Source organism: Vulpes vulpes, chromosome 11 (assembly GCF_048418805.1).
Source record: "Vulpes vulpes isolate BD-2025 chromosome 11, VulVul3, whole genome shotgun sequence".
Lineage (NCBI taxonomy): Eukaryota > Metazoa > Chordata > Mammalia > Carnivora > Canidae > Vulpes > Vulpes vulpes.
In genome coordinates, this window is record NC_132790.1 from 92,350,084 (window position 1) to 92,422,172 (window position 72,089).

The 72,089-nt window shown below is 35.4% G+C and overlaps 1 long non-coding RNA gene across 1 annotated transcript; it reads left to right on the forward strand.

The window, feature by feature from the left end:
• Positions 1-25,997: 25,997 nt before the first annotated feature.
• Positions 25,998-57,274, forward strand: LOC140594534 (uncharacterized). Its single transcript, XR_011995397.1, has 3 exons — positions 25,998-26,103; positions 48,468-48,593; positions 57,174-57,274. It is a non-coding gene; the product is annotated as an uncharacterized lncRNA (long non-coding RNA).
• The last annotated feature ends 14,815 nt before the right edge of the window (positions 57,275-72,089 follow it).

The following is a 72,089-nucleotide window of genomic DNA, read 5'->3' on the forward strand; positions in this document are numbered from 1 at the left end:
AATCCCCTCTAATATGTTAGTGGCATAATCCTTTCAGACTATATTACAGTTAAGTAGAAATGAAGCAATAATCAGCTTGCTATTCACATAAAAAGCAGTATTGCTTATTTTTGCTCCACAAAGGTTCATTAACTCATTTTAAGCTAGACACTTCATTAAACAAACATGCGATCAGCTACAAGCAGTTCTTTCAGAAAGTGAAAGTGAGAAACCCCGGAGTAGAATGTGACCTCCCAGGGTAAAATTCTTTTCACTTTCTTTCTTAGGATACGGCATTTGTCTTTTCTTTTGGGGCTCTCTTTTTTGGTTGCTGCCTTCAACTTACCAAGAGAACAGTTTCAAGGAATTTGTCAAATTAATAAGCAACTACAATCTGTCCATTTGTTGTATGAGTTCTGCATTTTGATGGCAATACTGAGTTTGGAAGGAATTCAAATGTCATTGACATATGACGCCGTGTAAGCTCAAAATGTACAAAGTGTTAATTTAGTACATGTATAGATTGTAGTATTTAAGGTAACGTCTCTATCACGTCACATAATTATTTCTTCTTTGTGGTGGGGACCATTAAGATCTAATCCCTTAGCAGCTTGGAAGGTGATACTATGGTATTGTTGACTGTAACACACCCGTTGTGCATTAATCCTCCAGGATTTACATACCTACCAGTTCCAATTCTCTCACCCCCTTACCTTTGGTAACCACCATCCTACTGTTTTTATGAGTTTGACTTTTAAAAATTTTACATATCAGTGAAGCCATACGGTATTTGTTTTCCTCTGACTTATTTCACTTACCATAATGGCCCCAAGGTCCATCCAGTTTGTCCCAAGGGGCAGAATTTTCAGTTTTTATTTTTGTTCATAAGTAAAATGGGTTTACCAAAGTAAGAGGCCCTAGGGGCTCTCACAGAAGGAACTCTCCTTACGTTAGGGTGCCAAAGGGGAAGAGAGTAGATAGTCTACTAGTTTAAACAAAGCAGAAAAAAAAGCTACATTTGAGAGTTTTCTGTTTCAAAAAGTGTTATGTTTAGCAAAAAAAAAAAAAGGGGGGGGGAGGGTGAGGAGAATTACACAAGTTTTCACCTAATTTATTCTTTGGCTGATTTAATCCATGTATATTTGCATATATTAGCATACAAGAGAACTCACCGAATGAAACCAATTATTTAAGTTGAAGCTAACAAATAATGGCAAGAAAAGAATGAGGGAAATTGTAAGTATTTGACTGCAAGTATTTACAGATAAGGAAATTGAAGTAAGGACTTATATGTTATCTGTGTTTAATTTCTCCCCTCGTATTTTATATTCTTTATAACCAGGAAGAGTCTGAGAACTGTTACACTGGCTTTTTTAAAAGTTGCTTTTCAGAGGGCTAATTGAATTAAAAAAAAAAAAAAAAAAAAGGAACACTAATGCTCAGAGCTGTAAGGGGTCTCCAGGGTTTCTGTGCTTCATCTCCATACCCTCAGGCACATTTTGCAAGTAATTTGGACAGATAAACCTACAGGAAAGGTGATTTCACAAACCATTGCTAGTAATTCATTGTAATGTTTAACTGACCTTCCCTTATTGGCAGGAAGTTCTTAAATCTGTGTGAAATGCTTTGTACAGGAACTTAAATATCACATGAGAGAAAATCTGATGCAGCATTTGTCCTGTTTATGTCTGGGTCAGTTACAACCAGGGCCTTTGTCTCCTTTATTTGAATAGAAGCTTCCTGAAATATGTCAATATTTGCCTTCTCCACTTCCTCCCCTACCCACTATCACCATTCTCTACTTAGACAAGGACAATCTGGCTTCTGTTTCCTAATTCAAAGACCTATGGCTTCTCTGAAGTAACTGTTTCCAAGGTAACACAATGCCTTCTGGTTTCCAAACCTAAAAATGCTTTGAAGTTTACTCATTTAACCTCTGTTGGCACTTGACTGGGTCGACAACTCCCTTGTTTCAAAACATTTTCCTTCCTGATTTATTGGACATTATGTTCTCTTGGTTTTGCTTTTACATTTCTGAGGATTTTCTGTATTTACCTAACTTTTAAATTTAGTGTTACCTATGCCCCTCCCGTCCTTGATCTCTTTTTTTCCTCACCCTATACTGTCTCCCTGAACAGTCTTATCCACAGACTGGTTTTAGCCTCTGTCAACTCCAAATCCGTATTAGTTCATACCTCTCTTCTGGTTTTCAGATTTGTATAACATTTTCTAAGAGTGTATTGATTAGTTAAAAATCTCTGATGTTCCATTAATTGTACACACATACCATCACCAACACCTCACTGAAAAATCGAATTTTCAATACAAAAATCTCTATTATGTGCCGTTTTCTTGTCCTTTCTTCATGCTAGACATAAGACTTAAAATCAAGTAAGATACATACATGGTCCTCCAGGAGCTTAGGTCCAGAGACCCTGAGCTGTCTCTTGGGTTTACCCCTTAAGGGCTGTAGTGCCATCTTGTCCTTCCCTGTCATGGCTTATAACACACTGTGTTATATCTGCCTGTTTCCTCATGTACATCTCTCACACATAGTGTCAAAAGGACAGGAACTCCTTCTGTCCTGTGTATATCTCTTTCTAACTTAATATAGATCTGTTGACTTGAATGGCTTTTCCCCAGTGCCGTATACCCACCTAAGCGTATAAATTTGCTGTAAAAAGAAAATTATTATTTGCTTTCCAGAGTTTCATTTTTGTACTTATGGAATTATTTTTCAAGCAGGTCAAGAACATTCTATTTATTTTTTTATCAACCTTAAAAATAAAATCGTCAAAAAATAAATAAAATCGTCAGTTATTTTACTAGCAAGAGGAGTTTACGTAGGAACAGCAGAGGAATTGCAATTCAGACAAACAAGCTATGAGAAACCATAGTCAAGTCCAAAGAGACAAAGAGAAGGACAGTTTTTATTAGATTTTAGGAGGAAATGGGGAGGATTATTTTGAACAAAAGTTCACTGGAGAAAGAACAAGAGTTTGAAGTTGTGGAGGTTTCTCATTGTCTGTAAGTGGTAGTTAAGGCATTGCTGCCCGGGCTGGGAGAGATCTTCTTTTTCAAAAGCAGGAGATAAAATTATTGTGTGGAATGTGTCCTTCCTTGTCAAGCTAAGAATTGTCTTCTTTCTTGCTACTGGTTTTACAGGCTGCAACTCGTGTTCCGTGCATGAGAGCTCCCCCTTCAGGGCTTCTTCACTCCATTTTATTTTTAATTTTTATTTTTATTTTAATAAATTAATTTTTATTGGTGTTCAATTTACCAACATACAGAAAAACACCCAGTGCTCATCCCGTCAAGTGTCCCCCTCAGTGCCTGTCACCCATTCCTCCCCACCCCCCGCCCTCCTTCCCTTCACTCCATTTTAAATAAGATTTCCTTTACTCATTTTCAAAATATGTATTTGATATTTATAAACAAAATGGACTGATGTAAAGTGCAGGTGACTTTTAGTGAATGTATGGCCTCTGGGACCAAAGAAATGTATTTGGAGAAATATAACCTCAGATGTTAAAGGATTACCAACTTAAGAAAGCATCTAGGATTTATTTATTTATTTTTTGTACTATTCCAGGGAGGTTAAGGAGGATGTCACAATTTTACTGAATCTTTAAAAAATTCTTAATATGTATTTTTATCGGGCCTGCTTTTGTAGTGGAAAAACACATTTTTTATTGATATTAGCCTATGCATTACGCTGAAAAATCTTGATCATTTTTTCTAAGATCTTTTACTTGTGTCAGGGCAATGATATTCTGTAAAGTCTTTGACTTTGTATACACATGTTGGAATATGTACATAACTTAATTATATGGAGTAGGCTCTGTAGCTTTTGTTAGATTCTCAGAGGGGTCTGTTTTTCCCAAAATGTTAAGAACCACAAAGCCATACTCTTTGTTCTATACCAGATCTGGAAATTATTAGTAAGAAAGAAGAATTTTTCAGGGAAAATATCAAATGAATACCTTAAGCCAAAAAAAAAGTCTTTTTTGTTTTTGAAATTTACACTACACAGAAATGCAAGCTCTCTTGATCCTGACCCTACAAGGGCATTTCTATTTGTATCTGAATAGATTCATTTCCAAAATTGGAGAGTAGCCCATGTTCCATTACCGTGTAGCCCACAACATGCTTGAGATTGCTAATTAGGGTGCAAATCGTGGTGGTATTCCTGGTGACCTGGACATGTGTTCAATAGAAATAGAAATGAGCCCCTCAACTCATTCCACATAGGCCAGAAAACATCTGCCAGATGGTTATAGCTTTCAGTAACTATTAAACTGGATCACATTTGAACAAATGACTTAGATATATAGTGTTTGAAAGCTTATTCTGAATTTTCTAACATATCCATGGAGATTAGCCTTAATGAAAAACTACATTAATCTACCTCATGTATTGTGATTAGCCTAAAACCGATAATTCTCTCTCACTTTTGCCAAAGTCAGCCCCAAAATGGCTTTATCCACTTTCAGATAATGTTAACAAAACATCTGGGAGATTTATTGAGATAAGGATATCTATTAGGACATCAAAATTAATTTCAATTCCCTGAGGTATCTTATTTTAATTAACAAAGCCATGATCTTGTTCTATTAATTAGCATGCTGAAGGAATAAGTTTGAGATGAATTTAATTCTAGAAAAGCATTTATCTTCCAAAATAATAAAAAGAGCATTAACTATCTCAATCTAATTTGTTTTATACTTTTAATAACAGTCTTGAAATTCCATCCAGAAGAGTAATATAACTAATATTCATTATTTTTAATTTAAAGCTTCATTTTGGGTGTGCATATTTCTTACAAGCCTCATTATTAGTAGTACCATAGTTCTAACATTGTATCTTTTAAAGATTATTAATGTGAGCACAAGTTCATTTATTATGTGATATTATTAAACTTTCTGTTGGGTGGGAGCCTCATATTTATTTCACTCCAAGTGTTTTTCCTCACTAACTTATGGAAGTATCTGAGTATGCCAGAGTACAACTAGGAACAAGGCACATGGAATTTGTAATAACTCCCTGTTCTGCCCAAACATATAATTTCTGTCTAATCATATATTTCACTCTAGATTGCTTTTATTGATATATCCTTATATTTTAAATATAGCTAAAACATTTTAGGCAAAATTCAATTAACAGATTAGATTAATAGTATGTCTGATACAATATTAAGATTACTGTAATGGAGCATGCTGAACAATTTCAAATAACTTCATCTTACATCAAGCCACAGATGATGGCTTCAGGTGGTATAATTAGAGGGACTGGATTGTAAAAGCTTAAATGGCATCCTACTGGAAATCCTCCTTAGAACTTTTTCACTTTCATATCTGTTTTGTTGTAAACAGGCTTGCATTTGAAGGCATCATAGAATGGTTCTTAAACAAAACATTGGAAAACGGAGTGTATGCATTTACTACCCGAATGCAAGAAAAAAAATCAGTATTTTGTATATGGTTGCTGTTTTTCAATCTTTCATACTTATAACCTAAACCATGGTCAGATAATGTTTTAGGCTTTGTGGGCCAAGAGGCAAAATTGAGAATATTATGGAAGTCAGCATACAGCAAGTGAGAAAACAGAATTACACAAATCTTATTGATGGCATTCAAAATGTAATAATTGAGGACAATTTTTGATAATACAAATCTACTAATGAGAAGAATGGAATTCTTCTTTATAAATAATATTTCACTTAATTGACATTCAAATTAGTGTTTCCTATCATCAAAATTAACTGCAAGTGTTTAGCTGCCAATGCTGATCCATAATGAGATATTATGTATTTCATCTTTGAAGATATCTTTTCACAGAGGTAGGTCTGCCAAATATTGATATTAACCCATGAGCATATGGAAGGCACAGAATCCTGTTAGATTCTTCTCTAGATATTTGCCTTTTAGCTTGTCATTGCATTTCAGATTATTCATTTCCAGTTGAAGGTTGCGGGGAAGTTCCTCACTTACACAGTTAAATGAACTTTGAGATGTGGAAATTTCCTTTGAACTTGGAACTACTAGAACTTAGTTGAAACTTGAAATGTGTATCTCCTGCAAAACTGTGGTAATGAAGGTATTTCTTTTTATCTTAACTTCTGGCAATCTATGAGGCATATATAAGGCAGCTTGACATTACTTATGATTCAAACAATATTAGTTGTCATCAAAATGACTTTCCTGCAATATAAATTCTGCATTTAAGTACTGTTATTAGTACTCATAATTTTGCCTTTTAATTCTAGGTCAAATTAATGAGAAAATATTATAGTATATAGCAAAAATTATTTCCAACTCTGTTCAGCATTCAAAGGTAGTGGTTGAGGGTGGTTCTTTTTTAAATATTTTATTTATGTATTTGAGAGGGAGAGTGTATGTGAGTGAGCAGAGGGAGGATCAGAAGGGGAGGGAGAGGGACAAGTAAACTGTGTGTTGAATACAGTCTTTCAGGGCTTGATTTCATGACCCTGAGATCATGATCTGCGCCGAAATCAAGAGTCAGACACTTAACCGACTGAGCCACCCAGGCACCCTGAGGGTGGTTCTTGATCACAAAAGTTTTAACCTTGCCTCTGAGCTCAAGAAAATCACAATAGAATATCCCTGCCAAGTTATATAATTGCCCTGTGGTAGAGCAAATCAGGGTAGTCAATGTCTATTTTTGACACACATTCACAGAATTGATGATGATCAAATCCATGAAAGCCAACGAAGATCACTGTTGACAACTATGGTAGTGACTTATCTAATAGAATGTCTTTTATTCTTTATGTACTTGTTCACAATGTCACTGGGTTAGTTGGGGTCCTCTAAAAGGCAGAGACACCAACGTGGGTTTAGATGTGCAAGAAATGTACTGGGGAAAACATCGGAGAGGCACAAATAGGAAGGAGCTAGAGAAGGTGGGGCGAGCATTCAAGCTCTAATGCAGTTCTGACTCCTGTCAGGGAGGAAAGGAATGAAAGCGGGGTTTACAAGCAGTTTGAGGAAAGTTTCAGCAAGCCAGTTGGAGTACTTGAGCCAAAGTCACCCATCAGAGGAGTCCCTTCTATGTTCCATCTTTGGCTGGAAGCATCCTGCCACAGTCCAGCACAGGTTCCACACAAGTTTACTTCTTCATATTTACTTGGGGAGAATTTCCTCCATAGTTCCTCTGGGTCTGCCTTCCTGAGGGGAAATTTTTAGAGTGAAATTTGTTTAATAAACTATAGTCCCAAACACTGCAGTTGATCTTAGACTGCCACTGGTCCTCACTCACCCATTTCCTCCCATACAATTCATTCTAAATCTCCGTGCCCTCCCCTATCACCTTAGCATATTTTGGTTGCTTATATGGTGGTGTGATCCAAACATTCATTCCTGAGAGTTTGAGTGCTCAGTGATCATACCTTCCTCAGAATCTCAGATTCTTCACAGTTCTTGACATATATCTAGTTTCTGCATATATCTAGTCAAGGGGGTAAGGGAGTACCAGGAAATGCCCTACTGGAAAACTTGGGTTCTGTATGAATTCCTCCCTGCCCCACTGCCTTCTCATGCCATGCAGAATCACTTACCTTGTTGGTGCGGTGACTTCCATATTACCTGTTGGTATCTCAACACAAGGGGTTCTAGTGGACAAGGTGTCTTGGTGGCAGCTTTAGCTTCTAATGTAGTGGTATTCTTGCCAATTCCATTGGTAAGAGTATATTAGTTTTGGGGTTTCAGGACCTCCGCTCCTGCATAGTCTAGTTGTAGGGATGGAAAGCACAAAATTCCTATTGTATTACTGGAAGTAATAGTACATAATGTCATTCTTGCTTTTACCTGTTGGTATGTGAATCTATTTTTATTATTGGAAACAAAATGCCAAGTTGAAACCTCTGATTGAATGCATTTAATACGTGTAAAAGGATGGTATTCCATTTCCTCAGAGAATTGCCTCTGAGCTGGTGCTATAGTTAAACATTTAAAACTGTTCCATCATTTTGTGAGGTTGGCTGTTTCTAGATGGTTTGGTATGTAATATGATTATTGGATTCCATTGTAATGGACTTACTCCCATACCTCTTTCACTGCAAAGTAGGTCCCCTAGTCTGATGTCATGCTATATGAAATCCATAAACCCCAAGATGTTAAGGTTTTTAACATGGTGCTTACTGAAACCATGCAAGTAAGGATGGCAAAGCTATACCCAGAACAGGAATCTGTCTTTCTAAGAGGGATGGACTGCTGGCCTTTCCAGCATGCAAGAGCCAACGTAGTCAACATGGTTCCAAGTGGTCCATTGGTCTTTTCGTGTAGGAGAGTTCTATTTGTTGTCAGGAACTGTGAAGAATCTGAGATTTTACTGTATTTGCAAGGTAAGTTAGCCTGCCATAGTTTCATAGATTTTGGCAGAAGATGTGAGACTCTTGGATCAAGGGCAATGGACAATTTAATATGTACAGCCGTAGCAGCAGCTTAAGTGTCATTATTTTTGTGTTGGCTTCCTCAGACCTAATTCCAAAAGGGGTTTGAAAGAGGAATACACATACAGTGAGTTGAACTACAGAACAGAAACTGAATTTAGGGAGCTCAGACATTTTATTTTATTTATTTTTAAAGATTTTATTTATTCGTGAGACACACACACACACACACACACACACAGAGAGAGAGAGAGAGAGAGAGTGAGAGAGAGAGGCAGAGACATAGGCAGAGGGAGAAGCAGGCTCCATGCAGGGAGCCTGATGTGGGAATTGATCCCGGGTCTCCAGGATCAGGCCCCGGGCTGAAGGCAGCACTAAACCACTGAGCCACCTGGGCTGCCCGAGCTCAGATTTTATAATAAGAAGCAAATGATAGATATATAACAGAGTTATTTTAAGGACAAAATATGATCATTAAAAGCTTTTTGTACAGTGATTTAACAGCATCTAGCATATGGTCAGGATTAGAAATAGATACTTTTATTATTAGGTAGTATAAAGGTTTACTTCATAGACCAGGGATCTCAGTAAGATTTATTATTTGTAGCTAGAATATTAAAATGCAACTGTTACATTTTGGGGGGGGATGCGAATTTACATGTTTTCACAAGGCAAAAGAAGGCAAATACAACAACCAACCAAAAAGGAAACAAAACATCCTCTGTAGATTATTCCTTATTAATCTAGATTATTCAAGATTAGGCCACCTGAATAAAAAGAAAGAAAATAACCTGAGTTTTTGCCTGGAAACAGTACCAATTTTCTTTTAAAATGTGTTTGAGCTTTCATGAAGTTCAGCATTTCGTAATTGATGGTAAATCTGGCATTTACTATGACAGAGAACCTATATTTATTGATAGTTTTACTTTGGATGCTACAATATAAACCCATACAACCGCACAATGAAGATGACTATGTAAGTCTAAAAGGAACTTCTGAGGGAAAAAAGCAATATCACTGTTTACTTCCGTAAGTTTTAATTACATTATTAGTTCTAATGTGTAGTATCATAGGAGAGCAAATGATATGGTTTCAAAAAAACTTTACAGATTCTGAAAAAGTTAAAGGACCGTCAGGACTCTCATTGACCAAAAAACTCTTTCAGATTTCAGCCTTTGTTTACATATAGAAGTTACTCTGCATTTTTCTTAAATAATTTATAATCTATATGGGATTTTTACATATACTCTATATCTGTTAAATAAATATAAGCACTGGGACCAGGTAATATAATATCAAAATTTTATTCTTGGAAACCTATTTTGAAATATCTTGCAAAATTTAGTTTGCTACATAAATCTGCTCTCCGAGGAAATTATCTCAAATTGTAGGCTTCAGGGTAAGCGAAGGCCATACTTCATACTTCATAAATAGAAATGATTTTCCTTTTTATTTTTATTTATTTATTTTTTCATAAAAGATTTTATTTATTTATTCATGAAAGACACAGAGAGAGAAAGAGAGACAGGCAGAGACACAGGCAGAGGGAGAAGCAGGCTCCATGCAGGGAGCCCGACGTGGGACTGGATCCTGGGACTCCAGGATCAGGCCCTGGGCCCAAGGCAGGTGCTAAACCGCTGAGCTACCCAGGGATTCCCCAGAAATGATTTTCGTAACATCGCATTGCTTTTGCAATTCGTACCATAGTCATCTTAAGGGGCTTCTCTTCTTCTGTTCATGTGGTCTTAGATAAAACAAAGTGCATTTTATGCCATCCTCTTCTTGAAACTTTTCATTGGCATATGGGCACCCTTAAAATAATCTCCAAAATTCTTACAAGGGCCTTCAAAACGTTATAAGTTCTGTTTCTTGCCAAAGTATCCTCTAAAAATCAGCCACTGTTTTTGATGGAAAAAAAATGACTGGAAATAACCAAATACCTATCAATCAGAAATTGATGTATTCGCATAATGGAGGGCTATGAAGCTGTAGAATCTCTATCCCTCTCTCTCTGATGTACATGTGTGTTATTTATATATAGATCATGGATATCACATAAATGTATGCGTACATCTATGGATATATTCATCTATCTATTTATTGAATCAGGATGTAGCGGAGCAGAAGGGATAGGATGGCAACGAGACTTCACTGAATATACTTTGTTCTATAGATTTGACTTTTCTACCACTTATATATTTCAATAATTATAAAGCTACCTTGAATTATAAAGCTATTTGAAAAACTCAATCCCTAAAAAGTCAAATTCAAAATGCAATAAATGAATCTGTGTCTTTGTTGGTAGCGTAACCACAGGCATAGTAGAAAGGTCATTCTTTCCTGATGATTTAGGCTCTCCTTTAGCTTCTATATCCTGGAATAGTTCAAAGGTGTCTACCGGATCCTTTTGAAATCAATTCATCCCATCACCTGGGGATCTCCCTGGGTCACTGTGGCCTACAGGAACACATGTGTGTTGGCTCTCACTCAAATGTTCAGATGACTCCTGCTTGATTTCTGACTTCACTGATCTCCAGTTGAGAGCTAGATGCTGGCTCCAGTGCTATGTGTACTCCATCCAGCTCGAGTTCTCCAGATGATTGGGTTAAATTTCTCCCACTTATTTTGTGGGTAGGAAACATATTTTTCCCCTCCTCCCAGGGCTGGGAGATTGCATGGCCCTCTAGCCATTCTCTCCAAAAATCTATCCTCTCTCAGTCACTCCTGAATGTTCCTCTTACCTCTTATATACTTTGCATGGGTGATGGGCTAAGGTCTGACTATTTGGGGGAAGTTGCTTAGCAAGTTGAGCATAGTTTCTCTGATCCCTATTTTAAACACAGGTGGAATTATCCTCTTTTATTGACAGCTTTGGAGCTTCAACTGAAAGTAAAATTTTAGGTAAAATAGGCATAATGGTTGAATGGCACTGGACGAATTTCTATAATAGTCACTGAGCCTAGACCACAGAACTTTGACAAACCAGTAGACTACCAGCTTTGGGCTACTCAGCTACCTTTAAGAATAAATACCTAATAGAGTACTTAATGTTGCTTTGTGATAAAGACATATGTTCTTTTTGTGAAGTATCAGCAAAAGGCAAATATAAATTTTATTAGAATGACCTGAAGAATTTACGTATTGCTTGTGAAGTTCCCAAACACCCTAGAGTCAAGAATATAGGAAGAGATGAAAAATGCCTGATCCTGAATTTAACCGTTATGGGAAGTAAATAGATAATGTCTATAATGTTAACAAAAAGTTAATAAATAGATATAAATACATGCAAATTAAAGATACAAATAAATTACCGAAAAGAAAGAAAAAGGAGGTAAGAAATTGGAATTGATTCTCACTGGGGATTAGTAATTAGGGTCAAAATTTGGCCCTTTAATATGAAATAGCTGACACAGAACAATTAGTTAATATTGTTTGCTTGTTTCTTCCTTTCTGCTTTTTCATATAGTACATTGAAAAGAACTATAAATATTCATAATTTAAAAACTAAGGCGGAACTTTCATAATAGAGCCACCTAGTGGTAAGAAACCTGTGTTATGGAGGCAAAAATTACAGATTTTGAGATTTCACAGTGATTTTATGAAGTAACATTTAAGATGCAAGGGAGGATTTTATTTTTATAAGATATAAATAATATAAAATATAAATTATAATTTGTATATTTAAAATTATTTGGAACTACACATATAGTAGTGGTGAATAATGAGAATACCAATATTTATACGTGTGTGTGTCTCTCAAACGAACAAAACTCCCTGCACAAATTTTTATGATTCTTTCCCTATTTTTTCTCTACCACAGATCACCATACAAAAACTAAACCTTATCTTCTGTACATATTATTTATCCTGCGTGTAGATTGGGGTTATTGATATTTCCATGGATCCCTGATCTATGGAGCAATGCTAGCCAAGCATCCTAAGATTCCTGGTTGCCCAATGAATTAAAAGGAAATCACAAATAATACAAATTTTCTTCATGAAATAAATTTCTTTTTTTTTCTGTTTCTTTGCAACATCAGTGGTGACTAGAAAATATATTAATATTTCATGAGTATAAATAGTGGTCCTCTATTATGTTTGAATCATTGTACCATATTTGTTCCATCAGTTTTTCTGGGAGTACAGATTTTGGGATCATGAGTATAAGTAGGCTCAGAACAGAAAAATTTTTGTAAATAATTCAGCATGTGTTCTTTTATCTTTGCTCTATAATTTCAATTACATATTTGTGTGTCTATATTACAAATATATATTTATTTATGTATATTTCACTGTGATATTCACAGTAGCCTAAATTACTTGTTATGTGGCAAATCATGACTGTTTCATGTCTAATGATTTTCTGGAGATGCATTACTACCCGCTTTAGCCATTATTAACCTGTGATGCAAATTGTAATTTAATTATACTTAATTTTTACCTTCATTGTTTCTGCTTCATGTTTGAGTGATAAAACATACATGTTTTTAAAGTCAAAATATTGCTCTTTGTCAGTTTTGGGAATGTGAGGGTTGGCTTGCTCTTCTCATAGAAATGTTAATTTGTAAAAAGACATTGCTATTTTTTTGCCTTTATCTAATGACTCAGGGTACCCATCTGTGGGAGTATTGTGTCTCTACTCTCCGACCACAGAATACAAGAATGTTGGTTAATTTCTAAGAGTATTGTATCTTTGATTAGGTTTATATGTTAATGAATAGGGAAGTTACCACCCATTATCACCTCATAGATCAGCGTAAGAACAACTAGTACATGTATCAGGGCATTTCAGAACCTGGGTGGTTTAGCTTCCATTGCATATGAAGTTCAATATGGGACTTGAAGATGTCTCCTGAATAGAAAAGTATATCACCTACTTTAAGCTTTACCACAGTATTTAATCCGATATAACCTCTTGATTCTTTTAAATGTTGTGGACCTAATTGTTTAGTTGTCAATAATATTATAGACAATTGAAGATTCTCTTGGAAACCAGTTTGGGCCCAGCTGTCAGGAGAACTGGAATGTCTTATTTCCCCGCTCTAGGTGTTTCCACTAAAGCATAATCAGATTCCCTCCAACCCCAGGGCTATTTGCAGTTTGGATGCCAGGAACAGCTGTGGAGTCCAGAAGGCTTCTGTAGGATTCTCTCACCAGGGAGGGCTTTCAGGGAATAGCTGAGCAAGGATATAGATTTGGAATAGATTAGGGAGACAGTGCTGCTTTAAAATAGTCTTCCATAATACATAACAGTTTCAAGGGGAAAAAATCAACAAATCCTTCACACATTGAAATTTAAATTTAATAGAATATTTTAAAAGGTTGAAATAAAGTATGCCTTGCATGTAAACCAGATTCCATGTGGGAATTGACCTGTTCAGCTACAAAATAAAATTACTATCTCCATACTGAAATGGAGATAGTGAGTAGGATTTTAGATAATATTTCCTTTTCTATGGAGAAAATAAAGTAGTACTACAAAAGTAATAAAGTGCTATAGAGGAAGTGGGCCTTTACTCCTTATTTTAAGCACTTCCTTTAAATCAGGGGGATTTCCACTGTCAAATTCTGGCTTATTTGCATTTATATGGTGAAATGTTGCCATCATGTGGCCAGTCCATCTATCACATCTTTCTCTTTCCACAGGGTTAACCTGAATTTTTAGCTATTTTTATATATGATGCTTGAGTATTTAGAGGCAGGTATGGTGTCTGTTAGGTTCATTAATATAATGAGATGACAAATACTTAAGCATATTAATTAAAAATAGACATTGAAATACATTTACTGTTATTCCCACACAATGGGATTTTAATCTGTGTCTTCCGGAGTTCTTAGAATTCCCCTTTTCATGGGCAGATTATTCAAGTTATGAATCTTAAATTGTTTGGAAGTGCTCTCTTAAGAGTCCAGGTGACTTTTCTTCCCCATGTTTGTATTTGTTTTGAATGTCAGCACAAGTTACCAAAATGCCCATTTATTTGTATATATTGGGAGCTATATCCAATGCATACCCCATTTTAAACAATAGGGGGCATTATGATGTCATGTTTCTGGTTTTCTCTATGATGGCAAGTATTTTACTTCATAGTAAAAATCCTGGATTTTCTTCTTGATAAGAATACTTCTCTAAATCCAAAAACATATTTATTTTGACAGTACTGGCAATGAACATGAGCTTCATCCTTGGGGGACCTAATTTCTTAAGAGAAAATACTACACCAATTTATCACTATTTCAATAATTGCATGCATTTCTAAATTGATATAAAAATCCAAACCAATTTATATTTAATCCAGATATAATAGTTTTAAAACATAGGTTTATGTACTTCCTTATTAAATTGAGAAATGTTGGCATTTCCAAGAATTCGTAAGTCAATCTTTTTCATCATGTATTATCATAAATGCAAACTTTTCTTAAGTTAAATTTTAAGTATAAAAATCATGAAACTATGGGGATGCCTGGGTGGCTCAGTTGGTTATGCATCTGCCTTGGGCTCAGGTTGTGATCTCAGGGTCCTGGGATTGAGCCCCTCATTGGGCTCCCTGCTCAGCAGGGGTCTGTTTCTCCTTCCTCCTCGCTGGTGTCCCTCCCTTTTTCCCCCTCCCTTTCTCTCCCCTCTCCTCCCCCTTCCCTCCCTTCCTTACTCCAATGCTCATGGTCTTTCTCTCTCAAATAAATAAAATATTTTTAAAAATCATGAAACTATGTTCTTAGCATTACAAAAATTTGAAATCTTTAGACAACTAGGGTAAAAATTGCTAAAACACAAACATTTTCAAAATTATTGATTTTATGAAGTTAATTAAGGAAGTTCTTTAAATGTATAGCATTTCGGTGTTTTATTTTTTCAAGCTTTACATGGATTTAAGTTTCAGACAGGATACAGAGTAAACCAGGATTTAGTAGATTAAATATTAAAGTTTAAAACTGAAAGTTTTATTTATTTATTTATTTTATTTATTTTATTTTTTTATTTTTTTAAAACTGAAAGTTTTAGATGGAAGAAAATATATTTCTCAATGGGAAGCATCTCTTTCATGTTTCATGAAGCAGAGAGAAGGAAACTGAATATGATGCAACTTCAAAGATCATTTCTGTCTCCATCCAAAATTATATAACAGTTTTCAATGCTTTTTTTGAAGTTTTACTGAAATTATATATATGCACATATGTATACATGCAAGTATTGCATTACTATGTTCTCTTTATTTCTTTATTAAAACTTAAAACATTAAATAACATCAACTTTTAATTTGCTTTTCCAATCTCAGTCCCCTATATTGGATAATCATAACCATCATTGTGAATTTGTTGGATATTCTGAATTTTTAATTATTCTGGTAAAAGTCACTATGATACACATATTTTTGCATATTTCAAGGCATTAGAACCCATATTCAACAAAATATTTGTAACTTTTTTTTTGTAACTTTTTTTTAATTGCATGCTCATAGCTTGAATTTAGCCATTGTGGGAGTATTTACACCATGGAAATCAGCAAATTCAACAAATTCCTGCCCCACAAAGAGCTTGTCATCAGTACACCAGTGAGTGTTTCTTACTTGGGACCATTATTGGTATTTTGATTAAAATAGTCTTCTGCAGGGTTTTTCAACCCATTGCAGAATGTTTAGCATCCTTGGCTCCTTCCTGCCTATTAAACATCAGGATAGAAAACCCTATTCACTGAAACCACTAAAAATGCCCCCATGTTTCCACATGTTCCCTAAACCATTTAAACTCTTGCAAATGACACCCACCCCTGCAGGGATAACTAAGAAATATGTGGCAGTAGGTAATGAAAACTCTCAGGCTGAGGGAATTTAGATGCAGAAAAAGGTAACAAGTTAGTTTAGAAAAAATAAATTGGGCGGACCTATAAACAGATTTAAATTATAGTCTATATTGTTTCGCTTCTTAGTCATTTTGTTGGTCTGCTTATTGATAGTACCAGAATGTGGAGAGACCAAAAACAAGAAACTGGGTTAAGGAAGCTACAGTATATATCCTGTTTTGCCAATTGGTAGCATTCATTTTTCTTTTGATAACATTGTACTTCAAGTGCCCTCTGGACTTCAGAGGTGTGGTGCTTGATCCATATCGTTTCATTCTTCGTGATCAATAGCCTCATATGGCATTGAACACTCAAAATAAGATTAGTGCAAAGGAGGAAATGAATTTTTAATTGAATTACGTTGCAAGTGTAAAATCTGCACTGAATTTTGAAAATGTACTCTAAATTTAATGAAAGAATGGAAATAATTTTAATAATTTTAAAATTTTGATAAGATGGTGAAATAATGTTTGAATATATTGGATTAAAGAATGTTATATCTTATAATTATATATTAACCCCATCTATTCCTTTTTACTTTTTAAAATGTGGCTACTAGAAGATTTACAATTATATACATAGTTTACAATATATTCCTATTAGATAGTGCGGCTCCCGAAAGAATCATTTCTTTTTCATTGTGGGTCCATGCAATTCTGATATTTTTTTAAAGTTTACTTATTTTTAGTAATCTCTACACTCAAGTCGGGCTCAAACTCACCACCCCAAAATTTAAGAGTTGCATGATCTTCCAACTGAGCCAGCCAAGCACCATAGTTCTGACATATTTGATTCCTTTGCAGCTTTGGAGGTAGGCAATGAGTCAGCCCTGACCAATCAGAAGACACTGTGTCTTATCTCTTTGAGGATGGTTACATGATGTAATTTCAACCAAAGAGAGTGATTTTACAGGATTTTAGCTCAAACTTCTGGAAAAGAATAGTTCTCTTTTTATGAACTTGGGACTGTTGGTTCCAAGCCTAGAACCGGTAGAGACCATATTACCACCTTGAAAAAACTGCCAGGTTGGACACAAAGCCGATGCTGGAGTGCAGAGCCAAGAAGCAGTGAGAGATGGACTCCTAAAACCAGATCTGTGTCAGGACTTTTTAGTTATCTTGGGCAGTAGAAACCTTTTGGGCTCAAGCCTGTTTGGATTTTCTGCTACTTAAAAAAAAATTATTTATTTAAGAGAGAGAGCATGTGTTCATGACTGTGTGTGAGTGGGGGGGCGGGGCAGAATGAGAGAGAGAGAGAGAGAGAGAGAGAGAGAATCTCAAGCAGATTCCACTCTGGGTGAGAGCCCAACGCAAGGCTCAATCTCACGATCCTGAGATCATGACCTGAGCAGAAACCAAGAGCTGAACGCTTAACCGGCTTAGACACCCAAGTGCTCCAGGTTTTTCTGCTACTTTAAAAACAGAAATTCCTTCTTGATACAGAGGTAGAAGATTTTTAAGGGCTAGTGCTTATGCAGTAGCTGCAGGAATGGAGAACATCAAATCTATGACACATGGCAGTAAACATGGCTTTCATTTGACTTAAAGAATTCAAGGAGTAGAGATAGGGAAAAATTAAGTACATTAAAAAACAACCTCTTCAGTTGATTCTATCAGGTGGTAAATACAGGTTTTATTAGCACATGATATTGAACTTGTTTTGAAATTCAGGCTTTTCTAATGTATGCTAAATTCAAATCCTCAATAATCTGGTTAGCAGCATTTAGGAGTGACTCTTAGTTTACAATGTGACCTTCTATTTGGTTGGTCTTTATTTAAAATGCTAGTATAGGGACCCCTGGGTGGCGCAGCGGTTTGGCGCCTGCCTTTGGCCCAGGGCGCGATCCTGGAGATCCGGGATCGGATCCCACGTCGGGCTCCCTGCGTGGAGCCTGCTTCTCCCTCTGCCTGTGTCTCTGCCTCTCTCTCTCTCTCTGTGACTATCATGAATAAATAAATAAAATCTTAAAAATAAAATGCTAGTATAATTAGTGAGATTATGAATTATAAAATATATATTTTTAGGCTCCAAACTAGAAATAGATGAATTGCAATTAATATACATGCAAGTGTTACGGCTTTGTATCATCAACCAACCACCCAATTCTGCTTCTCTTATACAAGAGACTCATAAATTCATAGCTCAAGTCACTGTGTGCAACTATTACTGATTAGCTCTGAGTCAAGTCAAAACATTTCTCTTTTTAGTCAAGTGCCTTCTGATATTCATAAACTTTGGCAAAATGTTATACCTTTATTTATGGTAAATCATAATTTTTTGATATTCTAAGTTTCAATGAAATCTCCATTCCTTGGTAATCTTGAAACATTTCAGATTTTAAAGCTTGATTAAACTCTAGATGTTTAAAATCTAATTTTTTAAATCATAAAGATGACATGGAAAAAATATTGAATAAATGTGCTTTAGTTTTTACTTCTGTCCTCTGATTCACTTATGATACTCAAAAAGCATTTCTAAGAGGTTTGATTCCCTACCTGCCATCTTGATCGGCTGATCGCTGGAAAGAAGATAGACAAAGTTGACAAATTTTTATTTATGAGAGTTAACTAGAATAAGATAAGTTTTCTTATTATGATAGAAATTTCTCAGAGAGCTCTCAAAATAATAAAAAAAATAATAAGTTCCCAGTAATATTCAGATACGTGATTGAACAAGTATAGATAGTTCAGTGCTCTTGACATCAACAAAAACATTACCTTGTAGAAGAAAGATAGGTCTTTCTAATTGTATAATAGTGGAAAGATACTTGCATAATTACAGGGCTACAGTGACAGCTGCTTACCATGTCCGCTATCATGCACTGCAGGTGGTAATTTACCCATGTGCTTTCCATTCATTTGAATGGAAAACAGTAGGGGGTGGCCCTTATGCATTCCCTGTAATTGTAGACATTTTAAGCAACTATCATTGAAGTTTTTTCATTTTAATGTTGTATAAAAATATGACTTATTATTTTTTATACTAGACTTTCCTACTTGACAGAATCTTTTAAATACTATGCCTAAAATTTTTGTCTCCTTTACTATTTTCATATTCCAAGGCTTAAGAGAGGAGTATCAACAACAGGAACAAAATCTTGGTTAAGTTATGGGTCTAATAAAAATGTTGGATAAAATCTTGTCTTCTCATTAACATTCCTAAATGTAGTAGGTACAGTAGCATACAAAAACGACATATCAAATATACTGAGTTCAGAGGGCTTGATTTTATAAAATTGCCTCAATAATCATTTATTTGCAAATGTTTTCAAAAGCCATTTAATATCTACATACATGGAAGTTCCTGGCTCTAATCTCAACCAGCCAGAAGAGACTAGGACCAGGAAATAAAACGATTCCTGTACAACTATAGTTGCTGGCTTAAGACTTTAAGGTCAAACTGACACATGATCTTCAGGAGAGATCCTTCAAATTTTTCTTTTTTGTAAGATTTTATTTATTTATTTGAGAGAGAGAGAGAGAGACGCACTCTTGCACATGTGAGGCTGGGGTGGAGGTAAGGCATGAAGCAAAGGGGGAGGGAGAAGGAGTGTGAGCACAGAGCCTGACTGGGGCTCAATCCCAGGACTCTGGGACTGTGACCTGAGCTGAAACCAAGAGGCTGACACTCAACCTACTGAGCCACCCAAGTGCCCCTAGGTCCTTCACTTTTGATCAGAACTTCTTTCTTCTTACTCAGCACACCATTCTTACAAACCAACATAAGCAAGCAAATGAACAGCTTTAATTCCTAATACAGGGGCAATTAGAAACATCAAAGGAGAAAAAACTAGACAGGAAAAGAAAGTTTATTTCTCTTACCTACAGACTTAGGTCACATTTCAACTGCTTCTTTTAGGCTTCCTTAAATTGCCAGGGTTGTAGTTAATCGCCTCATTCTCTCATCTCCCAGAACACTTTTTTTTTTTTTTGAGCACATGTGTACACATATATGGGGATGGGGAGGAGCAGAGGAAGAGGGAGAGAGAGAATCTCAAGCATGGAGCCTGGCAGGGGTCTCCATCCCAGGACCTGAGATCATGACCTGAGCAGAAATCAAGAGTTAGCCACTTGACCGACTGAGGCACCCACACACCTTCTTCCCAGGACACTTAAACTGCCATCATGATCAGGGTTGATACTAAAAATATTTAGCAACTGGTACAGATGTGGGGTGTCTCTCCCTTTACCCCACCCCCACTTGCACCCTCTCTCTGTGTCTCTCTAAAATAAATAAATCTTTAAAAACAAACCAACAAGCATGCTGGCCAATGCTGAAGTTTGGAGCTTATCTATGCTGTCCATTAATCCTTTAGCTATTGGATCCTGTAGAATTCCAAGGTGTCCCAAGGCCCTGGCTGCTGTGGTGGCTGGGAAACACGCAGGGAGCAACGGCAGTGGTTATTTGCCAAGTAGTATGGAAGTATATGTAACTTCAAAAACCAAAGGATGAATGGGTGCAGAGCCTGTCTCTAATGCCTTTTAACAACCCCAGCTGGCAGAGAACAGCACAAGATGTTAGCATCTCAAATAAGTAGCCTTTGCATTGAATGTGTTTTTAAAAATTTTATCAGAGAATCTAATGACAATTTAGATTCCTATCAGTGTGTATTTTACTAAGGTTCTGCCTCTGTAATTCCCCTAAACTGGGAGACAATGAATGTTGCCAACATACAAAGAGTGGAGAGACGAGAATATTGTAGCCAGAGGACTTGACTTGGCCAAGCAAATTTTGGATTACCAATTCTACTTACCTTGTTCTTGCAGATAAACAAAGACACTTGCTCTTGCAGATAAACTTGCCAAAGAGATGGAAGTGTGCTGATTAAAATAAAAAACAACAGTATTTTAACAGATGTGGTGTTCTGTTAGGAATTAAATAAAACAAAGACATTCTGAAATGTTTGGGGTTTTCTTCTGAGATCTTTGGATACTGCTTATATTTTCTTTTCTGTCCAAATTCAGTTTTCTTTTCAGTTACCTCTCATCCTCCTGCTTGTTGGTGTCCTAGTTAGCAGAAGAGACGGGTAAAAGTACGTGGAGGAAATTGAGATGTGAGTGAAGAAAAAAACCCAGGTACATCAAAGCCTACAGAATACTCAAAATTATGGGTTTGTCTTCGCCTATTATTTATCATCTGTACAGATAGTAGCATCCAAATAGTAATAGGACACATATAATATCATGCAACGAGAATTATTTTGCATAATTTTGCAAGATGGTGAATTGTACCATGAGATGTGTTTAGGTACGTAGAACTGAGTATGAGATGGATATACTGAACATTTACATTTTAATTATAAACATGGTAGGTAAGGTCCTTTTCATTGTATATTACATTAAGTTAATGAAGTTGGTGAGGGGAACTTGAACGAATCATCAGTTTCACTCCAATTCATTATAAAAGGTAGGGTTCATTAATGTAGATTTCTATTTTACTTTATTTCAAGGAAGAGCAAAAAAGTTTACTTCTACTATCTGCTCAACTTGTTTCTTCACCACGTGAGTGATCACCTCTAAGTGACAAACCACAGTAAGCGTGCAGCGTGGCTTGCCTTTTATTATCTTCGTTCCTGACCTAATTCAGACCTACTTGCCATTTAACAAATAGTGAAAAGTTTCTGTCTCTCTGCCTCTGTTTTTTTTTCATTTTGCTTCTTCCATAATTATATGGAGGCATAGTTGGTACGTAATAAATTGCACATATTTAATGTGTATAATTTGATGTTTTCACACACACACACACACACACACAGATATATATATCTCCACATCCCCAGGAAACTATCAGCAAAATCAAGGCAGTGAACATATCCATGTTTACCTGATAAAAGTTTTCTGAAGTTTTCTTGTACCCTTTGTAACCCTTCCCTCACACCCCTCCTCAGCTCTCATCCCCAAGCAACCATTGATCTACTATGAAAGTATTCTTAAAAAAAAAAGTATCTTTATTTTGATAGTTTAGTATTGGGGATTCCGATTCCCATAAAGAAATCTGAATGCCCAGTTTAACGTGGTTAGTGTACAGGTGGATCGACTTTATACAGGGAGCGGAACAGCATGAGTACACTTCAACAACAGGCATACAAGCTAAACAAATCCAAAATCAAATAAATATACTCCTTTCATATTGATAGTAGCCATTCTACAACTATGGAAAACTAGTGTTTTATATAGACTGTTTTAAAATAACTACTCAGAAACAAATTCTGGCACCTTGTGTTTGCCCAAGGTAAATGGGCCATTAAGTAAACCAAAATTCCCACCCTTACATGAAGACATATATTTGTGGATCTGTGCAAAATGAATAGAAAAGCTGAAATACTTACTCACTGAAATCTGGGTCTGAAATTTGTTGTTATTAAATGTTAAGGAATTCCCATTAAGTGGTATGAACTAGTCTTTATGTCTTAACCGTTTTTTTCCTCTTCTCCTTGCTCTGAATTTGGCCAGAAGGTGAAAAGACGTACTTTGTGGTGACATTATCGTTACTGCATGTTTTCTAGTGAAGAGACGAAGGGCTGAGCAGCCTATTTCTTCTGTCCTGGGCAGGGGGGTGAGGAATAAAGATTTGTGTGGGTTTCTGTGTATGTGTGTGTCTGTGTGTTTCTGAAGAAATATAATTAGAATAGGAATAGAATTCTGTTGCTGATGATCTTATGTTTATATATTAGTAAAATAACAATAATAGTTATAAAGTTGTGTTAAGGCTGAGATGACTTGCGTAGAAGAATCCTGGTGCATAGTACGTAGTACTCAAAGTATGTTTGTTCTTATTATTAGTTAAAAACCTTTACATTTTGATGCTATTTGAATCAAAATGTATACATATCTTCCAACCCCAACCTACTTGCCCTTTAGAAAATGGTTATTGATTTTTGAACTCTGGAAGTTACAGCTGTATCTGGTCAAGAAAATCTCCTAGATTGGCAGGTTATTGAGTTTAGCTGCCTGGAAACAACCATGAGAGGGTCACTTCTGATTAGAACTGACATCTAAGACTTTTAAAAATGAGTTCCTTCCCAGCCTGCTCATGTACTCCACTTTATTGTTTATAGAATTGCAAGCCCTGATACTTAAAATAGCACAGACACTACATTTACTTTCTGCTGACAATTAATACAATTAAGAATCATTAGAAGTTCAGGCACTACTAATTCCCTCATAAAGTGTCCTCGAAGCCAATACAGCTTTGAGTATTTAAAATGATGCTAATTCCACCTGGGGTGGCGACAGCGCCCTGTCCTTGAATTGTTTGTCTTCCACGGGGAGGTAAGTACAGAACTTAAGAGTGCCCGGACAGGTAGGTATGTGATTTAGGATTTGACAAGAGTACTGGTGGGGACTGGTGGAGGGGAACCCCTCACTACAGTAATTCACACAGCACCGATTTAAGGTGAAATCTTTGTGCATAACCAGATAACCAGCTATGTGGTCTGACTTGTGGAGAGGGGGGCTGCCCCCATATCTGTCTCCAAGCACTTGTCATGAAGTCTGATTTTATAATGAGAATTCTATTTCTTAGAATCATCAGATTTAAAGATCAGAGTTTAATATTCTTTTTTAATAGCACAGATATTTCTGAGGGGAGATAGGAACTCACATTTATTAAACAACTATTATCCGAGTTCTTTTTCCATTCATTATTAAAATTCTGCAAAATGCTGGCCCAACGCCCTAAAAGAGTTGAGTTATCCTGAAGGCCACTTAGTGTCATAGTGAGCAAATGTCAGCAGAGGATACTAATGTCCTGTGTGTGTGTGTGTGTGTGTGGCAGGAGCCTTTAGAGAATTCAAAATCAAAATTAGAGTGGCTCCCTGATTTTGCCCCGTATGTAACTCCTCAGAGTTTCCATTTTATTTGGGTCACATGGGGTAGCATAACTTTGGGCATAATCTTGCCAGCCCAATGGAAAAGGTGAGAATGGAGAGGAGGCTGTGTATTTAATCTGATGCTCAGGCAGAGTGAGCCTCCCCTCCACTGACCTTCATCCGTCTTCATGGCTGGCTCTGTGGTCTTCTTATTTCCAGGATGCTTGAGGGAGGGAGGTCTGTGTGCAGGCCTGAGATATCTGACTAAAAGGAAGTCGTGTATTCTGAACTAGCTATTTTAGTTCAACGATTACATATTTCCTATTTTCTCTTGAGAACGTTTTCTTGACTTTCTGGCAGACTTTCAATATGAATAGAGAAAACAAACAAACCCTCAAGATTCTCTAAACAAGGGTTTCTCCTACTAGGATTTTAAAGTATTTTCAGATTTCTTCTCATCTATTTTGTGAATTCAGACGTCCAAGCTAGATCAGAACATTCTTTAAAATTTTCTTTTCCATTAACTTGTGACTACAGTATTCACTACTACGTTGGCTTGGTGGAAATATTTTCGTAATTTAATATTGAATATTAATAGAATTTCTGGCACAGAGGTCAAGGCATCTGATCCAGAATCAGAATGAAGGTAACTTGGTTTTAAGTGTTGACACTGACCTTAGGAGGGGGCTTCATGTATTCTTTGTTACTGAGATGTTCAATAACTGGCACAGGTCGAATGGCATATGCTCAGTATGATGACTTAATATTCTATTTGTTCTCTTCTAATCCATAAAGAGTTAAAAATTCAATTCCACAAGTCTATTTAGAAAAGTGCCCTTTAGGGCAGCCCTGGTGGCTCAGCGGTTTAGCACCGCCTTCAGCCCAGGGCCTGATCCTGGAGACCCGGGATTGAGTCCCATGTCGGGCTCCCTGCGTGGAGCCTGCTTCTCCCTCTGCCTGTGTCTCTCTCTCTCTCTCTCTCTCTGTCTTTCATAAACAAATAAATAAATCTTTAAAAAATAATTAAAAAAAAGAAAAGTGTCCTTTAGTGGAAGATTTTGCTCTGGAATAAAAATATTCCACTGGATCACATAAATCACAACAGCTTTTTAAAACAGCTTTCTTATGAAAGTAAGCTGGACCAATACTAATATTTGGGATAGTGCTTCCTACGTTCATTCCCATTTGGAAAGAAAGAAACAGCACTTTTTGAGGTATAGGCCTTTTGGTCATGAACTCATAGGCTCTAAAGCCATATATAATTTCTAAACTAGAGAAATTAAAACAGCAGTAAGTTGAAAGGGAATGTTCTCTAATTAAAATGCTAATAAGCTTTAATGCTATAGAGTACCTTAAGGAAGAAAAGCTTAAGAGAGCTCATAATTAAACGATTATCTAAAAAATTCTGATAAATATTCAAATCTCCAAACGTGTTTTTGCTTTCAGTTCTTGAACTCAGACACTATTTTCTTTCCTTCCATTTCCTTACCTGACCTCCAGCCTGTTTTTCCAGATACATTCATGTAAGAAGTGTGTTGACCTTTTATTATGCAGATAGAGGCTAAAATAAAACAACATGCATTCTCTATTTAATCCTCACGACATTCCTATAATGTATGAGAGGGCTTTGCTTCTTATTTTATTGGATGAAGAATTTGAAACAGATAGTCTGATTTACCTGCACAAATGAGGAACAAAAACAATGCAAATAGTTATGTCTCAACTTAGCATTTATGTATCACCTGATAGTACATCTGGCCTCGGACAAGAGAATGTGGCGTGGCTGGTTGTGTGAGGGCACAGCTGTATACCAGTCTCCCTGCAGTCAGGTGTGACCAGATGTCTGAGTTCTGCTAAAGGAAGAGGGAGAGGATGGACGGTGGGCCATTTTCAGGCTAAGGCATTTAGGAAGTGGGTATGCACACTCCATGTGCTTTTCCACTTTTTCCAACAGGGTGAAGAAGCCTTTCAAGATACTGGACCCGAAAGGTAGAAGAAACCTTTGTTGCCAAGGAGAAAATCTACCGACAGACCAAGGAGCTCCAGCAACACTTCCTCTAGGGTGTGAGTTCTGGTAATGTTTATTTGTTAAAGCAGTAGTATTAGAGTAATGTGTGCTTATTTTCATTGTTTCCTTGCTTCCTTTGCCCAAACTTTATAACCTATTCTATTAGGGACAGTTAATTCTCTTCCTGTTGATGTAACATAGGAGATACAAGTTTCTATTTGTTATTATAGTAGATGCTGCTCTTCTTATCTTCCTTCCACAAAACTTTCCGTAAGTTTTGACACATGCTAACCATCATGATTATGAAATAATGCTGATATATGGTTATCACTATCTTGCAAAAAGAGATGAAAAGCTTACTGTGTCTTCACCATTTTGTTGAAAGTTTGCTGATAGCTTTTCAGTACATATCATTAAAAATGCAAAGTGAAGATTCAGACTAAGACATATTTTGTAAAGATACCGTATGTGTATATGGTTAGTTTACTACTTGGTCATTTAGAGAAAATGTGGTGATTTTCACCAATCAAAGCTGTGAAATAAATATTATGTATGAGTCAAGAAAATGGATTTTATAACTTAAATGACACTAGCCGTACGACCTTGACCAAGTCATTTACTTTCAGTAGAATTTAGCTTCAGATAAACAGAACAATTGATAACAGTTAATGGGTGTTGTCTCTATATATCCAAAAGATGGCCTAGGTGCTCTCTCTGTATTAATTCATTTAATCTTTACTACAACACTATGAGATAATACTACGTTGGCCCATTTTATAAGAGGGAAACAGAAGAACAATATATTAGAATTATTTGACAATAATCATTCAGCTAATCGTTAGCAAATTTGAGATTTGAACTGTCAGCTTATGTCCCGAGTAAATACTATTAATCAGTTTTCTAGTGCTTCTCAGACTGGAGTGCATGAGAGTCCTCTGGAAAGCTGTTATAAAACACAAATTTCTGAGTGTCACCCTCAGAGTTTCTGACGTAGTTGGTCCAGGATCGTGCCTGAGAATTTACATTCCTGACCAGTTCCCAACTGCTGCTGCTGCTGCTGGCACCACAGGGGGAGAAGCTCTGTTGGAATTTTGATCATCTATGGTTTCTTTTCCAAAAGAAATCATTCGAATAAATTGAATCACATTATAAGAAAATATTTTCAATACTAAGACTTGTATTTCAAAAATATAATTGAAGGTCGGGGTTCCTGGGTGGCTCAGTTAGTTAAGTGTTCCACTCTTGATTTCAGCTCAAGTCAGGATCCCAGGGTTATGGGATTGAGCTGCATGCTGGGTATGGAGCCTGCTTCGGATTCTCTCTCACCCTCTCCTGCACCCTTCTCTTAAAACAGCAATAACAACAACAGCTTAGTTGAAGGGCTATCAAAATAATTTTGTGTCAAAAAAAAAAATAATTTTGTGTCTTTTTCTTTAGAATCTTGAAATACTGTAAATGAATTATAAATGAAATAATTGTCTTATTTGAGCCAAAAGGTCCAGTAATTATGTGATAATTCATTTTCTTAGCTGTCTGATTACTGTTTGATCCACACTAGTACTTTTACATTTTATGTTCATCTTCAGAAACACTTTAATTCCAGTATTATGTGCTACTTTATGTGGTCAGTTTTTGATACTTGACACCTTCTTCCATTTTTTAAAAAGTTTTGTTGGGGAAAAAATCACTTTCCGCCCCCCACAGCTTATATTTTACAGCTATCTGACAAGAAATTCTATTTACAATTTTTGAATTAGATTTTGAATATAGTGCTTAGTTTTCCTTGGATGTACATTATAAAATCAAAGGTGAATTTTTGAATAGTTTAAAAGGAGATATAGAAAGTAGAGATAAAAAGCAATACCACAAAGGTGTGAGGAAAAAAATAAAGATAATCTCTAGAGTATAGAGGAACATATTTTAAAAATACAAATGTATCATAAATTTAAAAATCTATACATGTCATATGTATCTATATATGCATATATATACACACAGATATATATAATGATTATATATATATGATTAGATATATATAATGATTTAGTGCACGATGTGCTTTCATGTGTTGAAGTTGTCATATAAATTGTAGAACATTTTATATGGGGTATTTTTTATCAATTCCATTATGAATTTTCTTTTCAACTGAGAAACTTTGATCCATATTGCCTTAGGTTATAAATGAGTAACTCTGAGTAGAAATTGATGAAATAGGGACATTAAAGGTTGTTGATTTTTCTAATGTTAAGAATTTCTATCTTAAGGATCCAAGAAGAATGTCTTACTTAGGATCGTTTGCCTTCCAAGGCATCTGTGGCTTTGGAACCATGAGCAGGGAGAAATTTTGAAATAGGAGAAGGATGTGGGTTGGAATGGTCAAGAAAGAAAAAAGAATTAAAAAGTAAAATAAGTGAAAGGAACATGTCCTAATTAAAACCACTTTTCTATCTTTTAGAATCCCCCAAATGCACATAGATGAAAGCAGGGCTGCTTGTTTTATTAGTTGCCTAACCAATCAATACCATCCTGGAAGCAACAACTGTATAAACACAAAGCCTCCAGCAAAGGCTTTGTAGAGCCACCTGCACTCTGATCTAAACTGAACCGGAGTGACATTTCAAACATTCTCATGAGAAGTTTTCTACTTTCTCAGGCTACAACATTCCACATTGCCCATAAGATTATTGAAATATGTTCAGCAGCATTTTCTTATTCTAGTACGTCCAGTACAGTATTTTCAAATCATAGCTGGAAAAATATGTTCAGCCTTGATACTGAATGTATACAGTTCAGATATAATGCTGTACTTGCTTCAAAAGAACATGTAAGGAAATTGCATCTGCTCCTGATGATTACTCCTGCATGTGTTCCTAATCAGTATCATTATTTCTTACATTACCATAGTGACTAACAAAGTTGTATTTTGTTATAAAGTTTACCTTCTTGTGTACTCTTAGAGTCATGAAAAAATAGTCAGGTATTGTATAAATTCAAACCAAAATATGCTTAAAATAGTCCAAACTTCCAGAGTTTTTCTTTGAATAAATTGAAAGCATTATCTACTTGTTAATGTCAAATAGCTTAATCGGATTGGAACTTTTAGTTAAGAATTATTTATGGCTTTAAAATAAAAGTGGCTAATAACTAATAAACACATTCTCTCTGCCAAGTGTTGTGCTGAGACTTTATTCATTGACTTATTTAATGACTACCAGAGCAAAGTAAGTACTGTTATGACTTTATGAGGAAAGTTAGAAAAATTATGCAACTTTCCTCAAATCCTTCAACCAGTAGGTGTCTGAATTAGAATTTGAACCCAATTCTAACAGTACTATAGCATGAATTTGAATAGGAATTTTTTTTACAGTCACTGACAATTTCATAGCTACACATTAACAGTTGAATTGATGGCCTATTTATTAAATTTTGTCCTTTTTGGCTTAAGATGAATTGTGTGGTAATTGTCTATCTGTGCTAATTTAAAAAAGCCAAGCCATTAATTAAAGTAAGATCAACTAAAAATAAAATTTAAAAGAAATTCAGCCTTTAACTAAAGTAAAATATGGCAGTAATTGCATACATTTAGGCATTTTCATCCCCATACATACCCCTGCATATGAGGCTGCTATAATTTTTCCAAATATAAAATAAAACATCTCAATTGAAAAAATACATCTTAGTTGTTATCTTAATAATACTTATTATGGCTTTACTTGTATATTAGTGAAGTGGTTATTCATTAATGAAAATATTATTTATTTGCAATTACTGGGTGCCAGATTAATTCATTGATTATTAACCCAATAGTGAAGAATGAATTAATTGATTTATTAATTCATTTGTAGGCATAGGGAACATGGTGATAAATATGATAGATGCAGATCTCTCTCTTTCATAGAGTTTATATTCTAGCAAAAGATATATTTGAAAGCAACCAACTAGTGAAATAATTATTCAATTATACTTTTATGTCAACAGGTAGAAGTGCAGGAAACTTAGAGAGCATTGAACCCCATACCTGACATGGGTGGAGGAGTGGTCTGGAAATCTTTTCTGAGGGAGTGATAGTAAGCTAAAATATGGATGATGATGAGGAACTAGTTGGTAAAAGGAGAAGAATAAAAAAAGAAGAGAAATAGTGTCATCCTTTTTAAATCTCTTCATAAATGTACACCTATATTATTAACATCATGGAAGGACCAAGTTTTGTGGGAAGGACAAGAAGCCCATAAAATTTGGGGGAAGAGCTTCTAAAGAAAAAGACAAAAAGATCTTACTTTTATAACGTTTTACAGAAATAAAAGACTTTATGATCACATTGTGAAGATCCTCCCCAGAGCCTCAAAAGGAGTCCATTGGTGAGGGGTGCTGAGACTTAACCCTTAACCTTCATTTTCTTATGGTAAATTTACCTCAGGTGACTGTCCCACTATATAGATGATAAAATGTAAGAAAGTAAGTGATGAAATCAGTATCCAATTTAATTTTTTTTTGATTCCAAAACCAGTGTTTCTAACAACTCTATTATGCTTTATCAGATACTTCATTAGCAAAAGCAGAAATTGTATGAGAAGCTTAGGCATGGCAGTGGCCATATTTTATTAATTTCTGTGTTCACTTCAGTGTAGATCAAGCAAATGGAGTAAAATATGTATTTTAAACTCATTAAGTTTTTAAAAAAGGTTTGTGTCCTTGAATACAAGAGATTTTATGTAAGAGTTAGTGAGAAGTGGTAAAAAGTGCTCAGGGTGAGGGATGCTTTGGGGAAGGAGTGGGGATTGGAGGAGGCTTTGAGAAAGGAATCTTGTCAGATGAACATGCACAGGTTTTTTGAATTCACAGAAACAAAGAAACACCTTTCATCCTGCAAAACTCTTTGGTAATGTGGATCCAGGAAGGAAAGCTAGAAAATTATCCTATTCCTCTTTCTTTGGGAAGCTAGTGATGATCAGAAATAAGACAGATCATGGACCATGTGTAAATACACTTCTTCACCTTTAGTTTACCTTAAAAAGAATAAATAGGAATGTGTGTATGGGATAAACCTGATTTATACGCAGGTATTTCAAGAAATTCCTTTAAACAACGGTACAGTGTACTTTTTACTTCCTCCATCTAGTCCCCAATTCTCTTTACCTGTTTGCTGGTGACTGAAATTCTTTTAACTCCTGGCAAAGTTTTCCATTTTGCTAATTGAAAGAGAGGCTCAAAATGCCAAGGCTAGAATGCTAACTCATACAATATTTTAGCTAGAACTCATTTACTGTAATCAGAGATAGTTGATTCTTTCTGGATTGCATCAATCTAGAAACACATTTCAAGGAAAAGGACTAAACTTGGCTGACCCTGAAGCTTGAAGCAGGACAGAGACTCAGAAAGATGAACATGATACAAAGAAATCTCACATTCCATGATTCACAATCATACCTGGAGTTCTTCATGTTAGTTTACACACTTGTGTACACAAACATGCTGTGTATTGATATTTTTTGTCAAGCATGACAATAGATGTGAGTTGTTATGTTGAAAATATTTTGAGTCTCCCAAATATAGGTAGGCTGCTACAGGTTCCTTATGGAGCCTTCCCTTTTCCCCTTTTTAAAACAGTCACTCCTTCTTAAACAAACCTTATCTAATCTAGGATAAATAAAAATAAATTTACTGTAGTGCTAGAAAATTTATAGAACACCAAAGAAAATGAGAAGATTATAAAAAAAAATGCCAGAGACAAAAGAGAACTCACCTACAAAAGAATAGAGTTAGAATGAAGGATGATTTATCAACAGCAACTTTGGAACCTACAATACAGAAGAATAATATCTTCAAAGAGCTGAAAGAAAATAACTCTCAATCTAGATTTCCAGCAAAAACATCTTTCAAGCTATTTTCAGGAAAATCAAAGATATTTTCAGAAAGTATCAGGACATTTTCAGGAAGAAAACCCAGTTTACTACCAAGAGACTCTCATTAAAAAAAAAAATTCTAAAAGGTATTTTTAGGAAGAAGAGAGTGAATTTATATGCAAAAACAAAGTGACTAAGCATAACTAAGATGGGCTCATAAAATTATAATGATTTATATATATAATACAGGCTTATAATATAAATTAATACCCTGATTCCGAAAAGTTTTTCAATCTATTAAGACCTCTACTCTGTGGATCCTAATACTTTTCACTGTCCCCTCTCCTTATTCCACAGCTTAAACATTACAAATATGACTATGCACATAGTCTTGAAGTCTTTTGACTTCACTGATCTCTTTGCACTGATTTCATGGCAAAGCCAGTACATAATTCCAGTCTAACTCACCACTCACTCAATACCTGCATCTCTGCAGTTGAATTGTAGGAGAAAGAGAAGCTACCATGCTGATTAATTTTACTCTATATTAATGACAACAAAACTTAAGTGAGACCCAAATATTGCCCAGTAATCATACTTTATTTCTCTATTCTGTTCCTCCAGCACTGTCTTAGCTGACCATTACTTCTTTTCTCTATATCTTCATATCTTTATCAGGTCCTAACGGGTCTCATTCTCTTGTTGATATTGCTTCCAATTTCACTGGGAAAATAAAAATATTTTAAAAGATCAATCAATTAATTATTCTAAAGATCTGTTTATTTTAGAGAGAGGGAGTGAGGGAGTGAGTGGGGAGGGAGAGAATCTTAAGTGACTCTTCACTGAGTGTGGAGCCCCATGTGAGGCTTGATCTCATGACCCTGAGATCATGACCTGAGCTGGAACCAAGAGTCTGGTACTTAACCAACTGTGCCACACAGGCACCCCCAAAATCAAAGTATTTTAAAGAAAAATCCGTACACATCTGTATCATCTGAAAACTGCCTTTTCATTTAATACCATCAATGGACTCTCTACACTCCTATCTGTGGCCACCCTGTCCTCTTGTGTGTTGTGTCCGATCTGCTCTTAACGTACACAGGGCCATCACTCCAACCAATTATTTCCTGTCTCTCCTACATGATCAATGTCTCTCTTCCTAACTGTATTGCCCTGGTTGGATAGAAACATTCTATCTCTCACCAAACAGAAAGGAAAGAAAAAGGAAACAACAAAAAAACAAATCTGGCCTTTGTTTCCCTTACCAGCAACCACTTTATTTCTTTGCTTCCATTCATGGCCAGTTTTTCTAAAGAGCTTTCTATATTTCAATCTACAGTTCTTGTGCACACATTTTTTTGCCATTAAAACAGAAAAATGCACGTATTATATGTGTATAGCTTGATTATTTTTCACAAATTGAACACACTCATGAAAATAGCACCCTGAACATAATAATGGCTTTTTTTTTGTGCTTCTTTATGCTCCCTTGTTTATGCAACCTTTGAGAAACAATTGTCCTAAACTCTCAAATTTCCTGACTCCTAACACCATATAGTTACTGCATTTACTTTCATTTTTCATTTTTATTTTAAAATTTTTTTTCCAAGACAAACTGTATCCAGCCTTTCTAAAGATACTTTTCATAAGCAGTCATGGTATTTCAGGCAGGACATGAGCAGACAATCATTAACAGTATACAACAACTTTCAAACTCCCTTCTTCAATGGGCTATGACAATCAGAAAGCCACCATAAACCCCATGAAGTCTTCATGTGATGCTCTGAACTGGGAAAGTTTAGAGTGAGGTGACAGTTCACATTTGGCCTTGTTTAATAACTTTTCACACACTGCCCCTGACTTTCAGGAAATGAAATGAAAATGGTAGAATTATCAGTCTGAAGATCCCACAAGCTACACAAGGAACTCTTTTGAGGGGATACCATCCCCATGGTGCCACTGCAAGGTCCAGATTGCTGGACATACTGAGAACCTTTTTTTGGGGGGGTGGGGTTCAGGTTCCAATAGGTCTCTGGGCTTAAGGGAGTCTATGTTGGAGGCAGAGAGGGAGAAGAGGATATAAAAAATGAATTTTAGTTTATCCACACTATAAGGTATCTGTGCCAAAGTGGCTAATGTGTGTCAACATCAAGGAATGCCTCCTCCTTGGAACCAAGAGGAAGTTTCTCAAAGCTAGAGGAGAAAGGTGTCTCCACCCTTCCCCACTGTATCAATCTGGTTTTTGAGATACTCTATTAATGACATCTGCCCTTCCCCCAAAACTACAATGGAGTGTTCTGTGTGCTAACATCATAGCTTTAAAAAAAAAAAAAGTAAAGCAAAATTCTACATTTTTTAAAAAAAGATTTTATTTATTTATTTATGAGAGACACTCAGAGAGAGAAAGGCAGAGAAACAGGCAGAGGGAGAAGCAGGATCCATGTAGGGAGCCTGACGCGGAACTCGATCCCAGGACTCCAGGATCACACCCTGGGCTGAAGGCAGCGCTAAACTGCTAAGCCATCCGGGCTGCCCCAAATTCTGCATTTTTATTTTACTTTATTATTTTATTTTATTACTTTATCTATTTATTTATGAAAGACACAGAGAACGGCAGAGACACAGGCAGAGGGAGAAGCAGGCTCCATGCAGGGAGCCCCATGTGGGACTTGATCCCAAGATCCCAAGATCACGCCCTGAGCCAAAGGCAGATGCTTAGCCATTGAGCTACCCAGGTGCCCCCAAATCTGCATTTTTAAAAAAATATTTTATTTATTTACGAGAGAGAGAAAGAGAGAGAGAGAGAGAGAGGAGGGGGACAAGCAGAGGGAAAGAGACAAGCAGACTCCACACATGAGACTCATGACCTGAGCCAAAACCAACAAGAGTTTGATGCTTAACTAAGCCACCCAGCCATGCCCCCAAATTCTGCACTTTTATAAAACTTGATTAAAAAAAAGAAAATTTCAAACTCTACAGTCACCAGAAGTACAGTTACCAGAAATGTACACTTCATTGGCTTCTCCTACTTTTGTTTGTATAACTGGAGTTATTCTTTTGTACTTGCCTTTGCTTGCTCCCGTGCGTGAGATACAGACATTTTCAAGTCCATCAAGTCTCTTTTCAGTATGTTGCAATGCGGCCCTTGTCCCTCGTCACCAACACTGCTCCCATCAAGTCACACGCGATCCCACATTGCTCAATTCACTAGTCAAGCATCACCCTACCTGACCCACTGATCTCTCTTCTTTTGTACATGGTCTTCGTTTTCCTGCCAGAAAACTTCTGTCTTGCAGTTTTCCTCCTTCCTTCTGTCTCTCACTGTCTTTTTTCTGGTTCCTCCTCTTTTCAATTTTCCCTCAATGTTAACATGTCCCAGGGTTCATTTCTTGGTCTTCTTCTTTTTCCTCTAACATCACTCCTTTCCTTATTGGTTTCCTGGTTTTAAAAAACATCAGAGTGACGTAGACTCCCCAATTTATATCCCAGGCCCAGATTTCTTCCCTGAAATCCAGATTTGGAAAAGCAGCGATGTTCTCAACAGCTCCACTTGGATGCCGAACAGTTATGCTAAACCCGATAGCTACAAAATTGAATCCAAATTGTATTCCCCAATACGATCCCCCCAAATCGTATTTGCTAGCACCTTCATTCTTCTAGCTGCTGAAAGTCAAATACTTGGAATTATCCTTGAATCTTTTCCTCATAGCACATCCAATGTATCAGCAAATTTGTTCACTTTAAAAAAAAACAACAGAGGAACACACACTATTTCTTTTAAAATTATTTTTAAATTCTAGTACAGTGTATATTAGTTTCAGGTATACAATAGAGTGATTCAACAATTCTATCCATTACTCGGTGTTCATCACAATATATGTACTTTTAATCTCCTTCACCAATTTCACTCATCCCCTCACCTACCTCCCATCAGTTTGTTCTCTATAGTTGAGAAGCTGGTTTTTGGTTCTTTTGTTTTGTCTCTTAAATTCCACATATGAGTGAAATCATATGGTATTTGTCTTTCTCTGACTTATTTCATTTAGTGTTATATCTTCTAGGTTCATCCATGTTGTCACAATGGGAGTAACATTCCATTGTGTGTGTTTATATATATATATATATATATATAATATATATAAATTATATAATTATATATATTTATATAAAATATAATTACATATATAATTATATATATAATTATAATTATATATATATTTTTTTCTTTATTCATTCATCTATCCATGAGTACTTATGCTGTTTCCATAATTTGGTTATTGTAAATAATGCTGCAATAAACACAGAAGTGCCTTTATTCTTTCGAATTACTGTTTTTGTACTCTTTGAGTAAATACTCAGTAGCAGAACTACTGGATCATTAGGTAGTTCTGTTTTTGATTTTTTGGGGAACCTCCACTTGTTCTTCACAGTGGCTGCATCAGTTTGCATTTCTACCAACAGTGCACAAGGCTTTCTCTTTTTCCACATCTTCACCAACACTTGTTGCTTCTCGTGTTCTGGATTTTAGCCTTTCTGACAGATGCGAGGGGACATTTCACTATAGTTTTGATTTGTATTTCCCTGATGATCAGTGATGTTGAACATTTTTCGTATCTGTGGGATATCTACATGTCCTCTTTGGAGAAATATCTTTTCATGTCTTCTGCCTATTTTTAAATTGAGTTATTTATTTATTTGGTATTGAGTTGTTGAAGTTTTTGTATGTTTTGGATATTAACCCTTTATCAGAGAAGTCATTTGCCAATATCTTCTCCCATTTAGTAGGGTGTCTTTTAGTTTTGTTGTTTGTTTCATTTGCTATGCAGAAGTTTTTTTTATTTTGACAGAGTCCCAATATTTTTGCTTTTGTTTCCCTTGCCTCAGGAGACATATTTAGAAAAATGTTGCTATAGCCAATGTCAGAGAAATTACTGACTGTTTTTTCTTCTAGGATTTTCATGGATTCGGGTCTCATTTTTAGGTCTTTAATTGCTTTTGAGTTTTTGGTTTTGTGTGAGAAACTGGCCCAGTTTAACTTTTTTTTGCATGCAGCTGTCCAGTTTTCGCAAAACCATTTGTTGAAGAGACTGTCTTTTCCCCATTGCATATTCTTGCTTCCTTTGTCAAAAGGTTAATTGGCTTGGGTTTATTTCTGGGCTCTCTATTCCGTTCATTGATGTAGGTATGTACTTTTGTGCTACTATCATGCTGTTCTGATTTCTACAGCTTTGAAGATCTTGAAATCTGGAATTTTTAAAAAAGATTTTTAAAAAGTTTATTTATTTATGAGAAACACACACACACAGAGGCAGATACACAGGCTGAGGGAGAAGCAGGCTCCATGCAGGAAGCCTGAAGTGGGACTCAATCCCAGGTCTCCAGGATCAGGCCCTGGGCTCAAGAATCTGAACACACTAATTACCAGCAATGAAACTTAAAATGTCCACACTACCCAAAGCATTCCACAAATTCACTGCACTCCCTGTCAAAAAACTAATAACATTTTTCACAGAACTAAAACAAATAATCCTAAAATCATATGAAATCACATAAGAACCAAATAGCCAAGCAATCTTTAAAAAGAAGAACAAAACTGGAGGCATCGCAATTCCAGATTTCAAGGGACACCTGAGTGGCTCAGCGGTTTAGTAATTAGTGTGTTCAGATTTTTTTTCTTTTTTTTTAAAGATTTTACTTATTTATTTATGAGAGACACACAGAGAGAGGCAGAGACATAGGCAGAGGGAGAAGCAGGCTCCCTTCAGGGAGCCCAGTGCAGAACTGGATCCTAGGACCCCGGGATCATGACCTGAGCCAAAGGCAGACACTCAACCACTGAGCCACCCAGGCACCCAGTGTGTTCAGATTTTCTATGTCTTCTTGATTCAGATTTATGAGGTTATTGTTTTTAGGAATTTATCTATTTCTTTTGGCTTGTCCAATTTGTTGGCATATATTTTTTCATAATTTTTCTATTATAATCTTTTCTACTTCTGTGGTGTTGGTTCTCCTGCTTCATTTCTAATTTTGAGTCCTTTCTCTATGAATCTAGCTAAAGATTTATCAATTTTGTTGATCTCTTAAAAGAACAAGCTCTTGGTTTCATTGATCTATTGATTATTGTAGTTTCTATTTTGTTTATTTCTGTTCTAATCTTTATTATTATTTTTTTCTACTGTTTTGAGTTTTTTTCTCTATTGTTCATATTTCTAGCTCGCTTATGATGTTTATATGAAATTTTTCTTACTTCTTGAGGTAGGCCTATTTTGCTATAAATTTCCCTCTTTGAACCACTTTTGCTGCATCCCAAAGATTTTGGACCATTGTGTTTTTGTTTTCACTTGTCTCCAGGTATTTTTAAATTTCTTCTGTGATTTCTCGGTTGACCCCTCAGTATTTAGTAGTATGCTATTAGGTGTATATAAGGTTGGGATTTTATAATATTTCTATTGATGATTCTTAAGATTATAAAATGTCCAGTTAAATCTCTAATAATACTCTTTGCCTTAAAATCTTTTTCTGATATTTTATAGGCTATCTTTGGGGGGGAGGGAGTTGTCAGTGTATACATGGTATATATTTTCAAATCCTTTACACTTATCATTTCTGTAATTTTATACTTAAAGTGTGTCTCATAAGAAAAATATGTATTTTTCTTTTATAGGTGTGACAATTACAGACTTTTCTTGTGGGTATCTCCTCCATTTGCATCTTATGTAATTTCTTTTCTAATTGGGTTTAAATCTACCACTTACATTTTTTAAATTGTTTTTTCACCCTTCCTGTCTCATTTTAAATGAAGCCTGTTTTTAAAAAAATTATATAATTTTCCCCCTCCATGAATTCTATTTCCATTTCTTGGATAATGGAGGAACACTACAGAACTTTAACTCCATTTAACCTCTTCCTGCTTTTGAGATGTTATTTCATAAAATTGAATTATTTCAATATTTTATCCCCATGTGGAATTGTTAATATAGTTTGAAACAGTCAATGGTTACTTAGAGTTTCTCAAATATCTTTTGTGGTGTTCTTTATTCCTTCCTACTTCTTTCTGGGTTGTCTTTCTTTCTGGGATAATATCTTTCTACCTTAACAATTCCCATTAGTATTTCTTTTATTTCAGAATGCCTAGTAACAACCATTTCCAGTTTATTTTTGACTGAAAATATCTTTATGTTGTTTTTTTTTTTTTTGAGTGTTGGTGAAGTATAACTTCTAATTTCATCATTATTTTCTTTTTTTTATGTCACATTATTTTCTTATAGCACTTGGAGATATTGCTATATTGTCTGGTTTCCATTTTTTTTCTATTGAAAAATTGGTTGTCATTATTTTGCTTTTTAAAAATCTATTCTTATGGCTTTTTTCTTCCCTTTTATTTAATTTTCAGCATTTTTACTATAATACCCACGGGTGGCATTTTTTTGCAGTTATGTTTCTTGGTGGTTGCAGACATCTTGAATCTCAAGCATGATGTCTATTTTCACAATTGGGAAATTATGAGCCGTTTTTTTTTTTTTTTCAAATGTAACTTTGCCCAATTTTCTCTTTCCTCTTCTTTTGTGACTTTGATTAAATATAATTCTATTTCTCATTTCCATATATGTGTTCTTCTCTTTTTCTTTCCAAATTTTCATCCTCTTTTCTTTCCATGCTTCATTGTACATATTTCCTACTGGTCTATCTCAAACATAGCTAATCTGTTATTAAGTCCATTCATGGAAATTTTACTATTGATCATTTCTTTCAGTTTCATAATTTCAATTTAATATTTTTAATAGTAGTCTGTGTTGTGACAAAATTGGGCCTACGGCCCAAAGGCGGGAAGCAAGTCAAGAAAAGGGGAAGGAGTTAATGTGCGTAACAGAACTGATTCTCTGCCACTGTTTCTTTTTTCCATTGAAGATGATAATCTCTATGTCTGGTGAAATGTGTTAACTAATACATTGAAGTGTTGCTTGATGCTACATGAGGGAGACATTAAAATAGCATTGAGTATTTTTAATCTACTCTCAGTCTTCTAACATTCAACATTGGGATTGTATCACTACGGGCAATTACAAAAACTGCTTCTAACTGCCCAATTCTAAAGATAAGACTGTCATTTCTGCTACTTTACCCAGACTAAATGACCTCAATTCAGAATACTCTGGTGTTCTTGTGACATTCCTAAGACTAGAGTTGTTCTTTTTTTAGAGTAAGATTTATTGAGGTATAATTTACATACAGCATAATTCACTCATTTTAGTGTATAGTTCTATGAGTTTTGACAAATGCACATCATTGTGTAACTGTCACTAAAATCAAGATATAGAGTAGCTCCATAACATAAAAAAAATCCTTGTGCTTATTTGTAGTCAGCTTTTTCTCCCACCTCCAGTTCCTGCAAAACATTGATCTATTTTTTTTGTATCTATAGTTTTACCTTTCAGATAGTGTCATATAAATGGAATCATATTTTATATAGCCTTTTGAGTCTGGCTTCTTTCGTAAGCATGATGTGTTTGATATTCACCTATGTTGCTGGGGTATTAGTGGTTTGTTCCTTTTAGCCTAGAGTTTAAATAGTGTAATCAGTAACTGTTTCTTATTCAAACTCTGTTAAAGCTGATTTATAAGTTGGGAGAATATAAATACCTACTTTTAAATCCCTAGGCATAATATCTGTCTGTTTCACTGAAAATTCACAAGGAGGATAAAAATTTAGGAAAAGCAATAAATTAAACTAATTAAGCAAACCAAATTCGAAGGATCTAAATATGTTCATTCTATACCTTTTCAAGCTAAAAATAATGCCTTTATAGGTTTAGACTGGTGAGTGTACAATCTATAACAAGCATCTGAGTCTGCAGGAGTATTTGTATTCTCCGCATGCTTTCAGGAAAAGTTTAGGTTATATGATCAAAAATTGAACATTTATCTGAGCAATTGTTGCTCTAATAATATCAAAGGAATTAATCACTCACCTTTCTCTACAAAGTATTGCCATCATTTTAGTCCTCAATCACCTGTTAACTGATTTTAAGATTATATAATCTCAGTCATATGATAATATTTATTAAACTTGAATTTGATCTTACCTTTTAGTGTAACAAATAGTGTAGAGTTTCAACTGTAGTACGATGCAGGTATCTTTTTTCAATTGTGTTTTATTGATCCCATGATATCAAATATGTGATATTGAGGTACATTTCTTCCTGACTAATTGTGATTCAAATGCATTAACCAGACTGTTTTTTGCACATTATATTTGAACTGAAAAGATGCATTGTCTTATGTTTTAATGAAATTTCAGAATTTTTTAGTGCTTTCTGTGTTGTGGAATTAATTATGGGATTATAAAGTTGTTGTTGTTGTTGTTGTTTTTCTCCTCGGAAGTAAGATCTTATTTAAGTGTAGAACTCAAAAAGCTCAAGTAGAGAATGATAGGATATTTTAAAAGGAAATCTATATATAAAAATTCTTCTACCACAATAAGATAGGAAAACAGAACCCTTTGAGTGATCCCGTCCCACAGTAGTTATCACACCACTTTGCAAAAGCATCTTTCCCTTTTTGTCCCCTTGCTGACAAGCCTCGTGTATTGTATTTGTATGCAAGTGAATGGCAGTTTATTGTGTCCCAGAGGACAGGGTATTAATGATCATTTGCTTCCTGCTGTGGGGCCTGTCATAATTTTGTAGGCAGAAGAGTGACAGAAGTAACGGCCAATCAGTATGCTAATACTGTCCGAGAATGGGTAGTTAGTCTATTTTAACCAAGGTTTTTTTTTTTTTTTCCAAATCCTTAGGTAATTTTCATTAAAAAATGCAATTTTTGATAGCATTGCAAATTGCTACATGGAGCCAGTTGAAGAAACCATATATTTCTTTTGTGTGGCAGTCAGACTTCTGTCTCAGCAGGTGCCTTCTAGGAAAAAAAAAGAAAGACTTCTAATGTGAAAGCCCATTTTGGTCAGCAAGAATCAATCACTAAAACATTCAGCAATTTGTTATATCAATATCTTAACATGGACAATTCTATGCAGCATATGAAAATTAAATCTAGTCACTGACAAGTAAATAGAAGGCAGAATCTTAAAAAAAATTAGTTGAAAACCAAATGTAAAAGGTCCTGCAGATTTATATGGTGTGATGTCATTCATTTTTCTCTTTATTGTTCTATTTGTTTCTTCAATTTTCATGAAATTTGGTTTTTTAAAGGAAAAGATATGCCTAAAGATGATGGCTTTCAATGACGGCATATAAATATTCAAATATTTTAGTAGCCATTTTATAACATGCAACCTATCGTGAATGTACTCTTGACTAGGAAAAAAAGAGTTTCTTAGGATGATTTCTGAGTGTTGGCACAGCACGTGAACACATGATTACAGAGAGGATTAGTGGATTAAGGTATAGACAGTTGGTGGCCTTAAGGCTACAGATAAAAAGAGCTCCACTTTCTCTCCATGAAATCACATTTTATTCTTACCCACATACAAACAATGCCAGCTATGTAAACTAATAAGCAGAATTACTTTGAGAACACTATATTCACTTAAATATGTTCATCATAGAAAAAAACCAATAATAAAAACAATAACAATTTCACATATACATATATTTGCATGAAATACAAGGTAATATCTCTTAACATCACAAATATGTTTGAGAAGCTCTGATTTACCCCTGGGGCTGGATAAAGAGTTCTTTTCTATATATTAAGATTTTGAGCTTAGTTATTTCAAAATACAAACTTACTAGACTATAGTGATGATCAATGCTATTGCCAGAAAAATATATTTAATATATTTTAATAAAAATTGAGTAGATATTATATCAAATGCAATTTTACTTTTTGGAAAACAGAGAAACCTTGTTTGCTGCCTGCTGGTTTTCTTATATATGCAAATCTTTATACATTACAGAACAACCTAGCTGCCTTCTACAATCCCATAAACGTTTTGCTGTTTTATGAGATGTTTGTAATAAATGTGATTGATGATTTTTTTCACAATTGCCTATTAGAAATACACTATTTTGTGATTAAATACTTAGAGATAACTCAATTCCAAGTCATGAGATTACAAGCTATGAATTGACATGGATGCCAAAATACATGTTTAATCTACTATTTAAATTTACTTGTGTATTCATTTTAGATAGCAATTTTTTTTTAGTTCACAGGGATTTTTGCATTTCAATCAATTGCAAACCTATCTTAAAAAATAGTGTGGCTTGGGGCAGGGAAATAGCTTTAAGCTGCACACACATATAGTCACAAGGGTGAATAGCTATAATTATATTGGAGTGCATCCAAGAAATCAGCTATTCTGTTTACACTTACTGCCTCTTCAAATTTATGTGCACCTCAAGCAAACAAACTGTAAATTGATTTTAATACTAAAAACTGTTGACCTTGGTATTACAGTTTATTGACTATTTTTCATGTTGTTATCTTCCGAAAATCTAAAATTTAAATAAACATCGATGATAATTTATTATAATTTCAAACTGTCGCTTTCCTCCTTAAGATTTAAAAAGCCCATTGGCTTAATGTGGTAAAAGTCAACTCATGAAATGTGAAAATGTAAAAATGAGGTCTTGTTCTAAAGTCCTTTAAAATTAGAGTGCTCTCCTGTAGGCTGCAATTAGAACAGACTGCTGAGGAGATCTGTTGAGTTAGCTTGGAAACAGAGTTGGGCCCCTGCCCAAGCAGTCCGCTGTAGGTTGGACTTAAAAGAGAATGAAAAAAGATGAAATTGGAACTATTCTTGTTTTAGGTGATGGAGAAAGAAATGTCATATTTATCCAAGTATTTGCCAAAGTCTCATCTTACCATTTAGGTCTATGAAGTATTTCAAAATTTTTTATCCCTTTAATTTACCATGAAAAAGAGACATTATTCAGCAACTTCTGAATATTCCTTTGGATTATACTCTTGAATTTCATACATTTGGCATAATAAGGCAGGGCCTAAAACTGCCTTCCATTTTGGAGTTGTGATCCAATACAGAAATCAAACTGGAAGCCTGAGGAAAGGAAGCACAGGGCAAGAAACAAGCCAGATGATGGTCTATGCAGAAAGACTTCTGTGGCTGATCATAATTCATCTTTCAACAGGTGTGGGCACTGAATTTGGACTCCATAGCCATAATTAGCAATATTTTTCCAATTTTATTAAGATATAATTGACATATAATGTAGTTTAAGTTTAAAGTATACAATGTGATGACTTGATACACATATATAGAAAAGTATTTATTACTATAAGGTTAGTTAACACATTCTCAGCCTCATGTAATTACCATTTTGTTATTCTTGTTGTTATAGTGAGAACATGAAATCTTTTTTTTTTTTGAGAACATGAAATCTTTACTTTCATAGCAACTTTCATGCATACAATGCAGTATAGCAGTAATAAATTTTACTTCCTCATGGATCAGCTGTTTTGCATAAATCTTCTTTTGAGTTATTAAGCAGGAATATCAGTAGCAATAGCAGATATTTGCAAAAGATTTTGTGTTAGGTACTTTTCTATTTCTTTTTAAGTAACAGAAAATTATGTCTTTTGTTTCTGTCTTTACTAAGAAGATGCCTGCCCTTATACAGTATCATAGAAGAAGAGCTACTGGTCAGTTAATACATCCTTTGCTCACCATAATAATTTATTTAGGATAATATAATGCTAAGGGCATCAACTATGCTTGGAATTGAAGCCTCTTCAGCCATTAACTAGATGAGTGACTAGGACAAATTACCTAACCTCTTTAGGCATCAGTATCTTCATTTGTGGTTAAGTAAAATAGAATCTACATTATAGGTTTATTTTAAAGATTAAAGTAGCAAGGCATATCCAGAATTTAAAACAATATGTCTTACATATTATGTGCTATGTAAGCATTTTCTATTAACAGTACTATAATCCATTTATTCAGTCACTCATTTAGTTGCTGAATCTATCCAACCTCTGACTGTATTCTTAATGAATTCATTCTGGCACCAAACTAAGCACTGTGGAGGATTCTTTTTTTTTTTTCTTAATTTAAATTCAATTTGCCCACATATAGTATAACCCCAATGCTCATCACATCACATGCCCTCCTTAATGCCCATCACCCAGTTACTCCATCCCCCCATCCATTTCCCCTTCTGCAACCCTTTGTTTTCCAGAGTGATAACTCTCTCATGGTTTGTCTTCCTCTCTAAATCTTCCCCAGTTTCCCCTCCCTTCCTAATGGACCTTTTCACTATTTCTTATATTCAACATATGAATGAAACCATAAAATTGTCATTCTCCAATTGACTTATTTCACTCAGCATAATACCCTCTAGTTCCACCCACATCGACATAAACAGTAGGCATTCATCCTTTCTGATGGCTGGGTAATATTCTATTCCAATACATATATTCCATACACACACACACACACACACACACATCACGTATTTTTTATCCATCCATCTTTAGACTCCTTCCACAGTTTGGTTATTGCGGACATTGCTGCTATGAATATTGGGGTGCAGGTGTCCCATAATTTCCTTACATCTACATCTTTGGAGCAAATACCCAGTAGTACAATTGCTGGGTCATAGGGTAGCTCTATTTCTAATTTCTTGAGGAACCTCCACACTGTTTTCCAGAGGATTGCTACCAGCTTGCATTCCTACCAACAGTGTAAGAGGGCTCCTCTTTCTCCGCATCCTTGCCAACATTTATTGTTTCCTATCTTGTTAATTTTAGCCATTCTCATTGGTGTAAGGTGGTGGTATCTCATTATGGTTTTGATTTGTATTTATTTAATAGCAATTGGTGTGAAACATTTTTTATGTGTCTGTTGGCCATGTGTATGTCTTCTTTGGAGATGTCTGTTCATATTTTCTGCCCATTTATTGAATGGATTGTTTTGGGGGTGTTGAGTTTGAGAAGTTCTTTATAGATCTTGGATATTAGCCCTTCATCTTATGTCATTTGTAAATATCTTCTCCCATTCTGTAAGGTGCCTTTTAGTTTTGTTGACTGTTTTCTTTGCTGTGCAGAAGCTTCTTATCTCAATTAAGTCCCAGTATTTCATTTTTCCTTTTGTTTCCCTTGACTTTATAGATGTGTCTTGCAAGAAGTTGCTAGACCAAGTTCAAAAAGCTTGTTGCCTGTGTTCTCCTCTAGGATTTTGATGGATTTATGTCATACATTTAGATCTTGCACCCATTTTGAGTTTATCTTTGTATATGATGTAAGAGAATGGTCTAGTTTCATTCTTCTGGATGTGGCTGTCCAATTTTCCCAACGGCATTTATTGAAGAGACTGCCTTTTCTTCCATTGGATATTCTTTCCTACTTTGTCAAAGGTAGTTGGCCATAGAGTTGAGGGTCCGTTTTTGGGTTCTCTATTTTGTTCCATTGATCTATGTGTCTGTTTTTATGCCAGTACCATACTGTCCTGATGATCATAGCTTTGTAATATAGCTTGAAGTCAGGCATTGGGATGCCCCCAGCTTTGGTTTTCTCTTTCAACATTCCTCTGGCTGTTTAGGATCTTTTCTGGTTCCAAACAAATCTTAGGATTATTTGTCCCAACTCTGTGAAGAAAGTCCATGGTATTTTTATAGGGATCGCATTGAATGTGTAAATTGTTCTGGGTAGCATAGATTTTAACAATATTTATTCTTCCAATCCAAAGCATGGAATGTTTTTCCATCACTTTCCATATTCCTTGATTTCTTTCATAAGTGTTCTGTAGTTTTTAGAATACAGATCCTTTATCTCTTTGGTTAGGTTTATTCCTAGGTATATCACTGCAGAAGATTCTGCAATGTATATACAGAATGGTTTATGTCACTGAAGAATCAATTGTCTGGTAGGAGAGTTCATACAGATGCCAATATGTAACATGTGATTAAAAGTGGTAGGTACTTAGACAATATTGTGAGTGTTTAGAGGAATGAAAATATATTTTTTAAAGATATTATTTATTTAGTCATGAGAGACACACAGAGAGAAACAGAGACATAGGCAGAGGGAGAAGCAGGCTCCATGTGGGAACCTGATATGCAGAACTTGATCGCAGGACCTGGGGAGCACGACCTGAGCCAAAGGCAGATGCTCAACCACTGAGCCACCCAGTTATCACTAGAGGGATGAAAATAAACTACAGTGTATTGTATTATAATGTCAGGCACTATGCTAGGCACTTTACATATATTACCTTATTAATCCAGATCCCAGATGGGATGAAAAAGATTTTGTGCAGTAAATGATGATTAATGAGTCAAAAAGAACTGGCTGGATTTGAATTTTAAGAGAAAGGAGGAAATCATTACATTTGGAGAAGGGTGAATACACTGTAACACATAGGCTAGGACAGGGAATAGACCAAACAGTTCTGTTTGGTGAGAAGAGAATTTGCAAGGAAAGGAGTAGCTGCTGTGCCACCCAGGGGGTAATAGAATAATGTAATGGAGACATACCAACGTATCAACAGTGTAAGTTAGATTAACATAATAGAAAATGTGATAGTAAATAACCCAAATATAATATAGATATTTTTATTCAATGTGTTTGATTATCAATATTTTCTGCCAGACTAGGTGTTGGGAAGGCCATTAATAACTTTATAATTTTTATAAAAGTCTGACTTAAAACAATTTGTTTGACTCTTGTTGGAGGACAATTTTCCATGAACACTTCATATTTCTGCCTGGGTCCTCTGAGCAAAGACATTTATGGCTAATTTAAGAATATTCAAACAAGAGATATTTCAGGATAGTAAAGGTTAGAGACATCTGTCTTCCCAGACATGGTCCAGTACAGTAAAGATAGAGACATCCCATCCCTATCTCCAGAAAATATTTGCTTATATTAAAGTGAAGATGAGAGTCATCCTTCTCTAGGAGGGGGGATTGGGAAAATCAGCAGCCCTATATATGATCAATTTTTAAATTTCAGGGTTCCTCTTCTGTAATGTATCCCGTTGCATGTGTAAGTACTATCTGGCCCCTAATACACTGTCCATTGGGGATTGGAGCTTGGGCCTTGGGGCTTGGGAAATGGATGCAAAATGTTGCTCTGGCTGCTGTTTTTGCTTTCAGTAATAAACTATTTTTGTCTCTGACCTATAAGTTTTATGTTTTCTGTATATAAAATATTTTATCTTGCCATACATTTCTTCTATCATCTATTGGTCTATCTATCTATCTATCTATCTATCTATCTATCTATCTATCATATATCTATCTTCTATGTATATACACACATGGATAAACATGTATATAGTATAATATATAGGCAAGTACTACATATATATGTAAGAAAATAACCTGTTAGCTTCTAAGTAGGGTACATTTTCAGACTCTTCACAGTTTCTGACCATAGTAGTTCTTGTGACAGAGACTATGTTACATATTGTCTTAATTTATCTCCTTCCCTCCCCAGAACTCAGATATCTATGTTTTCTATTCCCTTACATATAGATGTGGCCAGGTAGTGAAGTATTACCAGCAGAAGATATAGCAGAAATGCTATACCATTTCTGGATTAAGAAAGTTAAGAACAGACAGATCTTATCTTTGTACTTTATCTTTTCCTTCCTTCAGACACTGGAAACTTTGTTGAAAATGGAAGCATCTCAAGATGAAAGGAACCTGTGTCCTAACTGACCCCATTGAGGGATCATACCCCCTCTGATAAACATACTGGACTGCCTACGATATGATCAAGCAGTAAGTGTCAAGCTGCAAGAATCTTCAAATTGTTTCTTATAGAAGTTAAACTCCTCTGACTTTAAAGATCTGATTTTTAGTTACACCCAAGTTGCTCAGCAGTGGAGCATCTGCCTTAGGCCCAGGGCATGATCCTGGAGACCCGGGATCGAGTCCCGCGTTGGGCTCCCTGCATGGAGCCTGCTTCTCCCTCTGCCTATGTCTCTGCCTCTTTCTCCTCTGTCTCTCATGAATGAATGAATGAATGAATGAATGAATAAATAAATAAATAAATAAAACTTTAAAAAAATAAAATAAAGATCTGATTTCTAAAAATCTCTTTGGGTTCCTTTGCAGAACACTAGAGAAAAAAAATTCATTATTCTGTCAACTAATAAGTAAAGAGGAAGGGTCACACATACATATATTACTTTCATGTACCAAGTGTACCTTAGGGTAATTAAATAGTTAATGAAGAAAATTTTCTCCTTTTATTTTTTAAAAAGATTTTATTTATCTATTTATTTGACAGAGAGAGAGAGAGAGAGACAGACAGCACAAGCAGGGGGAGTGGCAGGCAGAGAAGGAGAAGGAGACTCCCCGCTGAGCAAGGAGCCAGGTGCAGAACTAGATCCCAAGACCCTGGGATAATGACCTGAGCCAAAAGCAGATGCTTAACAAACTGAGCCACCCAGGTACCCCCAAAAGTTCTACTTTTTGATGCAATTTACTAATGATAAATTTAGAAAATTTAATATTAATAAATTATAGTTAATATTTTAGGAATATTGTAATATTTAAAAATAGTCCTTATGCTTAGCAATTAATATTGAAGTATTCATGGATGCATAAAACAGCTTCTTTTAGTGAGCTAATTTTCCTATAAACTATAAATATAAAACAAGAGTTCATCCAATTCAAAAGGTATATAAAAAGCAAAACTGAAGAATTTCTTAAAATGAAATTTAGGAAACCATGACAAATGAGAATTTGAGATCAGAAAGACTACATTAATACGAAATTTTAAAAATTAAATGCACATAAATAAAATAAAAAAAAAAAAAAAAAAAAAAAAAAAAGGGATCCCTGGGTGGCACAGCGGTTTGGCGCCTGCCTTTGGCCCAGGGCGCGATCCTGGAGACCCGGGATCGAATCCCACGTCAGGCTCCCGGTGCATGGAGCCTGCTTCTCCCTCTGCCTGGGTCTCTGCCTCTCTCTCTCTCTCTCTCTCTCTCTGTGACTATCATAAATAAAAAAAAAAAATAAAAAATAAAAAATAAAAAAAAAAATAAAAATTAAATGCATTTAACACACAAATGAAAAATTTAGAGAAATAAAAACAAACTACAAAATGAAGGACAAGGAAGGGATTAATAAAGGCAAAAGCAAAAGTTTTAAAATTAGACAACAGGTAAAATATAGAACTAATAAATTCACACTAGTTACTTGTAGTAACTAAAAAGATAAATAAACTATTTGCTAACCCAAATAAAGATAGAAACAAGTGGAAAAGCACAATTAAATAAAATTAGAGAGAGGGATAATAGCCATGAAAACAGGAAACTGAAAAAAACCCGTGAGACAACTTTGCCCCTCGTATACAAATATATCTAAAAAAACTTACACACACAGCATGTGTTATATAAATATATATTTCTTTGAAAATGAAATGTATTCCATATTAAGGAATATATTGTTAAAAAAGAAAATTATAAATTACAAAACTTACCTAGGGAGAAAATAAAACTTAGTTACAGAAATTACCTATGAAAAGTTTAGAAGAGCAATTAAAGATTCTCAATTTAAAAAATTAAAATTACCAAGACTGTATGATATTAGATATAATGGAAATCTCTCCAATTAATTTAATAAAGCCATTATTACCTTTATACTGATACTTTAATACATAGCTAAAAAACAAATAAAAACTATAGACTAATCTCAATGTATGCACAAAAATTCTGAAAAAACTTCTGGAAAGTCAAGACTAAGTGTGATAAGACAAATATACATTGCACACATTAGTATTTATATCAGGGAATGCAAAAATCTTTAAATATTACTCAGCCATAAAAAAAAATGAAATCTTGCCATTTGCAACATTGTAGATAGAACTAGAGTATAATGCTAAGTGAAATAAGTCAATCAGGGAAAGAAAGACAAATACCCTATGATTTCATTTATATATGGAATTCAAGAAACAAAACAAATGAACATGGTGGGGGGAAGAGGGGTAAACTAAGAAACAGATTCTTAACTACAGAGGACAAACTGATGGTTACTGGAGGGGGCAGGTGGGCTAAATAGGTGATGGGTATTTAGGAGGGCCCTTGTGATGAACACCGGGGGTTGTATGGAAGTGATGAATTTACTGTATGTTAACTAACTGGAATTTACAATAAAAACTTGGAAAAAAATAAAAATATGTGTAGAAGTATCAAAAAATCTTTAAATATCGGGCAGCCTGGGTGGCTCAGGGTTTAGCGCTGCCTTCAGTCCAGGACCTGATCCTGGAGACCTGGGATCGAGTCCTGTGTCAGGCTCCCTGCATGGATCCTGCTTCTCCCTCTGCCTATGTTTCTGCCTCTCCCTGTGTGTCTTTCATGAATAAATAAATAAAATCTTTAAAAAATCTTTAAATATCAATAAATCTTTCAACCTAATCTGTGGTATCATTCAATCAATGAAGAAAAACCACACGAGCATTATTGATATGTGCTAAAAATCATTTGATATGCTTAGAAGCCATTCTAAATTAAAATTTCTTATAAAATAGGCAAAAGAGGCCAACTATCAAAATATCATAGAGACTTCTAAAGCCCCCAACAAACATTGTTGTAAATAATGGAATGTAAACCAAATTTCTACTAAAACTAAAAACAATGCACAAATGACTCTTTTCTCCCTTCTTATTCCATATTGTTTAGAGGTTTTAGGTTGTCTTTTAGTTTTCTTGACTATGTCTTTTGCTGTGCAGAAGCCTTTTATCTTAATTAAGTCCCAATAGTTCATTTTTTGCTGTTGTTTCCCTTGCTTTCATGGATGTATCTTGCAAGAAGTTACTGTGGCCAAGTTCAAAAAGGTTGTTGCCTGTGTTCTCCTCCAGGATTTTGATGGATTCTTGTCTCACATTTAGCATTTTCAACCATTTTGAGTCTATTGTTTAGAGACTTTAATAAATACATTGAAATAGGAAAATAACCATTGTAAATATTGGAACTAGAATAAATATATACGATAAAGCATATATAAAACAGATACTTCAGTTTGGTGTGATATAGATGATTTATTCACTAAATTGTAATCATACAACTAACTATGCATCTGGGATGAAAAACAAATCTAGACAGACTCAAATGTAAATATGTAAATAAAATAAGTATTTTAGAAAAAATTTAGAAGACATCAAACAGGAACATGAAATGATTCTCTACTTCTCTGGGTAGCAAAAAAAAATCTGAATTATAGTAATAAAGTCATATCACTTTATGCACTTCATATTGGGAAAATTAAATCAAGATAGCACCTGCTGCTCACAGGGATGTAGAATTCTCACACCTTGCTGATGGAAATGTGAATTGTTGCAGCTTTCTTGAAAAATAAACAGATCTTTGCACCAAGCAATAGGACTCTGGGGACTGTATACCAAACAAATTAAAGTAAACTATAAAAGTATTTTTTTTTTACAAGCATGACTATTGTTAACATTTTTCTGGTAAAAAGTAGAAACAAATAACTATTCATAAAGGCAGTGGAGAATGATTGAATAAAAGTTACTGTAATAATGGCATGAGATTCATACCATGGTGTATCTACCATCTATATTATTACACAGCACTTAAAAGAAGGAAGTAATTTCCATTAAATAAGAAAAATATATTTAGCAGTGGAAGAAATGTGATCCTATTTTTAGAATATAAATAACAAAATATATATTACAAGTATATATATGCATCTACCTGTCATCTATATTATGTACCTACTTGACTGTATTTCATTAATTAAATAAATACTACATAAGGTGTGAAAAGGTACACAGTAGGTTTTTAAAACTGGTTATCTAGATTCTAATAGTCTTGGAAAATGAAGTGTAGAGAAGAGGGTAGAGGAACAGAATAGGAATGAGATCAAGAATAAGGGGGAGCGGGATGGGGGGAGAGGAGACCTGGTATGTACAGTGCTTAAAAAGATACATGAATCAGTCATTACACTGTTAATAATAACTATCTTAAAGTAGTGAGTATTCAAATGATTTTTACTTCTTTAAACCTTTAGCTTCAGATTTTTAATAATATGGATATGTTTTTTCATAATTGGAAATTCCATGATTTTATTTATAGGGAAAGGGAAGCACAACAAGATTTAGCAAGAAATCCTGTTTGAGAAATGTGTATGAACAAAAACTTTATTCTAGAATGGGGAACTTGAAACGGAAAGCCCAAAGAATCAGGAGTAGGTAAGCCTCTCAAAACGATGACTGGAAGAGAAGTGCCAAGGTCCAAAGACTCATGAAACAGGCAGCTAGGTATTTCTAGGAGAAACGCGTAAGATTATCAGATCCCAATGCCATTATACTTTACCTAACTAAGATCTCATTATCACGATACATGCTAAACTTCCTACATAATCATTCTGCAGTGAAAAAACATGCTGCAGGGTGCCTGGGTGGCTCAGTGGGTTAAACCTCCAACTCTTGTCTTCATTTCAGGTCATAATCTCAGGGTTGTGAGATCAAGCCCCATATCAGGCTTGGTGGGGAGTCTGCTGGAAGATTCTCTCCCTCTGTCCCTCCCCCACTTGTAATCTCTCTTTTTCTCTCTCAAATAGTCTTTAAAAAAAATATGCTCTTATGTTCACATATACCTACCCTCAGTGGGAGCTGTCTCCTTGAATTTCTTTTTGGCATTAAAAATTTTTTTAAAGATTTTATTTATTTATTCATGAGAGACACAGAGAGAGGCAGAGACATAGGCAGAGGGAAAAGCAGGCTCCCTACGGGGAGCCCGATGCAGGACTCGATCCCCAGACCCTGGGATCATGCCCTGAGCCGAAGGCAGATGCTCAAACACAGAGCCACCCAGGCGTCCCTCTTTTTGGCATTTTAATAGCAATTAACTGTCTCATAGACCAAAGTGAAATTGAAGAAAATCTGTTTCTGAGAGGAAATTCATATCCTAATATGATGTTGAAATCATGAAGATAAATAGCATGCTCGGGGCTGCTACCCGTGCAGAGTCTCCAGTAACATATTTACCTCTGAATTCGTCTTCCACACTACAACACACCCTTTCTTTCCTTCTTCTCATTGTTCATTCTTCAGCTAAACTTTGGAGAAGGCTAATCAGTGTGTTTAATGACATCTCCAGTCCAGATTTCTCCTTTGAACTCTGTAAGACATTATCCAAAATTTTACATGACATCTATTCTTGGATGCTTCAAACTCCAATATGCCAAAACCCTAATGACCTCCCAGCCCACAATCCTCTCCGAAACCTTGGCTTTTCCTAGGATTCTCACTTTCAGTAGGTAGTATCACCAGTTGAACATGCTGGAAAGCTAGAGTTATCCTTGACACAATTTTTGTCACCCTCACACACATTCAATTCAACAGTTCTTTTGATTACTTTGCTTAAACATCTCTCAAATTAATCTGTTTCTACCCCATCTGCATTTCCAGCACAGCCTATTTATCCACACTATGACAGCCTCATGCCCCAACTATCCTAGCAGCTGCCTGGTTGGTTTCTCCTTCATTTCGTTACACCTCCAGTGCAATTTCCACCCTACAACTAGAACAACTCTTTAAAAAGAATCACCTCTGCATAAAACGTTTCAGTAATTTCCTCACATCCTTAGAATAAGATCCAAATGCTTCAGTGGCCAACAGACTCTGCATATGTTGACCCTCAATACCTCTCTGCTCTCAGCTTACGATACCCTCTGCTCCCCACCCCAGCATTTCAGACACAGGTTTCTGTTTCTTCTTCAGATGTACCTTGCTGCCTCTGCTTCAAGACCTCTTCCCATGCCATTTCCTTCTTGCCTGGGAACACCTCCTAACCCCTTTCTCCATTCAAATGCACCCAGTAACTGTTCACATTTCAGATCTCAGCCAAGATGAGACTTCTCTATGCTTGCATTTTTCATAGTTTGTATCCCTGTGTGGAATGATTACTTGGTGAATATTGTCCTCCTCATTCTCGCAGCTATAAGTTCTATAAAGGTAGCATCAATGTCCCACTCAAACCACTTTTTCCTTTGTACCTTGCACAGGACCAGTACATCTGCTACATGAATAATATGGCTGTGGTCTGTCTGTGGTCTTTTTTTTTTTTTTGAGACTATGGTAAAAAAAAAAAAAAGTCTAGCCAGTACAAAGGGTCCCACATAGGAGAAGCAGTTGCACAGAGACCCAGTGGGGGGGAAGGCATGGCCCACGTGCAGAAGGGAACATGTGCCAGTGGGGCTGCGGTGCTGAGCAGCAATTTATGTGATTTATGTTGCCGTGTTTACCATCACCAGCCATTCTGCTGGGCCCTGGGAGATACATCCTAAAATCCTCTTCTGTTAACCATTTTGGGTCCTGAATCCTACTTCTCCCATTTATCTTATTAGTTTTGTTGTCTCCCCATTCCCCTCGCCAGTGTTTATACTATGATCTTTGATTATACATTTTCTGTTTTGTGGTTTTATGATTTTGTGCTATTACATTTTAAGATTCTCAATGTAAGGATATTTCTTTTAAATAAACATGGGTAATATTTAAGTTTTCTACAAATGTGGTTTTTATATGGCCTCTATATCCTTAAATAGATATGAACGTTAAGCAAAGGTGATATCATCTATAGGAACCATGAAATAAACAGGAAATGATATTGAAGAAATATGTGCAAATGAATAGAAGCCATCTTTGTTGGCTTAAAGTTTCTGGGGGAAGTTTCATATATGAAGTATGGCTGTATATTTTGCAAAACCTAGGATGAGGGCTTGCCCCTAGTGGGCAGTCAGTCATCCATAATGTGTGATCTTGAGAAACTTTTGCAAAAAATTAGCATTTGCTATACAAGCATTACATGTTGAGCTAACTACTTTTGTCTCTTCTTAAATCAGGAAATAAATGAAATCAAATAGGGACCCTCATATATGAGGACTATAAATAACACATTTCTATAGCAATACATATTTTCCTCAAGATTAATTTAAATGTGAAAAAATTTGTTCCTATGAAAAATAAGTCAATTTAGACTTAACATATTAACTTGGGAAGACATCAGATCAAATTTACTAGGTTCATTAAGCTTAGGGAATTAAATTTCAGAAATCTTTATTTCTTCCTAATAGATTCCAAGAGTAATATTTAGCAGCCTGTCAAATATGTGCTTATTTTTTATGTAAATTGACATTAGAGATGAGAACAAGCAACTAGTTTTAAATAGTTCTTTTTTTTTCTTTTTGCAGACTCACCAAGTGTTTATAAATTTTTTTTTTTAATAAAGTAGTGCAGTACCAAGCAGGAATCCTCTTTAGCTTCAGCTATAAAACTCTCAGACTATCACTGAGCACTCAATTGCCATTCTTGTTTCACCAGCTATGTCTTGATTGGCTGGATTGCTACTGAATGGTATTACCACCAAGCTACAGATATTAATATATTGTTTCTCACATAAGTACACACAGTGAGCTTTTCTTTGGTTGTTTGAATTTTGTGACTTATGTAGTGAATGCAGAGGAAATTATGCTTATTGGTATATTTTCAAGGAGTATCTCGACACACATAAAAGCAATTCTGAGATTGCAAGTACTTAACGTAGCAGACAGAAATTTATTTATGTTTAAAAATAAAAAGACACACATAATAAAGTTACAAAGGCTCTCCTGTCTGTCATAATAACTGGAGAGCACAGGTAGATAATAGGATTCAATCACAACACTCAGTTTGTTAGCGCTGGCTCTTTCAGCTCTCACTTCCTTTATAGGAAGCTATGGTCTATATTGTGAAATGCTGAGTCTGGAGTGTCTTTCCTACCTTCAGAAGAAGCAGCTTGACTTTACACTGATGTTGTCTCCTATTCATTCACTTTCTTTTTCCATCTCTGATTAGTCATTGCCTCTATCAAAAGTGATTAGAATTTACTATTAAATATAGACATATTATCATCTACAATGCCTGCATCAATGCCTTTTAAAAAGATTTTATTTATTTATTCATGAGAGACACACACACACACAGAGGCAGAGACATAGGCAGAGGAAGAAGCAGGCTCCATGCAGGGAGCCCGATGTGGGACTCAATCTCGGGACTCTAGGATCATGCCCTAGGCTGAAGGCAGGCACTAAACTGCTGAGCCACCCAAGGATCCCCAACATCAATGCCTTACAAGCAACAGTCAATCTGAAGACAACATAATTTTAGAAACAGTAACAGGTTTCATAAAATCTGGCCAGTCAGGCTATGTCATTTGGGACTGCTAAATGCAACTGCAGCCCAAAATAATAAATAATACTTTTAGTCATTAGTGTTTTCAAGCATGTCCATTCTCATCCAAGGTCTTATGGTTCCAGAGAGAATCTAATTATTATTTTTTGTTATTCACTGTTTAGGTGAAAACCATCAACACACAGTGAAGTGAATTGTACAAAGTTCAGAAATGGAATGGAATGGAATACAATGACACACCATTTCAGTTTTTAAAACATTCAGTCAAATGGTAAAGTTTTATCTTTTTCTAAAATCATTGTTTAGAAATGACACTTCCCTATACCAAGTGATTAAACATTGTCAGATTTTAAAGACAAAGAATGAGAATTGAACATTCTCATTGAAGAATGGGTGTGTTGGTTATCAATGGTCAACCATGACTTTTCTTGTGGCTTTGACAGATGCCCCAGAGTACCATGAGATTGGCCATTCCCAACCCTTGGTAGGTATTAGGGAGTAGATGTGTATGTGTGTATAGGGAGTAATTTTTATTTATTTTATTTATTTTATTTTTTTAAATATATATATTTTTTATTATTTTTATTTATTTATGATAGTCACAGAGAGAGAGAGAGGCAGAGACATAGGCAGAGGGATAAGCAGGCTCCATGCACTGGGAGCCCGATGTGGGATTCGATCCCGGGTCTCCAGGATCGCGCCCTGGGTCAAAGGCAGGCGCCAAACCGCTGTGCCACCCAGGGATCCCAGGGAGTAATTTTTAAAGTTTGGGAATATATACTTTATGATTTCTATGCAATAATTCATTATCTTGTTCAATGGAAATTTTATGCAGTAGGAATTGTTATTCATGTTGGCTTGTTCCTGGGAGTTATCAGAATATGCTAGGACATGCTTTGCCTCTGGTCTTGATAAGGTACATACATAGGTACCCTGTTTTGAAATGATTTTGTACACAGAGTCACCACTGGAACACTCAAATTAATTCATATATATTTTTGGAGATAATGTAACATAGTGGAAAAGGCACAATGCTGTATTAAGAAGACCTGAATTTGGATCCAAGCTCTATTTTTTAATACTTGTGTGAATTCAGATTTGTCATTTGTGTTCTTGAATTGAAGTTGGCTCATCTATAAAACGAGGACTGATGATTTATTTTCTTCAGTCTTATAAAAAGATTTAGTAATAATTCATTCATACAATTCATTTAGTAATAATTCATAGCATATATTGAAGAATCAATTATTTCTCTATTTGTTACTTGGACAAGAAAGTCCAATTTTTTGTGTGCCTTGAGTGGTTGTCACATTGGTTACAGGAATATTCCTACATAAAACCTCCTCCTCCTCCTGGGATATTAGGAATCTTTTCTGATTTGTGCCTAACTACCACTTTGGATTTCAATTTATCTCTCTATATACAAGTATGAATATGTATTTGTATTTAATAACCACCAATCTTTAATTTTTTTATTTAACTAGAGAAAAAAAGATATTGCTTCTTTAAATAGTATAAACCACCTGATCACATATTGATATAACAGTTAAGCCACCTATCATAGATCTCAATATTTAAACTTTGAGAATATTTGCAAATTCAAATACATTTTTACATCACTTCAAATATTCGATCAATTATTCTCAAATATTAATTTGAGTCTATTCTCTTTTGTTTTTAATAAGGCTGATTAATGGGGTATTTATCTTATTAATTCTTTCAAAGAACTAATTCCTCAATTTGTGGATCTGTTCTACAGTTCTTCTGGTCTCTATTTCATGGAGTTCTGCTTGAATCTTTATTAACTCTCTTCTTCTGCTTGGTGTAGGTTTTATTTGCTGTTCTTTCTCCAGTTCCTTTAGGTGCAAGGTTAGCTTGTGTATTTGAGTTTTTTCTAGTTTTTTTGAGGGTTGCTTGTATTGCAATGTATTTCCCTCTCAGGATTGCTTTTACTGTATCCCAAGATTTTGAACGGTTGTATCTTTATTCTCATTAGTTTCCTGGAATCTTTTTAATTCTTCTCTAATTTCCTGGTTGACCCTTTCATCTTTTAGCAAGATGGTCTTTAACCTCCACGTGTTTGAATTTCTTCCAAATTTCTTTTTTTTTTTCTTCCAAATTTCTTCTTGTGATTTAGTTCTAGTTTCAAAGCATTATGGTCTGAAAATATGCAGGGGACAATCCCAATTTTTTTGGTATTGGTTAAGACCTGATTTGTGACCCACAAATTCTGGAGAAAGTTCCATGTGCACTTGAAAAGAATGTGTATTCAGTTGCATTTGGATGTAAAGATCTGTAAATATCTGTGAAATTCATCTGGTCCAGTGTATCATTTAAAGCTCTTGTTTCTTTGGAGATGTTGTGCTTAGAAGATCTGTCATTTACGGAAAGTGCCATGTTGAAGTTTCCCAGGATAAGTGTATTATTATCTAAGTATGTCTTAACTTTGGTTATTAATTGATTTATATACTTGGCAGCTCCCACATTAGGGGCCTAAATATTCATGATTGTTAAGTCCTCTTGTTGGGTAGATCCTTTAAGTATGATATAGGGTCCCTCTTCATCTCTTACTACAGTCTTTGGATAACCTTAATTTATCTGATATGAGGATTGCTACCCCTGCTTTCTTTTGAGGACCATTTGAATGGTAAATGGTTCTCCAACCTTTTATTTTCAGGCTGTAGGTGTCCTTAAGTCTAAATGAGTCTCTTGTAGACAGCAAATAGATGGGTCTTGCTTTTTTATTCAGTCTGAAGCCCTGTGTCTTTTGATGGGATCATTAAGTCCAATCACGTTCAGAGTTACTATTGAAATATATGAATTTAGTGTCATCATAATACCTATTCAGTCCCTGTTTTTGTGGATTGTTCCTTTGGACTTCCTCTTCCTTTTACAGAGTCCCCCTAAATATGTCTTGCAGAGCTGGTTTGGTGGTCACATATTCTTTCAGTTTCTGCCTATCTTGGAAGCTCTTTATCTCTCCTTCTATTCTGAATGAGAGCCTTGCTGGATAGAGTATTCTTGGCTGCAAGTTCTTCTCATCTAGGACCCTGAATATATCCCGCTACACCTTTCTGGCCTGCCAGGTCTCTGTGGAGAGGTCTGCTGTTAACCTAATACTTCTCCCCATATAAGTTAGGGATCTCTTGTCTCTTGCTGCTTTAAAGATCTTCTCTTTATCTTTGGAATTTGCAAGTTTCACTATAAAATGTCAGGGTGTTGAATGGTTTTTGTATTGATTTGTCTCCTGGATCTGAATGCCTGTTTCCCTCCCTAAGTTAGGGAAATTCTCAGCTATGATTTGTTCAAATACACTTTCTGGTCCTCTGTCCCCTTTGGCGTCCTCTGGAACCCCAATTAAACGTAGATTTTTCCTTCTGAGGCTGTCATTTATTTCCCTTAACATTTCCTCATGGTCTTTTAATTGTTTTTCTCTTTTTTTTCCTCAGCTTCCTTCTTTGCCATCAACTTGTCTTCTATGTCACTCACTCTTCTACCTCATTAACTCTCATCCTTAGGACCTCCAGTTTGGATTGCATCTCATTTAACTGATTTTTTTTTTTTCATTTAACTGATTTTTAATTTCGACCTGATTAGTTCTAAATTCTGCAGTCATGAAGTCTCTTGAATCCTTTATGCTTTTTTCCAGAGCCACCAGTAGCTTTATAATTCTGCTTCTGAATTGGCTTTCTGACATCGAATTGTAATCCAAATTCTGTAACTCTGTGGGAGAGAGTACTGTTTCTGATTCTTTCTTTTGTGGTGAGTTCTTCTTTCTAGTCATTTTGCTCAGTGCAGAGTGGCTGAAAACAAGTTGTACTTGAAAAAGAAAGGAAAAACAAAGAGGAAAAAGGGAAAAAAACTCACAAAGAACAAAAACCAAAACGAAAAAAAAAAACAAAAACAAAACAAAACAACAAAAAACAAAACAAAAAACAAAGAGGGGTATCCTCTGGTTCTATATACCGTAAATCCCTCGACTTCCCCTGGAGCTTTCCAGCGCTGCTCCATCGAGAACTTACTCTTCCCCTGTCCTTCCAGTTGGTCTTCTGGGGGAGGGTCCGCTGTGCTGACTCTCAGGTGTGTGCACCTGGGGGCACTGTCCTGCCCCTTGCCAGATGCATGACTCAGTGGGAGCTGTTGACCCTGTGAGGCCCCTGCTCCTTGGCGGCCCCGCTCCATCCCAGGCACAAGGTGGCACAGGGAGGAACAATGAGACTGGCAACAGCCAGCTCCCCAGCCCTGGAGTCTGCTCCCGCAGCAACTACCGCAGCTCCCGGTCCCCACGGGCCTGGATGCTCCAGGGGCGGGGGGCGCTGACCTGCACAGCTCAGGGCGCCTGGTGGCAGGAGTGTCCCTGCTGCCCTCCTAGTGCCCACCTGGCACTAGGTGTCCTCCTAGTGCCCACCTGTCCCCGGGGGACCACTGGATCCTGGGCAGTGTTCCCCGGTGCCCTGGGCTCTGGGGCCTGCGCCACTGGGATCGCTACTGGGGCCATGCAGCCCCCTCTGCGCAGAGCCACTGCTCGAGCTGCTCCCGGAGCCCCACCTGGCTATGCTCCAGCCCTTTAGAGAGCTCGCCCGGGTGTGTGGGTGCTCTCCCCTGGGTGCCCCTCCTCTGTTGGTGATCCCAGGAACCTGGGGGCTCCACCACCCCTCCTGAGATCCTACCTGAGTTCCCTGTGAGCGCCTTTCCATCAGGGAAGTTTGGTAAAATTCCTGCTTCTCCGGGGTGCTCAGCCCGCCTTCTCGCGGGGGCCCCTCCCCTACTGGATTCTTTTCTATTTATTTTTTTCCATCTTCCTACCTTCTTAGAAGAGCGAACTCTTCTCTCTGTACCATTCCAGCTGTTCTCTCTTTAAATCTCAGGCCAAATTTGTAGGTTTTCAGGATGATTTGAAAGTTATCTGGGTAAGTTGGTGGGGCCAGGTGACTTGGGGACCCTACTCTTCTGCCATCTTGCCCCCAATTATTCTGAAACATTTACTTGTTGTGACCCAACATACTATTCTTACTCCCCTAAAATCACCTCAAATTACTATTTTGGAGGGAAAAATTAGTAACAAGTGTCAGCCAATTCTAGTCCCATGCAGGTAAATTCCTCCCAGGAAAGATTTGATCTCCCTTTCTCTCCCCTAGTATAGAGCCTGCATCCTCTACTTCTACCCAGCTTTATGCCACATTTCATTTAGAAAGTCTTTTAGGATTTAGGCAATCTTATAGGAACAATTTGATGAACCAACTTCCATCAAAATATTTTCCAACAACCTACATGTAGCCAACATTCTCCAAGTGTTCGCTCATGTTATAGTGGAACTTATATGCACTTCCATCCCACCACTTCAATGAAACTGCTGTTGTTAAGGCAACCAATAGCACCAGTTCGCTCAAAACAATGGCTATCTCCTTCTGTCCTCATGTTATTTGATCTTTCATAATCCTTGACATACTGTCTTCTCTTGACATCTTTCTTTCTTATGTTGTCTTTATTTAGTCTCTAAATAAATATTTAAGTACCCCAATACTCTATCCTGGCCAGTCCTTTTTTTTCCCCAAAAGGAAATGTCACATATCTCTGTCACTTTAAAATATTATCCATACTCTGATCATTCCAAATAGTATCCCTAGCACTCTTGACCCTCAGACTATATAAAACAGTCCATTTGACATCTTCACTGGGATGTCTGCTAGGCAGCCTAGATCTAGCATAGAAGAACTTTGGATTCAGATTTCTCACCTAATCTTCCTGATAGCTGTTGATGGAAGCACATCCACCAGTAGTTCATGCCAAAATCCCAAGCCAATGTTCATTTCCCCTCTTTCTTTCCCCATACAGACAACAGTCTAGCAGGATACCTGGTACAGTTGTCTTAAAATATATCATGATCTTTTTCTCTACTTTATTTTTCCAGTGACATAATCATTTAGTATCCCCTGTGTTTCTGGCTTCCACTGTTTTCCACCCCCAATTCATTATTTACAAAGCAGTAAGAGTAACCTTTTTAAAGGAGGAAGCAAGTCATATATCTATACTACATTAACACCTTCCAGTGGCTTCCAATCGAACTTAAAACATGAAAACTTTTTACTGTGTCCTGCTTTTCTAAGCTCATTTATCTTTTCTTGTCTTATAGATAGGCCAAGCATCTTTCTTTTGTTGTTATTGTTGTTGTTTCTAGAAAAAGACAAACAGGTTCTAATATTTGTCACTTGGCCTGGTGAGCATATTTCTGATCTTTGTATGACTGATTCGTCTCATCACTGAAGATTCAACTCAAAGATCACCTCCTCTCCATAGAGAGGATGTCTGTGAATATCCACTTAAAATTCATTCCCCCTACATATAAACCTCACTCTAGCACATAACCCTTATTTATTTATTTTTTGAGTGGAATTTAGTGACAGCTGAAATTGATTTATAAATTTGTGAGAAATACACTGAGGATATGGTAAAGACATGGCCTAATTAAGGTGTTTATTTCAACAAAAGATAACAGTAGCTATTTCATAAATCACAGAATTCCTCAGTTCCTCAGGTAGCCCATAAAGCCCAGGAATAACAGCCTTTCCTCACAGCTTTTAGCCTGTTTAAGGACAAACAGACATTTTGGTAGCTTTTAGTCAATCAACTGGTCCAAGGCAGTGAAAAGCCAACAAAACTAAACAAGACTATTCTATGTACCATCTGTGTTTTTTCTTTTATAAATACTGTTTTTGCATTTGTTAAAAGAAGAGATCTATAACAAGATTGGTCTTCCTCAATACAAGTATCAATTCTAACTAAATGTCTCTGAGTTATTCTTTGACACTTTTTTGGAGAGGTCCTACCAAAATTTGCATCCCCAAGTCTATTCTCTAGTGCTGCCCAAACCACATAGTTTGGCAGTCCTCTGATGAGTCTCATGTACAGTGATCAATCTCTTCAGATCTTATGCATAGAATATGGGTTGTGAACAAATCTGGTTAAATTTTTTTGGCATAGCCATTTTATACCTTCTGTTGGCAGCAGTAACCTTGGGAAACTTAATGCGTATCCTCTGACCATCAGGTTGCTGTCATAAAGGGAATCTGGTCTTGTTTGACTCAACTTCCTGTTGTCTGTTTTTGCTGATACCATGAAGCTAGAAGGAAAGAAATGAGGTTTGGTTGGAAGATTCTCAGACAGCAGTGCAATTTCCAGGAAAGATTTATCATGCTGGGGGCCAGAGTCATCTATTAGAAGAGTCATGAATCTAGTAGTAATGGACCAGCACCAATAGCCCTGCTGTGCTCAGACAAGCTGGAAGCAGCCTATGGGAATTGTGACCTCTATAAGTGCTGCAGTAGATCCAAAGGAGCACCTAGATGGTAGTGAGAAATTCTCAATCATCTCGGTTTCTACCTGTGGAATTCTTTTATTGTCTCCTTCCTTTATAAGTAATAAAAATTAAGAGATACATTGTTTTTTCCCCTAATGAAAGTTAATTTTTTGACCACTTAACAACTGCTCAAAATTCAAATATATCCCATAACGACTTGTTTGTATTTCCCTCAACACCTCTGATATGGTATTATTTGTTAGTATATCTAGGAGTGAACTTGCTGGGTCATAAAAAGTGTATGTTTAGCTCTCACAGATAATTTTAAATAGTTTTCTGAAGTAGTTTAACTAATTTTAACTCTCATTTTTAACCCACATCTTTAACAACAGTTGGTGTATTCTGTCTTTGAAATATAAGATATTCTAGAAGATTTGAAAAGATGTTTCATTGGCCTTTTAATAGTATTCCATTTCCCTACCATTTTGGGAATTTTTAATCAGTTGTTTTTCCTATTGATTTGTATGAATTTTCTCTATATTTTCCAAGTATGAGTTCTTTGTTGAATATATGCCTTGATAATATCCTTCACTCTTTTTTTTAAATTAAAAGTTTTCTTGAGTAGTTTTAGATTACAGTAAAATTGACAGGAAGGTACAAAGATCTTTTATAGACCCCCTGTTCCCACATATGCACAGCCTCTCCCATCATCAATGTTCCCCATTTACAATGAAACATTTATTACAATTGATGTACCTACATGGCATAGCATAATTACCCAAAGTTTATAGTTTACATTACTGTTCACTCCTGGTAGTGTAAATTCTGTGGGTCTAAACAAATGTATAATGACCTATTGCCATCATTAAAGTATCATACAGAGTATTTCCACTGCCCTAATAAAAAGTCTATGTACCACCTATTTGTCCCTTCCCTCCCCTAATTCCTGGAAGCCACTGATCTTTTTACTGTTTTCATAGTTTTGCCTTTTCCAGAATGTCATATAGTTGAAATCATACAGTATGTAACCTTTCCAGATTGTTTCCTTTCATTTAGTGATATGCATTTTGGGTTCCTCCATTGTCTTATCATGAGTTGATGGCTCATTTCTTTTTAACTCTTAATAGCATTCCATTGTTTGGATGTACCACACTTTATCCATTGCCTACTGAAGGACATATTGATTATTTCCAAGTTTTGGTAATTATGAAAAAGCTGCTATAAACATCCATGTACAGATTTTTGTAAGGACCTAAGTTTTCAACCCTTTGGGTAAATATCAAAAATATGATATTTATATCATAAATACACTATGGATTGTACACTAAGAGTATATTTAGTCTTATAAGAAAACTGCCAAACCATCCTCCAAAGTGGCTATACTGTTTTGAATTCCCACCAGCAATGAATAAAATAAGAGTTCCTGTTGTCCCTTAACCTTACAGGCATTTGGTGCTTTTCAACCCTTTGGGTAAATATCAAAAATATGATATTTATATCATAAATACACTATGGATTGTACACTAAGAGTATATTGAGTCTTATAAGAAAACTGCCAAACCATCCTCCAAAGTGGCTATACTGTTTTGAATTCCCACCAGCAATGAATAAAATAAGAGTTCCTGTTGTCCCCTAACCTTACAGGCATTTGGTGCTTTTGGTCTTCTGGGTTTTGATCATTCTAATGCATGTATGGTGGTATCTCATTCTTTTACTTTGTATTTCCTTAATGACTTATGATGTGGAGCATCTTTTCATATGCTTATTTGCAATCTATGTATCTTCTTTGGTAATATTTTTTGAATTGGATTGTTTGTTTTTTTATTGTTGAGTTTTAGGAGTTCTTTGTATATTTTGGATAACAGTGCCTTATCAGTTGTGTCTTTGGTAAATGTTTTCTCCCATTCTGTGGCTTGTCTTATTCTCTTGATATTGCCTTTCACAAAGCAGAAGCTTTTACTTTTTTGTTTTATTTTTTTAAAGATTTATTGGTTTATTTAAGAGAGAGAGCAAGTGAGCACCAGCGGGAATGGTAGGGAGAATCTGAAGCAGACTCCACACTAAGCATAGAGCCTGATACAGGGCTTACTCTCATGACCCGAGATCATGACCTGTGCCAAAACCAACAGTCAGGAGCTGAACTGACTGCCCCATCCAGGCTCTCTCAGAAGTTTTAGGTTTTGATGAATTCCAACTTATCAAGTATTTCTTTCATGTGTTGTATTTTTGGTGTTATATCTTAAAAGCCATCACCATCCCCAAGGTCATCTGTGTCATTTTTTAGGAGGTTTATAGTTTTGTGTTTTCAATAAGGTCTATGATCCATTTTGAGTTAATTTTTGAAGGGTGTAAGTAAAGTCTGTGTCTATATTCATTTTTACCTTTTGTCTAGTTGTTCCAGCACCATTTGTTGAAAAAGAGTATTTTTGCCCAATTGTAACATTTATTCTCCTTTGTCAAAGAACAGTTGGCTATTAATGTGGATCAATTTCTGGGATTTTGATTCTGATTAATTCATTTATTCATGTTTTTTTTTTTTTTTTTGCCAATACCATGGTATCTTAATTACTGTAGCTTTATTGTAAGTCTTGAAGTCGAGTAGCATCAATCCTCAAACTTTGTTCTTCTCCTTTAATATTGTGTTAGTTATTGTAGATCTTTCTTTTTCTGTAGAAACTTTTTGTCTATATCCATAAAGGAATGTGTTGTATTTTGTTTGAGATTGCACTAAATGTATAGATAGGTTAGGAAAAACTGACATCTTGATGACATTGAGTCTTCCTATCCATAAACATGATGAATCTCTTCATTTATTTAGATTTTCTTTGATTTTGATCATCAAATTTTTTTGTAGTTTTCCTCATATAGATGTTGTACAGATTTTTTAAGGTTTATATCTATTTCATTTCTGAGGGTGCTTACATAAATGGTATTGTTTTAAATTTCAAATCCTACTTATTCATTGCCAGTATGTAGGAAAATGATTTACTTTTGTATGTTAACCTTGTACTCTGTAACCTTGGCATAATCACTGATTAGTTTCAGGAGGGTTTTTTTTGGTCAGTTCTTTCAGATTTTCTACATAGATGATGATGTCATCTGTAAACAAAAACAGTTTTATATTTTGCTTCTTAGTTTGTTTACCTTTTATTTCCTTTTGTTGTCTTATTGCATCAGCTAGAACCTCCAGTATGATGTTAGAAAGAAATGGTAAAAGCAGACATGCTTGCCTTGTACCTAATTTTAGTAGAAAAGCTTTGAGTTTCTCATCACTAAGTATGTTTGGATGTTAGCTATAGGATTTTGTAGATATTATTTATCAAATTGGGGAAGTTTCCCTCTATTCCTAGTACACTGAGAATTTTTATCATTAATACCCATTAATGTTGGGGTTTTTTCAAATGCTTCTCCTGCATCTATTGATATGATCGTGTGATTTTTCTTTTTTTAGTCTGTTGATGTAATGTATTAAAATAATTGATTTTTAAATGAAACATCTTTCAATATCTGGGATAAATTTCACTTGGGTTTGTTGTACTATTCTTTTATACATTTTTGGATTCAATTGCTAACATTTTTTTGAAGATTTTAGCAACTATGGTCACAAGAGATTGGTCTATAGCTTTCTTTTCTTGTAATATCTTTGTCTGGCTTAGTTATTAGGGTAATAATAATGGCCTCATCAAATGAGTTAGGAATATTCCATCTACTTTTACTTTTATTACTGCTTCCTACCATAATTCTGTTTTTCAACTTTTGAGTGCAAAAGGATTTTGTATATTCATATCTTCTTGTTCATTTGACTTGTTAGGTTTTACTAAGAAATGTCCTTCTTTATCTCTAATAAACAAGGTCAATATCTGACCTTAAATTTTGATACTATATTTTTAGATATGCATGTATTACAATAGCTACATCTTTGGGTCTGTATGGTCTGTTGTATTTTAGGGGGCATCCCTTTAATTTTAAACTTTTTGTTTCACTATATTTAATGTGTCTCTTGTAATAGTATGTAGATTTTTTTAAAAAGCTCAATCTGACAACCTTAGTCTTTCACTTGGAGTGTTTACATTTAATGTAATGAGTTATATGGTTAGGCTTGGTTATATCTACTGTCTGATTATTTTCTGTTTGACCTGTATGTTCAAACTTTTTTCTTTTGCTTGGCTTCTTTGGAGTTAATGAAGTATACATATATTATCATTTCATTTTTTACCTTCTATTAAATTATCAGTTACATTTCATCTTTCTACTTTTTGTAGTTATCTATCCTTTTATAGCATGTATCCTTGTCTCATGAACATATAAAGCAAATGTTTTTAATATTTCCTGATATTGCTGGAGTTTAACAACATTTTAACACATTTTCTCCTCTTCCTATCTTTTGTGCTACTGTGTTGTACATGTTTATTATATAGTTTTACAGACCAGATCTCTATCTTTTAGTGCTATGAAGTGTCAAAATTTGGGAAATATATTTAAATGGAGACTGATCCCTATACTTCTTTCCCTGAAATGTCTTTATTTTCTTTATGTTTTTAAGATTTATTTATTTATTTGAGAAAGAGAGGAAGTGCGAATGGGGGTAGGACAGAGGGAAAGATTCTCAAGCAGATTCCCACCAGGCATGGAGCCTGATGTGCGGCTCAGTGTGGGGCTCTACCTCAAGACCCTGAAATCATGAACTGAGCCCAAATCAAGAGTCAGTAACCCAACTGGATTAGCCACTCAGGCATTCCAAAATGTCTTTATTTTCTAGCACGCAAGGTTCTAGGCTTTTGGTGTGACTTCCCAGGGTCTTGCTCATGACCAGAAGGCAGTAAATGACTCACGGAGAAAATCTGTATTATGCCAAGTTTCCAATTTATCACACCAGTGCCTATAAGAGCTTTGTAATTTGCCCCCTCTAAATTATTTTACTACATTACAAAACATTTCCACTAGAAATTTAATTCTGAGATTCATTAAAACGCCTACAGAACCAGACAACTGCTGAGTATAGACAGCTACTCAAGAACCTGTTGATAAACAAGATGACATCAGTGCCAAACAGCTACTTAGCTTTCTCCAGAGACTTTCAGATCAAAATGCCCATTCAGAATACTGTAAATTTTCTTGTTCATATATTTTTCTCCCACCTCTTTATATAATCTTTCTTTTGTAATGAACAGTTTATCTTGGCCTACATTGGTGAATATGATATAATCTAATGTTCCTCAAGAAGTGTGTAATTATCCTCACAGTTCTTGCCTTCCTCTACTCTTGAATATCTAGATGCTTTGATTTTATTACATAGCCATTATCACTGACAAACACCCAGCTGATATTTCTTCATAATGAAAAAAAGTTTGGTATCACAATTCTTGGAGTTGAAGTTGAAAAAAATAGTTATAAAGTAGTCCTAATGTGGGAAATGGTACAAATCTGGGCTTAGTAAAGCAGAATCATGTGGGGAAGGCAATAAAAACCATCACACTGAGAAGGGGACTTTACTTCCACCTCACAGGCAAAACTGCAGGGTTTATTGGGAAACTCATCAATAACTATAACATGCATTTTCTGGTAACTTAGCTTCTTTAAAGGCAAAGTGTTCTTCCTCATACTTTTCAATCAGTCAGCATATTCAAGAAAGAAAAAGACTATGGAATATAGTATATAGAGTATCTGTAGATTTAGCTTTTATAAACACTGTTTTTTTTTCTTTTGGAGAGACAATCTTTATGTGATTAATCTCTTTCAGATAGGAGTAAATAAATATTGGTAATATTCTAACTGATGTCTTGAAGTTATTCTTTGAAATTTGTTTAATTTTTACATTTTTTAATAGAATATAAACTAAGAGAACAGGAAACAAGACTGCCTCATTGATTGTTCTACCCCTCGTGTGTAGAATAATTCCTAATATATGATACACACTCAGTAAATATTTGTCAAATAAATCAATGCAGATATGAATTAACAAGCAGTATGATCTCAGAAAACTCACTTAAATTTTTCTAATAGGAACAATCAGAGAGAGAACTGACTTGGTATTTTGTAATTTCTTTTCCACTTATTAAAAACATATATTTTATGTCTGAGAGCCAGGAAGTTTCATTTTTAAAGATTTTCAAATCCAAACTTTTCAACACTCATATGAATATCTTTTTTTCCCTACTGTGCCTTCAGAATTTAACTTACACCAAATTGATTTAAAGACAATTTACAGGAGTACCTGGGTGGCTCAGTGGTTGAGGTCTTGAGATCAAGTTCTACATCGCTGTCCCCATAGGGAGCCTGCCTTTCCCTCTGCCTCTGACTCTGCCTCTTTTTCCGTGTGTTTCATGAATAAATAAATAAATAAAATATTTTAAAAAATAAAGACAATTTACAGGGACACCTAGATGGCTCAGTAAGTAGAGCATGCACATTTTGATCTTGGGTTTGGGAGATGGTAATGTGAATAAGTTACATTTTTGTTGGTAAAAACTAACCACCACTCCACCATGAGCCTTTGGTTATTCAAGGGCCATATCTTACCCTTTTTCTCCAAACAGAATAATTCATGAAGTCAAATGCACAAATTTTGAATATAACAAATCTATATGAGTTTGCTTTATAATTATTATATTTTTTATGATATATTATAAAAATTAAATAATGTGTCCAGAATATATTGGCTGTTCTAACACAAAATTAATAATATCCATATTTTGGAGCTATTACTATTAGTTGGTAACTTTTTAAATATAAATGCTTGCAGTTAAAGAGTTGAAACCACCGTGTACTGCGGTAGAACACAAAATGTCAAATCTAAAAGATTTCTAGTATTCCACAATGGATATACACAACAATCAATAATATAAACACAGCTTCAGTGAAGAGAACAAAAGAAACCCTCTAGGTTGGGCTGAATAGAGATTATATCCATACTTCTAATTTAATGCTGATGAGAATTAAAATACAAAGTCATTGAAATAGGCTGGCATGTTTTCTGGGTTTTTTTAAATGTGTTGTGAAAAAATAGTTCTGAAACAATATAAATTCACATTAACAATTTAATTAAACTCTGCAATGCATTCCCTAGTCTTATGCAGCTAAGAGATTTAGACTTCATGCAGAGGATTATCTATTATTGTAAGTCTAGGTTTACAGACCTGTGTGAAAAAGATTAATAGCCAACTCATTTTTTCTTACATATTTGTAGCTGTTAACTAAGAAAATATACATACGAAACCAGAATCAAATATATCTCACATTTCATGTTTCGTATAATTCTTGTTTAATTAAGAAAATTCTAGTGGATATATTCATGATAGCATCCTCTGGTGTTAAATTAGTGTCCCCACAATCAACATAGATTCTACTTGAATGATAGTCTAACCCTTATGCAACCTTTATATGTTTTTTCTTAATAAGAGACCAAAATATATTTCTCCTTATAAAAATCTTTATCTGGCTGTGTTGGTCACAAAATACCTCCTCCTTTTTCTCTGTGGTTCATGCTTCATCACAAAAATTTGAATTTATTACAATGAAAATCACTAAATAAGTGTGTAGGGGTGAAATTTGGGGGGAAGACTGGCTCTATAAAAAACTATTCAGGAAATAGTAAGTGATACAGTTTGGCATATAAAAAGTACTCACTCATTTTCATCTCTGTGGAAATTCATAAAACCTATGACAGTCCAACTGATAGAATCCTGCTTCTTTGTACAAATACTAGCTAAAACCAGGGGTTTAGGTGCAGTTGATGCCAGTGGGGTAGTGCGTGGTCCATTCTGACCATTCACAAGTATTTCCA